We start from the raw sequence: 72089 nt of genomic DNA, 5'->3' as shown, positions 1-72089 counted from the left end.
GGCTGAGGTGATTGCACGCACTGAAGCCACCACCGCACACAAATTCAATGGAAGGTGACCCTCAAGGACCAAGGGATAAAGCTTCACGCCACCCAACAGGGTTCACAGATCGAAGGCACAAAGCAGGAGGGAGAAGCCAGTGCAGGAGTTGGCAAGGACAGGGTACACTTCAGAAAGGTGCATCGGGTTTGACCTACAAACTACCCGGGATCGGCTGGAGCTCATCACGGTGAATCCCGGCACTCCAAAGGTGGTCACTGGCGTGTGTGTAATTTTGGAACCGGCTACAGTGAGTAAAGACCTTGAGACTTCCTTTCTTTGTTGCTCCGTTATTCACCCGCTCTTCCCTCCTTACGACTCCCGCCATCATAGACTACTACTACCACCTCCATCCGCCCTGGGGCCCAGCTCTACCTGTGGAGAGTAATACCATTCAGCTGCGTCACCATCTGCCCCAGAGGTCCCCGTCTCGCAGCGGCGGCACCTAGCTTGCAGCATACCACAGGTAGCATCACGAATCAACCATTATAATCCCCTTTACCTTTATTAAACGACACCGCCAAGGTCACGGAGCTGGGCCCTGCCACCGCAGCATCCCAGAAGCAGAACCGCAGCCTGGTAACGAGTGCCCCACGGCCCCGGTGGGCGCATCTATATGCAAACAAGCATTAACAATTATAGAAAATACAATAATTAAGGCAAAAATAAAGACAGCCCTGCTTGGAAGAGCTTACTAAATACAGTATGAGCCCCCACATAACGTTATATATACATTATAAGCTCCAAATAGCTAACTATACACATTTCTGAGCCCCCACATAGCTTCCTATATACATGTCTGAGTCTCCGCATAGCCCCCTATATAAAATATGAGCCCCCATACTGCCTACTACATACATGGAAACATCCCATACACATGACAATAAAAAAGTACAACAAACTAACCTCGCTCCTGTTCCTCTAGTGCTATCCTTCGGCATCCAGTGCTCTGACGCTCAGCACAGCACATGCAACGATGTGAGTTCATCGTGTCTGCTATGCCTCATACTGATTGGTTTAAGATGTAGCCAACGGCATCGCCACCCACGAATGCAGATAGAGTTGTCTTCAGGTGGCGGGCAGCAGTAGAAGGGCAGTGAAGGGTACAGTGCACTGTTTTCAGCCTTATGGCTGTCTCGGGTCGCACTTGCTAAGCCCTGAGGTAGAACATACCATAAGTCACTGTATGACAGCACATGAAACTTTTGCTTTGGACTAAAAAGCTGCAATGACTTCTAGTGCTGCTCTATAACTTGGGTATGTCAAGGTTGCACGAAGCTCCAGTACGGCCATGTGTATGTAGGTTAAAAATCAAGACTGGAAATTGGAATCTCTAAATCAAATTAAAGAAAGTCTTCATTTTATTACTATTAACATATTTTATATCTTAATTTTTGTACCTTTTTTAGATTTTTAACACATTCATAACCAAAATGATCAGTCTTTATATCTCTTCAAGCTAAAAATTATGGTATCAGCCACTGAGGACTCTCAATTCTTTTAAACGATTTAAAAAAGTTCATTTTCCCTTCTCTTACAAGAAATAAATAAAAAAAATTTGATTGCTCTCTGTTTTGCAGAATGCATTTTTAATATTTTTTCTTTTTACTGTTCTATCTACTGCACAGATCAATAAAATCATACCTGAAAAATGTACATTAAAAGTCAAATGCAAAGTATTTTTTAAGTCCTTTGCAGATGCCATATATTTAATTGAACACTGCTGAGAGGTTTTAAATAATGTCAGAAACTGTCACCAACATCAAATGAGTGAGATTCTTCCGTATTAAAGAACTGCATCTTTTAATCTTCAAAGCTGGGTTATGAAAATGTCAGCAAGAAAGTCGCTTTAGATCTAAGGATTTATGTAATGTTAAACATTTTCTTAAAAAATAGAATTTCAAAATGATAAATAATAGTTAATCTTGTATTTTGTGCTTTTAATATCCAGGAAATATTAGAGAGACTATTTTGTGCATTTATCCATAGGCTACATTTGATGCTCAAATTACAATAGTGGCATGTAATTCCTTGCAACTATAATTTGGTTAAAGCCTTTAAAAATATTTTGTATGTTTTTGTATATTATGAGGTTTGTTAAACAGTTTATCACCAAACCATGGCAATTGAAAGCACAGAGGTAGAGGCAGCGCCTTTCGAACCCATTTTCCCAGATAGGAGTCTTACAAATATGACCCTGCCTGACTTGCTGGAAATCAAAATATAATGCAAGATCAATAGTACCAACAACATTGCTAGAAAATATTAAATAATATTATTCCCCTGACCATAGATAGCAAGCACAACTGTACCAATGTAAATATTACCATCAATGCTGCATATGAGACAAATAAAATAACCCGACCATAAAAACATGTTACCAGTAGATACAGTCAGCGTCGGACTGGCTACCGGAGGAATCTCCAGTAACACCAGACCTGAATTCAAATACCTGCATTGCACTACAGAGCTCTCACCTGAGCTCCAGAGTGCAGCCTAGACTGTACCGCGATCACCGAGTGATTGATTCCCCGGCGCTTGTGGTTCAGTTCATGACAGCTGCAGAGAGGCTGGGCTGATCTCTGGAGTTCAGGTGAGAGCACCGGAGATCACCCCGGCCTGTCTGCAGCTGACATGAAGTGAACCGCAAGTACCGGTGGAATCAATCACTCACTGCTCGCAGTACAGTCTAGGCTGCACTCCGGAGCTCAGGTGAGAGCTCCGGAGTGCAATGCAGGTACCTGAATCCAGGCCTGGCATTACTGGAGATTCCTCCGGTGGCAAGTCCGACGCTGAATACAGTAGTAATAAAACTACTTTGTTGATTATTGACAAAAACTACTAACATTATAACTATACACTGAGTATAAAATGGCAGATATTACTGTCTCACTGCTAGAGAAATTATTCTCTGCAATTTGCACGTATTTTACTGTCACATATCCACTAGAGTCCGCTCCTGCGACTTCTGCTTCTGTGACACCCCTGATCTTATCAGGGTGTCACAGGTAACTGCACTCCTTTTTCTTCTGGTGCAGAACTTACCCTCAATGGATCTGGGATCGTGACAATTGGTATTGCTTCCATCAGCATTCAAATCCTAGCCACACCTCACACCACACCCAGTCAGGCACACCAGTGGGTGGTCTAGCTGGAAAAGGGCCACCCGTCTAAGGGTCAGGCAGACTGGTGGGAGGGACATAGTCAGTCTTAGAGTAGCCCTCAGAGAGTGAGTAGCTGAGGGATTTTTAGTTCCCTGGGAGACGTTGGTTAGGTCACAGATGGTGGTCTACGACCGAAGGAGTCAGAGACCCGGTTGCAGGGTATTGGAGAAGGGTGCCCAGACTTAGTTTTGGAGAACGGTCGGCACCAGAAAATCTAGTAACCGGACCGGTACCGATCACGGCGGGGTACTGGACCCTAGATCAGGGAGTAGCTTCATGCAACCTGATAATTAATGTGTGGACAATAGTCTCTTTCTAAACTTTCCCCAAGAGCTCAGTGATTGAAGGCACCAACACAACGAGGGGGATAGGGCTTTCCAGCTTATGCGACGCACTGAAATCCCAAGTGTCAGCCATCGAGAGCACAGCTCCTCTATTTAGCTATAAGGAGCGAGAGCCCAACAGCTTCAGGCCAAGGAGTCACTCAGAAACGTCTAAACACAAGTGCATGAAGGCAGGCTCCAGACAGCCAGCATTACCAACGGGGACGGATTCCTGGATGAGCTTCCCAGAGTGGCAGCGGCACCCAGAGATTTGGTTTACTCCTGTGTCAGAGTCTGCTTAATGGTCGCATCAACATCCACACGGCCTGAGTGAGTACACTGCAATCCCTGCATCCTGCCCGCATAGCCTGCATCATGCTTCCCTACACCTCCCCCATCCAGAGTTCCGGGGCCTCCCTTACCCGTGGAGGGAACGTCATCTGGCTGCCCCACTCCATCTCCCCCGGGTACTCTCATTGGCAGTAGCGATATTCCCCTTACCTCGATCCATCGGTGGTGTCATGAACACTTATCTCCTGTAAATAACCCCCCTTTCATTTTATAGTTGCCACAAGCTCCCAGGTCCGAAGACCCTCAAGCCACAGACACCCCAAATCCGAGCAGTCCGACTACTGCAGGGCCGGTACATTTCAATCATCCTTCAATCACCAGGTGCCACCCTATTCCCGCTGTGGATAGTGCTGGTAATAGGAGAGGAGTCAGTGTCAGTAGCTCTGGTGGGCGCGGGCTCCACCCATCCACTAAGCTGTATTTTGCTGGGACCTGTAGTACCACTGGTTGACTGTGGTGGTGTGTACCTTACCATCTTTCAACCACAGCCAATAAGAAGGCACCTCCTGTTTGCTGGTCACCGCCAGATATTGTCTTGCAGTATACTGCTGTGCCTTTGGTTAACACCCTGTACTCATGTACTTTGATCCCTGTGTTTTTGATCCCTGCCTGTTTCTGACGACTCTCCAGCCTGCCGTGTTTTGTACTTTGTGGCCATCTCTAACTGATTTCCTGACTTCGATCTTGCCTATTGATTTTTTTGCCGTTTGTACCTCCTGGTTTTGACCCTGCCTGACTACTACTCTTTTCTGGATTGCAGTCTTCCTGTAATTCCAGATCCCTGTACAGGGGTTAAAGGGTTTCGGGGTTCTCAGGATCCTGCTGAGTGGCTAGCCTCTGGTCTGTCCGTGACATCCATCCTGAGTCTGTGGTCCCGGGCAAACATCTCACTGACTATGATCTCAGGTTTCTAGAAACCCCAGAGCATAACAATCATAAAATGTAAAGAACATCAAAAATACTTGTACTTACTTTAACGCTCAATTCATTCTGCCTCTCTGCTCTTCATCGCTGCCTGTCCAGTAGTGTTGAGCTACCCCCCTAGTGTTCGAGTTCAGTTCGGTTCGTCAAACGGCGGGTGTGCTCGGCAAACACCTTTGAACCCCATTGAAAACAATGGCAGGCAAACACAAACACATACAAACACATTATACATATACACATACAGTTAATAAACATTGCCATTATACTTACAGATCCCCGCGATGCATCCTGCAGACTTTGTCTCCCGCCGCTCTCCTTCCAATCATCGCTGCACCCTCGTGGTAACCAGCACTGATGATAGGACCTTCCGTGATGTCGTCATAGCATGTGACTAGTCACGTGTCTATTATCTCATTGGCTACAGACTGGTCACATGGCTAGACGTCATGCTAGGTCCTGTCAGTGCATCTTTCCGGTACGCGGTGCTTGTTTGAGCATCTCTGTTTACAGTCAAGATGTTCGGGCACATGCTTGGCTCCCCGCTTCTGCATGTTGGCGCTTTTTAAAGAGTCAGCCCATATGCAAGGACTGGATGCCATAGCCAGTGAATACCACTGTTGTAATAGTAACCCACCTGTCAGTTTACTATAGCAACGGTGGCAGCAGTGACATCACCGCTTACAACCCGCAGCCTATGCTCACTCACTGAGTGATTAGACTGCACGGGAGCAGCAGCGTTCTTCCTCCCATGCAGTGCGGTCTGATGTAGCAGAGTTGCATGGGTTGAAGGAGAAAGAAGACAGAAGACCAGGATTGTGGAGGGGTGAGAGGGAATAATAAACATGGAGTCTCTAAGTGTGTCTGTGTATTTATTTCTATTAAAGTATTTTTTATCTGTGTGGTGTCTTTTTTTTAAACCTTTATTTGAGATTCTTAATGGCTGGGTCAAACTTGCCTGATATTAAGAATCTAAGGCTTAATACTAGCTAGTAAAACAAAGCTAGTATAAACCCATTATTACCCAGCTATCCACCCATCACCAGGGCAGCTGGAAGAGTTGGATACAGCACAAGATGATGGCGCTTCTATAAAAGCGCCATTTTCTGGGGCGGCTGCGGACTCCAATTTGCAGCAGAGGGGCCCAGAAAGCTCGGTCCAATCTGTGCTGCGGATTCCAATACCCAGCTGCCTAGTTGTACCTGGCTGGACACAAAAATGGGGCAAAGCCAAATTTTTGTGTCCAGCCAGGTACAACTAGGCAGTTGGGGATTGGAATCCGTAGCGCAGGGTGCCCAAGCATTCTGAGCACCTCTGCTGCAAATTGCAGTCCGCAGCCATGAAAGAAAATGGCTTTTTCATAGATGTGCCATCTTCTGGCACTGTATCCAACTCTTCAGTTGCCCTGGTGATGGGTGGCTCGCTGGGTAATAATGGTGTTAGAGCTAGCTGTATATTATCAACTAGCCCTAAGCCAGAAATTCATGTGTCACGCCAATATTAGACATGGCCACCATGAATTTCTAGTACAGATAAAAAAAAACACAACACATAGAAGAATATTTTTATTAAAAATAAAACACAACACAATTAGTGACTCCATCTTTATTGAAATAAAGAACCCCCCTCCGCAGTAATCCTGGGTCAAGGGTCCCGTGCAGTTTAATTCGGATCCAGTATCATCTGATCGGTTTTCTGGAAGGCAAAGCAGTCAGATCATCTGTCAGGTTCAAGGGCCTGAATCACATGACACAGCAGCTGATTGTATATGGCTTTTATACAATCAGCTGATGCATAAGTGCAAAAAGCAAACAAAAACAAACTACACAGTTCTGTGCAGACTCCTATCCGACAGCATCAGCTGATAGTTTAGCCGGCCGGGCGGTAAAAAGCCGACCTCACCGCTCAACTTATAGTGTCAGCTAATTCCATCAGGTGACTACATCAGCTGATCATCGCCAGGTCTTTGAGAGAGAAAAGAGAGAGGAAAGAGAGAGAAAAGAGAGAGAAAAGAGAGAGAGAAGAGAGAGAAAAAGAGAAAGAGAGAGAGAGAAAAAGAGAGAGAAAGAGAGAGAAAGAGAGAGAAAGAGAAAGAAAGAGAGAAATAAAGAGAGCGAAAGAGAGAAAAAGAGAGAGAAAAAGAGAAAGAGAGAAAGAGGGAAAAGAGAGAAAGAGAAAGAAAGAGAGAGAAAGAGAGAGAAAAAGAGAGAGAAAAAGAGAGAAAAAGAGAGAGAAAGCAGCCTCATTCCGTTAACTGCTCTGATTTTAGAGGTGTGTCCCACGGCTCACAGCTGATGTCCAGCTCCTCTCCTCATGCATAATTAAAATAAATTATAATTATAAATTAATAATAATTATAATTTAAAATTATAAATAAATTAAATTCTTTACCTGGACGGCCGGAACTCGAACTAGTGAACTAATTCTCCTGTTGCATCTACTGGATGCGGCAATTCTGGGTGGCTGCTGGCTGATATAGTTAGGGTGGTGGGCCCCCCATAACGTGGCGCTCCCCATCCTGACAATACCAGCCTCCAGCCATGTGGCTTTATCTTGGCTGGTACCAAAATTGGGGGGGACTGCAGTTTTTTTTATTTTTATTATTTATTTATTTATTTTACTGCACGATAAAGACCCGCCCGCTGGCGGCTGTGATTGGTTGCAGTGAGACAGCTGTCACTCATTGTGGGGGCGTGTCTGACTGCAACCAATCATGGGCGCCAGTGGGCGGGGAAAGCAGGGAATACCAGATTGAATAATGAGTGGCCGGCATTTTCAAAAGAAGAAAAGCCGCCAGAGCTTTGTGACAGCCGTGCAGCGCTGCGCCCGTGACCCATGAGTAGGAAAGAGAGAGGGATTGTGCTGGGGACGCAGGACGCATGCAGATACGCAACGTGTGCACATAGCCTTACTGTGCAAAGCCATGCTTTTGGTGATCGAACCGTTATCGAACGGTAACTTGAACTGCCAAACTTGAAGAAAATCATTCGAGTTCATCGAACGACTCGAACACCGCCCAAAATCACTCTGATTTGAAATTGGCGAATGGTTTGATTCGAACATAGCTCATCTCTACTGTCCGGTTCTCATTGCATCATCTTATTCCTGTTGTGATTGCTGAATTCTCAGGTCTCTTCATGCCAGGATTTTCAGCAAGCTCTGAAAAGACTAAGATGGTTCTGTGTCCGCATAATGTCATGATGTATTCTCTGACCATGTACTCACATGCGTAGAACAGTCCTTGGCCACATCAGAGCAGAATGACATGGCCTATCGTAAACAGGTGTGGTGATCAGGGATGCTCCAACACTTTTTCTTTCTGGACAGCTTATAAAAAATTCATGGACAGACAATATTTTTTTAAAAACCATAATAAATCATTATGATTATCAGTTGATACAAGTTTACAGTCTATAATTCTGATATGGAGACTTAAGCTACAGTCATTGAAAACTGTAAAATGATGAAAATTACAGTCAAAGTAATCTGAATACGTTTTCTGAGCTTAAAAAAAATCAAGGATACCTTAAAAAAAAAAATTACGGACAGGGCAAAAAAGTGCCCTATTTTTATGGAGTGTCCTGAAATTTCTGGATGAATGGCATCCCAGCCTGGAATTCAGTGCTCATGGCGATAATAAGAAAATGCAATAACGACCACACCGGTGATGGGGATGCGACAGGGTCCTAAAATGTGGGCAGTAAGGTGAGTATAAATATTTTTAGTATTTTTAGACTTTTTATGGATGTTTACGGTTCTGCAACATGACAGTAAGTGGCTGCCATATTAATAAATCTGTGCAGAAGTGAATGAAAATTTTGACAAAGATATATTTATTAAATATACAAGTAATTAAACGTAGCTAGTACTCCTGCACCAGAAGATTGTTTGTGTGATGTAGTACTAAAAGTAGCAAAGGGTAAAGAACACTCCTGTAAAGTGTGCAAATAGCAGAACATCAACAAAAAAACTTGTGATTTTATTAGTGCAGGGGTCTATCTGTATCTTCTAAATTTACAAGTAAAATTTAAATTCACTCAAACTTATTCCTTCATCTCTACTCCCTAGTGAACTCATTGAAGTTTGGTGTTCGGTGGGTTTATCCGGACATTAGATAAAGTTTCTATTCTGGAACCAGACTTGACCTAAACCCCATTGGAACTCACATATTGGGCAGTTCGGCTCTCTGCCCACATACAGCCAGACATAAACAGAGCCCTTCCAGGGGAAAGAGGGTAGAGTTTTTTCATTTTTTTTTGTACACATTACATCCGATAAGATTGATTTTACCAGCAGTATGAGCCATTAAAAGATTGCATGCAGCTTGCACTGGGCCGACCACCGAGAGTACCAGCACACACCTGTCACAAAGTCATAAAATCATGATTTGTATTTATCTACTTTATATTTGAATTTTATGTCTTATTCTACTCATCTAATGTGTATTTATTATTTCATTAGTTAGTTATTGTTATACAAGAAGGTGGCCCGATTCTAACGCATCGGGTATTCTAGAATTTATTGCGTAGTTAATGTATGATTTTTGTTATATATATTGTTGAGTGTAGTTGCCAAGTGTTTGTGTAGGGCGCCGTAAATGTTCTGGGTGTTGTCTGGGTGTGGGGGGCGTGAGAGCGGTGTTATCTGTGTGTTGCATTGTGTGTTGCTTTGTTTGTGGAGCGCTGTGTCTGCAGCATTGTGTGTGTGTGGTGCTGTGTGTGTTGCTTTGTTTGTGGAGCGCTGTGTCTGCAGCGTTGTTTGTGTGTGTGGTGCTGTGTATGTTGCGCGGTTTGTGTGGGTGTGTGTGAGATGCGTGTGTGTGTTTTGGGGGAGGTATGTTTTGAGCAGTGTGTTGCGCGGTATGTGCGTATATTTGCGTGTGCCGTAGTGTTTGTGGTTCCCAGTGTGTGTGTGGTGTGTTGTGCGGTGCGTGTGTGGCGGTGTGTGTGTGTGTGTTGTGTGTGTGTGTGTTTTGGGGGGAGGTGTGCACCCCTATCGTGCTCCATCTCCCATGCTGCGCACCCCCCATCGTGCTTCATCCCCCATGCTGCACACCCCCATCGTTCTCCATCCCCATGCTGCACACCCCCATCGTGTTCCATCCGCCATGCTGCGCACCCCCCATCTTGCTCCATTCCCCATGCTGTGCACCCCCTATCGTGCTTCATCCCCCAATGCTGCGCACCCTCCATTGTGCTCCATCCCCCATGCTGTGCACCCCCATCATGATCCATCCCCCATGCTGCGCACCCCCATCATGCTTTATCCCCCAATGCTGCGCACCCCCATCGTGATCCATCCCCCATGCGGCTCACCCCTAATCATGCTCCATTCCCCATGTTGCGCACTCCCCATCCTGCTTCATCTCCCTTGCTGCGCACCCCCATCGTGCTCCATCCCCCAAGCTGTGCACCCCCATCGTGCTCCATCCCCCATGCTGCATACCCCCATCGTGCTCCATCCCCCATGCTGTGCAGCCCCCATCGTGCTCCATTCCCCATGCTGCGCACCCCCATCGTGCTCCATTCCCCATGCTGTGCACGCCCCATTGTGCTTCATCCCCCATGCTGCGCACCTTCCATCGTGCTCCATTCCCCATGCTGTGCACCCCCCATCGTGCTTCATCCCCCCATGCTGCACACCCTCCATTGTGCTCCATCCCCCATGCTGTGCACCCCCATCATGCTTTTTCCCCCATGCTGCGCACCCCCCATCGTGATCCATCCCCCATGCTGCGCACCCCTAATCATGCTCCATTCCCCATGCTGCACACCCCCCATCATGCTTCATCCCCCATGCTGCACACCCCCATCGTGCTCCATTCCCCATGCTGAAAACCCCCATCGTGCTCCATTCACCATGCTGTGCACGCCCCATTGTGCTTCATCCCCCCATGCTGCGCACCCTCCATCGTGCTCCATCCCCCATGCTGCGCAACCCCATCGTGCTCCATCCCCCATGCTGCGCACCCCCATCATGCTTCATCCCACTATGCTGCGCACCCCCATCGTGCTCCATCGCCCATGCTGCGCACCCCCATCGCACCCCCATCGTGCTCCATCCCCCATGCTGCACATCCCCATTGTGCTTCATCCCACCATGCTGCGCACCTCTCAGAGAGGAGTATAATAGGAGGACTATAATTGGAGGAGTATAATAGGAGGAGTAGTCCTGGGGAGAGAAGAGTATAATAGGAGGAGTAGTCCTGGGGGGTAAGGAGCATAATAGGAAAACTGGCCTGGCGAGAGAGGAGTATAATAGGAGGAGTATTCCTGGGAGAGAGGAGTATAATAGGAGGAGTAGTCATGGAAGTGAGGAGTATAATAGGTGTAGTCCTGGAGGGAAGATGTATAGGTGCCCAATGTGTGTGAGGGGCGTGGCCAAGTGGGCAGGGTGTGTGGGGGGGGTAGCCGAGTGTGTAGCATGTGCGGGGGACGTGGCTGAGTGGACAGTGTCTGCGGGGGGCGTGGCCAAGTGGGCAGCGTGTGCGGGGGGCATGGCCGAGCGGGCAGCGTGTGCAGGGGGGCGTGACCAAGCGGGCAGCGTGTGCGGGGGGCGTGATGTGTGCGGAGGGCGTGGCCGAGCCAACCGGCCAATGCGACGGTTGTCACTGTAATGACGTCATTTTGGAGCAAGACAGACAGTTTGAAAAAGGAAATTATATATATAGATGAGTCATCATCGTAGGTTCACTATTAGAGATGACCAAATCTTTTGAAATTTGAATTAGCAAACATTGATTTGTGGCAAATAAATTTGCATAAGTTTTCAATACTGAAAAGCTTGTAGTTAATTGTAAAATACACATGTGAGTGGGAGAAGAGAGAGAACCTTGCTGATCATAAGAACTTACACTTTACAGGTGAGAGCGAGGACCCCGCTGACCATAAGGGCTTACAATATGCAGGAGAGAGAAAGAGGACCCCGCTTACTATTAGAGCTTACACTCTACAGGAAATAGAGGACCCCTCTCATAGTTAGAGGTTACACTCTACAGGGGACAAAGAGAGGGCCTCACTGACCTGGGCAAGGTTTTTTTTTGGGAACTGGCAAACTGAATCACAAAATGTTCATATTTGTATGAAACTGAGAATTATAGTAAATTTGACTTTGAACTCGGTCCTCAATGAATGGATCTTCTCATCTCTATTCATTGTGTATTGAATGTTTTATTGTAAAAATAATTAATTTATCACTAATTATGTAATCATGTTTGTACTATAAGATTTAGGCTATGTGCGCACTAGAAATATGAATTTTCTCAAGAAAATTTCTTGAGAAACTTCTGGGAGTGGAAGATTTCCGCACCTGCGGAAAAATCCGCGGCAAAAACGCATGCGGATTTGCCGCGGATTTGCCGCGGATTTACCGCGGATTTACCGCAGGTTTGTCCCTGCAATAAATAATAAAGATAATCGATAGACAGATAATGGATAGAGGGAAAGATGGATAGATGAATAGATAGATAGATAGAGGGATAGATAGATAGATGAATAGATAGATAGATAGAGGGATAGATAGATAGATAGATAGATAGATAGATAGAGGGATAGATAGAGGGATAGATGGATAGATGAATAGATAGATAGATAGAGGGATAGATAGATAGATAGATAGATAGATAGATAGATAGATAGATAGATAGAGGGATAGATAGAGGGAAAGATGGATAGATGAATAGATAGATAGATAGAGGGATAGATAGATAGATGAATAGATAGATAGATAGAGGGATAGATAGATGAATAGATGAATAGATAGATAGATAGAGGGATAGATGGATAGATGAATAGATAGATAGATAGAGGGATAGATGGATAGATAGATAGATAGATAGAGGGATAGATGGATAGATAGATAGATAGATAGATGGATAGATAGATAGATAGATAGAGGGATAGATGGATAGATAGATAGATAGATAGATAGATAGATAGATAGATGGATGGATAGATAGATAGATAGATAGAGGGATAGATGGATAGATAGATAGATGAGAAAAACCTATATAATGTTCCACCTCCCTGCATTTTCTAAGCTGGCACCCTTTAGTGACTTTCATGTGGCACTAAAGGGTGCTTAGCCTTGTATTTAGCCATAAAATAAATAAATAATTAAAAAAAAACGACGTGAGGTCCCCCCATATTTTGTAGCCAGCTAGGGTAAAGCAGACGGCTGCAGCCTGCAGACCACCGCTGGCAGCTTCACCTTGGCTGATAATCCAAAACAGTGGGCACCCCACGCTGTTATTTTAAATTATATAAATAATTTAAAACAAAAAACGTGCGGTCCCCCCCATATTGGATCACCAGCCAAGGTAAAGCGGACAGCTGGGGTCTGATATTCTCAGACTAGGGAGGTCCACTGTTATTGGACACTCCCCAGCCTAAAAATAGCAGGCCGCAGCCGCCCCAGAAGTGGCGCATCCATTAGACGTGCCAATCCTGGCGCTTTGCCCCAGCTCATCCCGCGCCCTGGTGCGTTGGCAAACGGGGTAATATATGGGGTTGATGCCAGATGTGTAATGTCACCTGGCATCAAGCCCTGGGGTTGGTGAGGTCAGGCGTCTATCAGATACCTGACATCACCAACCCAGTCAGTAGTAATTAAAAAATAGACAACAAAAAAAGTTTTATTTGAAAAAACACTCCCCACATAGCCTCTTTAACCAATTTATTGAAAAGAACAATCAATCCACGTCCGGCGTAATCCAATAGGGGGGGGGGGGTCCCACGGCGATCCATACCATAGTCGCTGTCCCAGTCAATGAAGAACAGAATGTTCCCCATTGGCTGGGAGAGCTGTGCAGTGACCTGAGCTAACATCAATAGGTCAGCTCAGGTCACTGCAGGGGATGACGAGCGCTGCCATCAGGAGCATAGATGAGATCATTACCTTCTGTGATCATCTCCTGTACTGCTGACGTCAGCGCTGTCACTGACTGCGTTGTCAGAAGTATCGCGAGAGCCCGTGACGTCACCGCTAGTGACAGTCTCGGGCCGCTCGTGAGACGGGCATAGACAGCGCTGACGTCAGGAGGCAGGAGATCGTCACAGCAGGTAATGATCTCACCTCCTGACAGCAGCGATCGTCATCCCCGCGGCTCCCAGCACTGCAGGATGTCAGTGTCTGCCTGCGCTGCCGCGTGACAGGCTGCTGACACTGCGGGCAGACACTGACACCCTGCAGCCGCGAGGCCGGAGCAGGACACAGACTGGCACCTGGAGGTCGCACGGAAGTGCTTCTGTGCGGCGTCCAGGGAGTGTGACGTCTGCTCCGCTTCCTCTTCCTGGCATAATGACATCGCTTCCTGCAAAACCGCAGGCAGCGATGAGCATTCCCGCAGGTAATTCGCGGCTATTCCGGGGGTATACCGCACATCATTGCTACCTGCGGAATACCCCCGGAATACCCCCGGTACCTGCGGAAATTAATGGACATGCACATTTTCTCAAGAAAGTTTCTCGAGAAAATTTTCTCAAGAAATTTTCTTGAGAAAAATCCGCACAGTGCGCACAGCTATTTTTTTTTCTCATTGAATTTCATGGGAAATGTCTGCACAAAGATTGCAGACATTTCTCAAGAAATTTCCGGGGCAAATCCGCGGGTAAATCCGCAGGTAAAAAGCTCTAGTGCGCACATAGCCTTAGGCTCTGTGCGCACTGGGAAGTGGAATTTTCTTGAGAAAATTCCGCATGCCCTCAAAGATTACCGCACCCGCGGTAAAAAACCGCGGGAAACCGCACCCGAAAACCGCATGCGGTTTGCCGCGGTTTGCTGCGGTTTTACCGCGGTATTATTCGCGGTATTGCCGCGGTTTTGCCGCGTGCGGGTTGGGATGTGCTTTATTGCATTCAATGCAATAAAGCACATTGAAGAAAAAAAAAAAAAAAAAAAAAAAAGTCATTTAATTCTGAGAGTAGATAGACAGAAGAATATATAGAGGGATAGATAGATAGACAGAGGGATAGATAGATAGAGGGATAGATAGATAGATAGATAGATAGAGGGATAGATAGACAGAGGGATAGATAGAGGGATAGATAGATGACAGATCGCTGCATTTCCCACGGTCGGCAGTGAGTTCACATTACCGGCCGTGGGAAATGACCGGTAATTACCTCTGCTGCTTTCATTCAGCCTGTGTCTGTGACAGTCGCGGCTGGATGGAAGCAGCGCTGGACGTCGGACCTGGATTACGCCGGAGCTTTGTTTGGGGGGGGGTTAATAAAATGGTGAACGAGGCTTGTTTGTTTTATTTAAAATAAAGGATTTTTGGTGTCTGTGTTTTTTTTCACTTTACTTACGGGTTGATCATGTCAGCTGTCACATAGACGCTGCCATGATCAAGCCTGGGGTTAATGGCGGTGATCCCCCACCATTAACCCCTTGTATTACCTTGCCACCACTGCTACACGGTGGCAAGAAGAGCCGAGGACACGCCGGTATTGTCGCATATTGCATGCGACAGTGCCGGGGCAGCTGCGGCTGATATTCTCGGCTGCGGGAGGGGGAGTGAGGCGGGGGACATTACCCCTGCCCCTCTCCCTCCCCAGCCTGAGAATACCGGGCCACCGCTGTGTGCTTACCTCGGCTGGAAGGTAAATATACAGCGGAGCACACGTTCTTTTTTTTCTATATTTCCGTTTTCTTTCTATGTGTGTTCTATGTGTCTGTGTCTATGTGATCTATGTGTTTGTGATGTGTGTGTGTTTACTCTGCACGGCTTCCTCTTCCTGTAATGACATCACTTCCTTGCAAAACCGCAAGCAAGTGATGCACATTACCGGAGGTAAACCGCAAAATACCGCAGGGAATAACGCAGGAAAACGCAGTGAACCGCACAGAATTTGCTGCCTGCGTTATTCCCTGCGGGATTTCTTGATTAACATTGAGTCAATGGAGTAAAATCCCGCAGCGCTGTGCGGAAAAGAAGTGACATGCACTTGTTTTTGCTGCGGGATTCCCGCAGCAAAACATGCAGCTGTCAAATTCCGCCCAGTGCGCACAGGATTTTTTTTCTCCATAGGATTTGCTGGTGATTCACTGCAGAGATGTTATGAAAATTTTCTGCAGCGAAACATGCAGCAAATCCGCGGCAAAATCCGCGAAAAATCCGGTAAGTGCGCACATAGCCTTAAAGTCACTTCTTTGCAGTTTACGATTGTTTGAAAGGTTCCTGGAGAAACTGAAATGTTGCTATTTGAATATGCATTAATAAATGCTTCTGAATTGTTTTCTATAATGTGGCGTTCAGCTGTTTTTGAACTTTTAATCAAGATTAACATTAAGATTTAATCAGTATATAACAACAATTTACAAAATTTTGACAAAACTGAGTTTCACACAAACATTGTTTTAATCGATCACATGAAAGTAATGGTAATAAAATTACTTTTATTAGAAAACATTCAGATTTCGACAAATTAGTTAATATAAAAGGCTAACATTTAGTATTTTGTGTGATCTGCATGATTTTTTTTAAGGACAGCGTCAAGTCTTCTAGGTATGGAATGAACAAGTTGGCGACATATTGCAACAATTTTTATTTTCCATTATTCAGGAACCTTATCTTTTAGAGCCGGGATGCTTGATGGAAAGTGATGCTCAACGTGTGGAAAGTGATGCTCATTGTGTCCGTTCAGAATTTCCCAAAGGTGTTTCTTTGGGTTCAGATCAGGAGACATACTTAGCTACTAAATCATTTTTACCTTGTTCTTCTTCAAAAATACAACAGTAGCATTTGATGTGTGATTTGGATCATTGTCATGTTGAAAAGTTCACATTGATCAAGGAGAACAAACATAACAGGTCACTTTGACAACAAAGTGATCACTGTATAAACAAAGTAAAAAAACATATCAGAATGACTATTTTTTAATACCCCCCCACAAAAAAAACATATATATATAAATTAAATAAATAAAAATATTTCATACATTATTCAGTAAGTTAAATAATCACACTAAAAATTACAACTTCTCTTGTATTAAAAAATATGTAAAAATAATTGCTTTTAAATGGCTATGGATAATAATAATGCTAGGGTTTTTGAACTTGTGAGTGCAAACAAGAAGAAAAGAATTAAAATGGCTGCACTTGAGGGGTTAATACATTTATTTTTAAAACTTTGTATAGCCTTGATTAGCCGTTTTTTTCTTATAAATGTCAGTGTTTCTATATATTTCATAATTAAAATAAAAATGACTGATTTGGGGAACATTTATCAGCGTTATAACTATAGCATTAATCAGGGAAAATGATGACTATAAACACGCTGCTGTGAGAAAGCAGTTTAACCTTCCTCGGCCACATTATGCAAACCTTTGAAAAGGTCACAGAAAATGGCTCCTTAGTATAGAAAGCACTGAATCATAACATCCCTCAATGAACTTTTTATCACAATCAATAAGAAACAAATCAATCAGCAAATATAAAATGCTGAAATAGAAAATTGTAATATTCATGTATCAAAAAACATAGAACAATATTTTCCACCTTATTCCCAAAGTAGATTCACAGCTGACACCACCTGCCTTTGCCGAAGGCGGTGTTACTGACCTTAATGGCGCAATTTACTTCTATTGTCACAAAGTATGATTCGATACTTTATTGCAATGGGATTTGGGTAATGTATGATTTTTAACTCAGCAGATTAAGTTGGTTAATAAGGAGGGTATTTCAATAAATAATTTGATGTACAGTAGAACCTTGGTTAACGAGAACAATCCGTTCTGGGAGTGTGCTTGTTAACCAAGATACTCGTTCAGCAACAAAACAAAATTTTCCATAGGAAATCATTGCAATGCAGACAATTCGTTCCACAACTTATTAAATGTCTCATCCTGGTCCCCTATTGTGCCATTCCACACACATACAAACACGTACAAACACGTACAAACACACACATATAATGCTCACCTTATCTTCTGTTCCATCGCCGGTCTCCTAGATCTTGCAGTTCACCGGTACAGGTTGTGTAACGGGTAACCATCGCGATGAGGGAGGAACTTCCACTGCAGTGGCGCTGACGTCAAAGGCAGGAGCCACTTGCCTCTGATTGGCGAGCGCGCTGCCTTTGAGTAGCGGCTGACAGCGGAAGTTCCTCCCTCGTTGCGTTGGTTACCGATACACATCCTGTAGTGGCGAACTACAAGAACCATGAGACCGGCAATGGAACAGAAGGTAAGGTGAGCATAATATGTGTCTGTGCACGTGTTTGTGCGTGATTGTGTGTTTTTGTGTGGAATGCCAGAGCGGGTTAGAGCACGGAGGATGTACGGAACTGGAAGTGTGTGCGGTGAGTATTTTGCTCGTACTGAAAAGCTTGCTCGTAAACTGAGTTACAAATTTACAGCAAGCTTTGGTCGTTAAGCGAAATACTCGCTAACTGGGTTACACGTTAAGCTAGGTTTCACTGTATTAGCCGGGGGATGAAAACTGTTTAACCCCTTCACAACCCAGTTTGTTCACACCTTCCCGACTAGGCCAATTTTTTGTATTCTGACCAGTTTCACTTTATGAGGTTATAACTCTCGAACACTTCAATGGATCCCAATGATTCCGAGACTTTTTTTTTTAGGCTATATTGAACTTATTAGTAGCAAATTTAGGAAGCTAATTATTTAGCTTATATGTAAAAAAAATTGGAAATTTAGTAAAAATTTAGCAACTTTCAAATTGCCCTTAAATCGAAGTTAGCTTGGTATGCAAAACCTTTGGCACCCCTGGTCAAAATGACTGTTATAGTGAACACTTAAGTATGTTGAAGATGACACATTTCCTTTGCATTTTATGCAAACTATATATATATATATATATATATATATATATATATATCTCTATATGTATATATATATATATATATATATATATATATGTACAGTATATATATATATATATATATATATATATATATATATATATATATATATATACTGAATATACAGTACAGACCAAACGTTTGGACACATCTTCTCATTCAAAGAGTTTTCTTTATTTTCATGACTCTGAAAATTGTAGATTCACATTGAAGGCATCAAAACTATGAATTAACACATGTGGAATGAATAACTTAACAAAAAATTGTGAAACAACTGAAAATATGTCTTATATTTTAGGTTCTTCAAAGTAACCACTTTTTGATTTGATAACATGCTTTGCACACTCTTGTCATTCTCTTGATGAGCTTCAAAAGCAGTGGCGTAACTAGAGTTTGATGGACCCTGGTGCAAAATTTGGACCGGGGCCCCCCCTCCACGTACACCACCTCTTAGGGTACGGGATAATGACACTGACACTCGGGGTACAAGATAATGATGCTGACACTTGGCTCTTAACCTCAGCATACAGCTTTCCGATGTTCTGATATCCATCTTGCCCTTGGCACCCAGCTTTCCCATGCTCTGCTATACATCATTCCCTCAGCACCCAGCTTTCCCATATTAGAGCATGGGAAAGCTGGGTGCTGAGAGATGTACAGCAGAGCATGGGAAATCCGGGTGCTGAGGGAAAGAGCCTTTTTTCCTCAGCACAAAACATTCCCATCCCATGCTTGTATCTTAGTCCCCCCTTGTATATAGTTCTCCAAATACTATAATGGCCCCCACATAGCCTTCCATATAGTATAAAGGGTCCCACATAATCCTTCATATATTAGAATGCACCTCCATAGTCCTCCATGTATTATAATGCATTTCCCATAGTCCTCCATGTATTATAATTCACCCCATAGTTCTCCATATATTATACTGCACCACAGTCCTCCATGTTTTATAACGCACCCCCATAGTCCTCCATGTATAAAGTAGCCTCCATAATTCTCCATATATTATAATGTAGCCCCCATAGTCCTATATGTATTACAATGCAGCCCCATAAACCTTCATATTGTATTATGCAGCCCCATACTCCTCCATGTATAATGCACCCATACAGTCCATGTATAAGGTGTCCTTCATGTTTATTATGCAGCCCCATAGACCTCCATGTATAATGCAGCCCCATAGACCTCCATGGCATCCATGTTTCATGAAGCCAGCTTGTGTCATGCAGTCAGCCCCCAGGGCCTCCATGTGTCATGCAGCCAGGCACCCCCCAAGGACTCCATATGTCATGCAGAAAGCGCCCCCCCAGGGCATCCATGTGTCATGAAGCCAGCTTTCCCCCCCCAGCGCCTCCACGTGTCATGCAGCCAGCCCCCCAGGGTCTCCACGTGTCATGCAGCCAGCCACCCAGGGCCTCCATGTGTCATGCAGCCAGCCCCCCAGGGCCTCCATGTGTCATGCAGTCAGCCCTTCAGGGCCTCCATGTGTCATGCAGTCAGCCCCTCCAGACCTCCATGTGTCATGCAGTCAGCCCCTCCAGGCCTCCATGTGTCATGCAGTCAGCCCCCCCAAGGCCTCCATGTGTCATGCAGCCAGCCCCCCCCCCCCCTCCCAGGCCTCCATGTGTTATGCAGCCAGCTCTCCCACTGCCTCTATGTGTGATGTAGCCGGGGCCCTCCCAGGGCCTCCATGTGTCATGCAGCCAGCCTCCCAAGGACTCCATGTGTCATGCAGCCAGCCCCCCAGGGCCTCCATGTGGCATGAAGCCAGGCCCTCCAGGCCTCCATGTGTCATGCAGCCAGCCCCCCCAGGGCCTCCATGTGTCATGCAGCCAGCTCCCCCAGGGCCTCCATGTGTCATGCAGCCAGAGCCCCCCCAAGGACGTTATGTGTCATGAATCCAGTCCCCCCCAGGGCCTCCATGTGTCATTCAGCCAGCTCTCCCAGGGCCCCCATATGTCATATAGCCAGCCCCCTCAGTGCCTCCAAGTGCATGCAGCCAGCCCCCCAGGGCCTCCATGTGTCATGCAGCAAGCCCCCCAGGGCCTCCATGTGTCATGCAGACACCCCCCCAAGGGCTCCATATGTCATGAAGCAAGCCCCCCCCAGGGCCTCCATGTGTCATGCAGCCAGCTTCCCCCCCAGGGCCTCCATGTGTCATGCAGTCTGCCCCCCAGGCCCCCCAGGGCCTCCATGTGTCATGCAGCCAGCTCTCCCACGGCCTCCATGTGTCATGCAGCCAGGCCCCACCAAGAACTACATGTGTCCTGCAGCCAGCCCCCCCCCCAAGGACTCCATGTGTCCTGCAGCCAGCCTCCCCATGCACTCACTGATTTATTAAAAAAAAAGCAAAAAACAAGTACTCACATATCTTCTCCTTCCACCTCACCTGGAGTGACGTCACTACGCAGGCACGGGGGAAGACTGATGTGCATAGAGCGACGCCGGCGTCGCTCTATGCAATATCAAAGCAGCGTGCGGCGACGGGAGCGTGGTGACGCCACCGCTGACACCAGGCAGGGGGGTCCGGTTTAAGCGGCGATGACCGGGTCATATAGCGGGCCCCATGCCGCGTGTTATGTGGCAGAACAGCGCAGCTCCTCTCTCACAGAAAGGAGCTGACTGCTGATCTGCCGGGCGGCCGTGGGCCCCAAACCGCCCGAGCCCGGATGCAATGGCGACCGCAGCGACCGTGGTAGTTACGCCCCTGTTCTAAAGGTAGTCACCAGAAATGGTTTTCCAACAGACTTGAAGGAGTTCCCAGAGATGCCTAGCACTTACTGGCCCTTTTGCCTTCACTCTGCGGACCAGCTCACCCCAAACCATCTCGATTTGGTTCAGGTATGGTGACTGTGGGGGCAAGGTCATCTGGCATAGCACCCCATCACTCTCCTTCTTAGTCAAATAGGCCTTACACAGCCTGAAGGTGTGTTTGGGGTCATTGTCCTGTTGAAAAATAAATGATGGTCTAACTAAACACAAACCGGATGGAATAACATGCCGCTGCAAGATGCTGTGGTAGCCATGCTGGTTCAGTATGCCTTCAATTTTGAATAAATCCCCAACAGTGTCACCAGCAAAGCACCCCCAAAACCATCACACCTCCTCCTCCATGCTTCCCGGTGGGAACCAGGCATGTAGAGTCCATCTGTTCACCTTTTCTACATCATACAAAGACACAGTGGATAGATCCAAAGATCTCAAATTTAGACTCATCAGACCAAATCACAGATTTCCACTGGTCTAATGTCCATTCCTTGTGTTCTTTAGCCCAAACAAGTATCTTCTGCTTGTTGCCTGACCTTAGCAGTGGTTTCCTAGCAGCTATTTTACCATGAAAGCCGGCTGCACAAAGTCTCCTCTTAACAGTTATTCTAGAGATGTGTCTGCTGCTAGAAATCTGTGTGGCATTGACCTGGTCTCTAATCTGAGCTGCTGTTAATCTGCGATTTCTGAGGCTGGTGACTCGGATAAACTTATCCTCCGCAGCAGAGGTGACTCTTGGTCTTCCTTTCCTGTAGTGGTCCTCATGTAAGCCAGTTTCTTTGTAGCGTTTGATGGTTTTTGCCACTGCACTTGGGGACACTTTCAAAGTTTTCCCAATTTTTCGGACTGACTGATCTTCATTTCTAAAAGTAATGATGGCCACCCCTTTTTCTTTACTTAGTTGATTTTTTCTTGCCATAATACAAATTCTAACAGACTATTCAGTAGGACTATCAGCTGTGTATCCACCAGACTTCTGCACAACACAACTGATGGTGCCATCCCCATTTATAAGGCAATAAATCTCACTTATTAAACCTGACAGGGCACACCTGTGAAGTGAAAACCATTTCCGGTGACTACCTCTTGAAGCTCATCAAGAGAGTGAGAGTGCCAAGAGTGTGTAAAGCAGTAATCAAAGCAAAAGGTGACTACTTTGAAGAACCTAGAATATAAGACATATTTTCAGTTGTTTTACAATTTTTTGTTAAGCATTTCATTCCACATGTGTTAATTCATAGTTTTGATGCCATCAATGTGAATCTAAAATTTTCAGAGTCATGAAAATAAAGAAAAGTCTTTGAATGAGATGGTGTGTCCAAACTTTTGGTCTGTAATATATATATATATATACTGTGTATATATATATATTTATATATATATACACAGCTGAAACCAGAAGTTCACACACACACAAACACACACACACACACAAACACACACACACACACACTCACTATCTAAAAAGACATTTCTGCAAGTTTTTCTCAGTAACTGACATGCCATCAGAATAAACCTTTCCTGTTTTAGGTCAATTAGGATTGCTAAACTTATTTATATTTTCAAAATTACAAAATAATGATAGAGAGAATGTTTTAGACCATTTTTATTACTTTCTGTAAAGTCAAAAGTTTACATACACTAAAGGCCCTGTCACACACAGAGATAAATCTGCGGCAGATCTGTGGTTGCAGTGAAATTGTGGACAATCAGTGCCAGGTTTGTGGCTGTGTACAAATGGAACAATATTTCCATGATTTCACTGCAACCACAGATCTGCCAAAGATTTATCTCTGTGTGTGATGGGGCCTTAAGAGTACTATGTCTTTAAACAATATAGTAATTAGTATAACCATTGCACACTTTTATAGTAGTTTTGCTTTGTGAAAATAATTTTGTTCCAGACATTGTCATGCAGGTGAGTGAGTGATACAAAACGTTTCGACCTATGTGGTCATGATCACGTGTCGCCCAAAAGCTGCACAGTTTTCTATCTGCAGTCAACTGCTTGATGAGCCAGTAGTGTGCCTTTAGATGGCACCGGAGTCTTATAGTTGTTATCAGCTAGGACTCTCACGCTGAAGTTATTGCATGTGCTGGAAAACTACTGTCTAGGTGAAGGACAAGACTCAGAAGGAAAGCCATACCATTAGACTTTGACGGCAAAATAGTTTTGAATTGTTAGCGGATGCCATGGCACGAATGCAGAGCCCCTGATATGTCTCAAGATTGGAAATCGCGTCCCCAAATAGACCCCATTTTGGAAACTAGGCCCCTGAAGGAAATGTGTGGGGAGCACTTTGAACCCAAAAGTGCTTCATAGACATTTCTGAGGTTGAACTGTGAAAATTAAAATCACATTTGTCCTACAAAAGAGTTGTTTTAACCCAATATTTTAAATTTCCCAAGGCTATCTGGAGAAAAGGGACCATACCACTTGTTTTGCAATTTCTCCAGAGTAAAGGGATACACATGAAAAAGTACTGTTTGGGTGCAAGGCAAGGCTCTGAAGGGAAGGAGAGATATTTGAATTTTAAAGCTCAAAATTTACTGGAATCTTTAGCGGATGTTATGTCGCATTTGGTGAACTTTGGATGTACTTAAATAGTCACACCCGCCTATAAGTGACACCATCTTGGAAACCACACACCTCAAGGAATTTATCTAGACTTGTGGTGAGCACAGGTGCTTCACAGAATTTTATAACTTTGAGTTATGAAAATTAATAAATACATTTTTTAACAAACATGTTGGTAAATTTTCACTTTACAAGGTTAACAGGATAAAGTAGACCATAAAATTTGTTGTGCAGTTTCTCTTCAGTACAGCAATACCCCATATATGGTGGAAGACTACTGTTTGGATGCATGGCAGGGCTCAGAAGGGAAGGAGCGCTATTTTGGCTGGAAAAGGTTGTGGACACCACGTTCCATTTGAAAATCTCCTGACATGCCAAAACAGCATAAACCTCCACAAGTGACCCCATTCTAGAAACAAAACCTCTTGAAGAATTCATCTAAGGGGGAAATATGAAATTTTAACCATCAGGTGATTCACAGATATGTATAACATAGGGCTGTGAATATAAAAAAAAAAAATCACCATTTTTTGTACTAAAATATTGTTTTAGCCCCAAAGTTTTAATTTTCAAAAAATTGGTAAACATTGGTTTTACACAGTAAAATGGGCAATACAATTTGTTAAAGAAATATTTTAAATTTCCCAAGGCTATCTGGAGAAAAGGGACCATACCACTTGTTTTGCAATTTCTCCAGAGTAAAGGGATACACATGAAAAAGTACTGTTTGGGTGCAAGGCAAGGCTCTGAAGGGAAGGAGAGATATTTGAATTTTAAAGCTCAAAATTTACTGGAATCTTTAGCGGATGTTATGTCGCATTTGGTGAACTTTGGATGTACTTAAATAGTCACACCCGCCTATAAGTGACACCATCTTGGAAACCACACACCTCAAGGAATTTATCTAGACTTGTGGTGAGCACAGGTGCTTCACAGAATTTTATAACTTTGAGTTATGAAAATTAATAAATACATTTTTTAACAAACATGTTGGTAAATTTTCACTTTACAAGGTTAACAGGATAAAGTAGACCATAAAATTTGTTGTGCAGTTTCTCTTCAGTACAGCAATACCCCATATATGGTGGAAGACTACTGTTTGGATGCATGGCAGGGCTCAGAAGGGAAGGAGCGCTATTTTGGCTGGAAAAGGTTGTGGACACCACGTTCCATTTGAAAATCTCCTGACATGCCAAAACAGCATAAACCTCCACAAGTGACCCCATTCTAGAAACAAAACCTCTTGAAGAATTCATCTAAGGGGGAAATATGAAATTTTAACCATCAGGTGATTCACAGATATGTATAACATAGGGCTGTGAATATAAAAAAAAAAATCACCATTTTTTGTACTAAAATATTGTTTTAGCCCCAAAGTTTTAATTTTCAAAAAATTGGTAAACATTGGTTTTACACAGTAAAATGGGCAATACAATTTGTTAAAGAAATTCTCTTGAGTTTGCCTTTATTCCATATGTTGCAAAAACTACTTTTCAGGCACAATGCAAGGCTCAGAAGGAAAGCTTTATTGGAATGCAGATTTAGTTGGAATAGTTTGGGGTGTCATGGCACATTGGCACAACCCCTGACTTGCCAATAAAGCAGAACCCCAAAAGTGATCTTATTTTAAAAACTGCATACCTTAATGAATTCATATAAGGAATTCATATAAGGGGTGCAATGAGCACATTGATGCCAGAGGTATGTCACAACATTTTATACTTTTGGGCAGTGAAGAAAAAATAATTACATTTTTACCACTAAAATTTAGTTTTAGAACTAGATTTCCAATTTTAACAAGAGGAATAGGAAAAAAATTGCCCACCTCATAATGTGTTAAAAAATTTCTCCTGAAAGTGGCAATACCCCACATATTGACTGTACATTACTTTTTCGGCACACTGTAAGACTCGGGAGTTTGCAGACCCCATTTGAAGAACCCTAAGTGTCAGTATAGCAGAAACTCCCTCAAGTGACCACATTTTAGAAATTACAACCCTCTTCAAATTCATCTCCTGCTGTAGGGATGATTTTGTCTATGGAAAACACCAGGGGAGTCAAACACAGTGATTGTTGCAGAATTAAAAATTGCAAATAAACCCTTATAGTTCCCAGTAGATCGTAGTGCTTGTAAATTGTGCCCAGCTCATGCTTCTGGAGACACACCCGTAAATAAGTGGATTTTCTCACTACAAAAACACCAAATATATGGACATTAACTGTGTTTAAGGGACATTGTAGTTCCCAGTAGATCGTAGTGCTTGTAAATTGTGCCCAGCTCATGCTTTTGGAGACACACCCGTAAATAAGTGGACTTTCTCACTACAAAAACACCAAATATATGGACATTAACTGTGTTTAAGGGACATTGTAGTTCTCAAAAAGGAAGAAGGCCTTTGGATTCCGGAATGCTGATTTTGTTGGATATCTTTTTGTGGGTGAGCCATAGCGTTTTCCAGAGCCTTTATGCTGCCAATAGGATGGAGGCTCATAGATGACAGACCTAAGTGGGAATATTTTTTGTGGCTTGAGTTGAATGCTGTTTGGTGGCAATTTGGGGTACAGAACATTTTGAATCAGTTCACAATAATACTTTGCACTATGCTGAGCAGTAATATTAGGGTTTACATCTACATCTCTGAAACATGTGAAACTCCCGATGGATCCATTTACTAAAATTAGGCAGCAGAGTTACTCTGGACTTTGTTTGGCCTCTGTTCAGCAGTATCCTTTTTTCAAAAGTGCACAAATCTGTTGTTGATCACACTTTTGTGCAGTCCTACAAATACACCGAAAAAGATGGACACCAGCAGACCACAAGCCATATGGGAGATGAAAGTGACTCCCTCTTCTATTTGGGTTTGACTCATGTTTTTCAGAGATTTTTATGTAATCCCTAGTGTAAGTACTCAGCGTAGAGTGCAGGATGAATGTGAGTCAAGCCTTACTGTGATCCTTGGGAGGTAGAATAAACAAATAAACATCAGTTGAATAATTCATTTTATTGATTTTTTTTTATGCTGTTCCCCTTGCAGTATAAGTGCCTAGGCGCCTTTATTCCTGAAATATGTATGATTACAGTGATTTCAGATTTGTATTGGGTTTTTAACGTTTGGCTACTTTTTCACAAAAAAAAACTATTTTTTACTAAATAAAGGTTTTTTTGCCTAATTAAGTTTTGAAGGCTATAGTATTTTTCTTTCTCTGCTGATTGAGTCATGAAAAGACTTGTTTAGCAGAATGACTTGGAGTTTTTATTGGTACCTTTTTGGGCAACATCATATTTTTTAATCGCTTTTTATTTATTCAAGGCAAAATCAAGAAGAAACAACAATTCAGGATTTTTATTTTTTTATGCCATTCACTGTGACGTAAAATTGAGAAGACAGCTTTTTTCTCCAGTTCAATACAAATATAGTCATATATTACATGTAATTTTTTTTAAATGCTGTGTCACTTTCACACCTTAAAAACAATTTTATCGATCAAAAAATAGTTTTTGCATTGCTGTATTTTGGGAGCTATAGCTTTTTTACTTTTTTGCTGATGGATATTTTTATCTACACCACAGACTAATGGCAGAAGATGTAAACTGCCCAGGCCAAAAAGACTGATGCACTGCCAGGATGCAGCAAGACCTCCATTAAATGGAGACATCACAGGTGCAAAGGAAGATGGTAAAATTGCACACTTGTGGCTTGCATAGGTCACTGTTCCCACATGCAGGTTCACAGTATCTGGTATGCAGCCTATTAGTTACGCCCATCACAGTCGATGCAAGCGGGCTGCGCCAGTACTAAATATGTGCTCCATGCAGGGACAGTGAGTATAATATGCAAGGTCTAACATTAAGAGGCCTGGCTGCATCCTGTATAAAATATTCTGTGTAAAAGAATAAATAAATATATGAGGTATTGGTAGGTAATATGGCCATAGTATGGAAAGCCCACAATCCACGTCACGGATCCTCATTTTTGTGAGTCCCTACACTAATATATCCTATATGTATATACATAAACACCAAAAAGAGGACTAAAAATCCTCCAAAAATGTGGACCTGTTTTTTTGCAAGATAAGAAGATGTTTTTATCTACACCATTTTTATTTATGACTTTTGATCACATTTCATTGAACTTTTTTGTCAGCTGTATGATGAAAAGACAGTGTTTGCTATGTTATTTATTTAATTTCTTTACAGTGTTCACTGAAGAGGTGAACTTGTGTCACAATTTTATAGATTGCGTTTTTCTGGACGCGCACAAATATTTGTACTTTTTTCTATTTTAGTTTTTACAAACTTGTATGCATTTGTTGGTGTAATATATATTTTTTTGCTCTATGTTTTCAGTTTTTTTAAATATATACATATTTTTTAACTTATTTACTTAGTTTCTATATGGAAAATTAACTTGTATTAGTCTGATCACAAGAATAATGTTTTGTTATGCACCAGCATTGCAGCACAGGACACCTGTCAGTGCTGCACTGACACAAACCTCTAAGACCTGCCATGGTCTGACAGGATTGCAGTAGCTGGCTGACCCAGTGGTCATCATCATGACCTCGGGTTGCTGTGGAAATTATCGGGCCCCCGTAATCAGGTTGTGCGGGTCCAGATCAGATGGGAGCGTACTTTCTCCTTGTTCCGTAAATGCCATTTAAGGAGATAATCAGCCAGAGACGCTGCGGGGACTGTCCCTCATTGTGACAGCCAAAGCTATGCAATAACTTATGCCCAGCTTCAAATGGTGATCACACATTATTATTATTATTATTATTTATTATCGTGCCATTTATTCCATGGCGCTTTACATGTGAAAGGGCTATACATAATAGGGACAAGTACTATAATCATAAACAATACAAGACACAGACAGGTACAGGAGGAGAGAGGTCCCTGCCCGCGAAGGCTCCCAGTCTACAGGGGATGGGTAAGGATACAGTAGGTGAGGGTAGAGCTGATTGTGCGGTGCTGTATCAGACTGAGGGTGAAGGCAGGTTGTAGGCTTGTTGGAAGAGGTGAGTCTTCAGGTTCCTATTGAAGCTTGTCAAGGTCTGATATGTTGTGCAAGAGTATTCCAGAGTATGGGGCAGGCACAGGAGAAATCTTTAATGCAGTGGTGGGAAGAGGAGATGAGAGGAGGGTATTGAAGGAGATCTTGTGAGGATCGAAGGTTACGTGCAGGTAAGTACACATCCACAGCTCCTGTTCCCCATGCAATTGCCATGTCGTACTCATACATTATATTTTGGGATCCCCTTCCCAACTATGACATAAGGCTAAGTCATAGGTCATGAAAGAGTTAAGTATTATAGTACCAGAGTGCTGGATGAGATAATTTAAATACCTTCCAGAGGCTGTAGCAAAAAGCCATAGTCTGTAAATTTACACATTCCAGTACTAAGAAAGGGTGTGGTCGACAGAAATGCTTATCTGCAACATTTAAAGAGGAAACCTCTGTAATATCCACACAGTTTAGTGTGGCCATTGCCTCTGGAAATATTGGCAGCAAATACATCACCTGTGGACTTTCTAAAAACTAAGGGTAAGGAGATGCTGAATAAATTACATAATTGTATCTCATTTACTACAATGTTTACAAAATTGTTATTTCATTAAGGATAGAATTAATAGATAACAAATGATATTTTAAAAATTATGGCATCTGCTTTAAAAATCAGCAGTTATTAAAATTTACAAGACCAAATATAGTTTTCTATGTTAAAGAATTGCAGAGTGTCTGTAAAAATTGGATGCTATGCAGTTGATCTGTATTGAATCTAAATTTTTTTTGTGCACCCATAGATTTGACTAGGCAAGTTTCATCCAACATTCGAAAGAGATTAGTGCATGATGCAATTTTTTTCATGCAGACATTCAGTCCATGGAAAAGATAGTCATCAGAATAGCTGTGTTGTTAACATGGCCCCAAGCGCAATTAATTACTTTTTGCACAGAAATGACTCAGACTAAAATTTCAACAGTGTGAATTTAGCCTTATGACGGCGTCACACGGTACAATATATCGGGCTATATGTCGGCGGGGTCACGTCGTAAGTGACGCACATCCGGCATCGTTTGATATATCATAGCGTGTGACAGCTACGAGCGACGGTGAGCGAGCAAAAATACTCACCTTATCATTGCTCGTTGACACGTCGCTCATTTTCAAAAAGTTGTTTCTTCTTCTGTGCGCCGATTGTTCATCGTTCCCGGGGCAGCACACATCGCTCCGTGTGACACCCCTGCTACGAAGAATACAGCTTACCTGCATCCCACCGGCAATGCAGAAGGAAGAAGGTGGGCAGGATGTTTACGTCCCACTCAGCTCTGCCCCTCCGCTTCTATTGGCCGACCGCTGTGTGACGTTGCTGTGACGCCGAATGTCCCTCCCCCTTCAGGAAGAGGATGTTCGCCGCCCACAGCGACGTTGCTCAGCAGGTAAGTGCATGTGACAGGGGTAAACGACGTTGTGTGCCACGGGCAACTAATTGCCCGTGACGCACAAACGATGGGGGCGGGTACGATCACTCGTGCGATCACACGACAGATCGTCCCATGTGATGCCGGCATTAGTCTGTATTTCCTGGTGGCCTCTGATTAGCAGTGTCATGTCTTCCACTATAAGTGGAAATCATCATACTAGTGTAAGAACATTTCAGACAACAAACAAATATCATTTTGTATTTCACCTCCTTGCAACTATGACATCTTAAGCATTATCATATCTTTTACAGCATTGTTCATTACCTGGGCCATCATAGATCACTAATTACTTCTTGAGCACAGTTTATGCAACAAAGTCTTTGTAAGGCATTCTCTGATGTAAAATGTAAGTTCTCATGGTTAATGGGTTTTTCTCTTGTCACAAAGAGGCTTTTGCAAACATTGCTGACTGTCATGGCGGCATCGGGATTTGTGGATACTTCAGATTCTTGCACTCTGCCTTCTAACATCTCTGATGTCTGGGATCATGCAGGGTGACTCGGATGTTGACTAACACACTAGTTCCCAGGCAGGCTAGTAAGAGATAATCTCTAGTAGTTGGCTTGTTAATCTTCCTTTATCACATGCTGTTAGGGCCAGATGGACGGGCAGACCCAGGAGGTGGATCCACTGGGCCGAACACCTTCCTGAAGGCAAGGAGTCCGGTAGCCGGAGCACTACAGGTAGCAGGACAGTCTGTGCAACAGAGTAGAATGGTGAAGTCCCTGGGACCACGGAGTCACTGATGGTAGTCCGGGTGACGGAGCTCAGGTTCGGAGGCCGAGGTGTTGTCAGGCAGAGTCCGGAACCGATGGAGCGAGAGGACGGGTCACCACAGGGATCAGAGATGGAACGGACTGACGGGATGGCAGATAGTCAGCGTTCGGGTTCGGGAGTCGGCAGGACCGGATGGCGAGGCAGGAGCGGCTCTAGAAGAGAGATAGGTGAGTATATCCCAGAGACACAAGGAGACCTGACTCCTAGCTTAGGAAACACGAAGAACAGGCCCCGCCCACTTGGACACTAAACCCCTTTATACCCTGTACCTGTGTGTTCAATTTCCTGTCAGTGGACGCTGGCCCTTTAAGAGAGGGTCAATGATCGCGCGCGCCCTAATGCGCATGCGCGAGGCCCGGGTGCCAGAAGCCAGGGCAGGAAGCGGTGAGCAGGAAGCAGGAGAGCCGGGCTGGGGCTGAGTAGCCGACGGGCACCGGGAGCGGGGACCAGGACGCCTGGGGACCGCAGGCAATGGAGGCTGGAAACCGGGGAGCGGCGGACGCCGGACAGAGGAACCGGGGAGCGACGCAGGGAAGCCGGGGAGCATGGCAGGTGAGCCGGGGAGCAGAGCAGGGGACCCGGGGAGCGTGACAGTACCCCCCCCACGCCCCCCTCCCCGCAACCGGGACAGGAAGGCACGGATCAGAGGAGTACCCACATTCTCCCGGGGTTCCCAGGACCTATCCTCAGGACCATACCCTGCCCAGTCCACCAGGAAGAACTGTCGGCCCCGTACGGTTTTCATGGCCACTACATCCCTTACCGCATAGATGTCATCATCAGCAATAGGAGGAGGAGCCGAACTGGCAGCAGCGGAGAAGGGACCAAGGACAACCGGCTTGAGCAGGGAGACGTGGAAGGAGTTGGGTATCCTCATCGTGGCCGGGAGCTGCAGCTTGTAGGAGACCTCATTGATCTTGCTGAGGACTTTAAACGGCCCGATGTAGCGAGGACCCAGCTTGTAGGATGGCAGCTTCAATCGGACGTACTTGGAAGCAAGCCAGACCAGATCTCCTGGAGAGAAACACGGAGGATCCAGACGCCTCTTGTCTGCGTGTCTCTTCATCCGCAGGGAAGCACGTCCAAGGGACGACTTGACAGAGTCCCAAATTGTTGCAAAGTCACGGGCTAAAGCATCAGCAGCAGGAACATCCGAGGAAGAGGATACAGGTAATGGGACGGAAGGCTGAAGTCCGTAAACGACATGGAAGGGAGAGCTGGAGGAGGACTCACTGACGTGGTGGTTATGGGAGAATTCATCCCAAGGAAGAAGCGTGGACCAGTCGTCATGATGGGCGTTGACGTAGTGATGTAAGAAGGAGGTCAAGATCTGATTGACTCGTTCCACTTGGCCATTCGACTGAGGATGGTAGGCTGAAGAAAAGTCCAGAGTCACTCCCAGATGTTTGCAGAGAGCCCTCCAGAAGGGGGAGGTGAACTGAGTTCCTCTGTCAGACACAATGTGGGATGGAAAGCCATGCAAGCGGAAGATGTGTTGTATATAGGCGTAAGCGAGTTCCTGGGCAGAGGGCAGTCCAGCCATAGGGACGAAATGAGCCATTTTGGAGAACCGATCCACCACGACCCATATGACTGTGTGTCCAGAGGACAGTGGCAAGTCCGTAATAAAGTCCATCGCAATGTGTTGCCACGGAACTGAGGGTATAGGCAGAGGCAGAAGACGGCCATAAGGCAGATGTTTGGGCGTCTTGTTCCTGGCACAAGAGGAGCAGGCTGAGACAAAAGAAGCGACATCCGTCCGAAGGGATGGCCACCAGTAATGACGTACAATCGTACTCCATGTTCTCTTCTGACCAGCATGACCGGCTATTTTCGAGGCATGGCCCCAGTGTAACACTTTTTGCCTGTCAGTCTCAGAGACATAGGTCTTCCCGGGCGGTATCTGGGCCAGGGTGACAGGAGCCACCGGAATGATTTTACTAGGGCATATGATGGGCTGGGATGTCTCCTCCTCCTGCTCCATGGGCATGAATGACCTGGACAAGGCATCTGCGCGTACATTCTTGTCCGCGGGTCGGAAATGGAGCTGGAAATCGAATCTGGCAAAGAACAAGGACCACCTGGCTTGCCGTGGGTTCAGTCGCTGAGCAGACCGCAGGTATTCCAGGTTCTTGTGGTCCGTGTAAATAATAACGGGGTATACTGCTCCTTCCAGAAGGTAGCGCCATTCCTCCAGGGCCAGTTTGACTGCCAATAGCTCTCGGTCACCGATGGTGTAGATGCGTTCAGGCGCTGAGAAGCTCTTGGAGAAGAAACCGCAAGTCACCATCTTCCCGGAGGAGGACTTCTGCATGAGCACTGCTCCGGCTCCCGAGGAGGAGGCATCCACCTCCAAGGTGAACTGTCGGTTTAACTCCGGACGGTGGAGCACAGGGGAGGAGGCAAATGCCCGCTTCAGAGAGCCAAACGCGGCGTCGGCCGCAGGTGACCAGTCCTTTGGATTAGCTCCCTTCTTGGTCAAGGCGGAGAGAGGAGCAGTCAGGGCCGAGAAGTGAGGGATGAACTGGCGGTAATAGTTTGCGAATCCCAGAAAGCGTTGGATTGCCTTCAGTCCAGAAGGAGGGGGCCAGTTGAGAATGGAAGAGACCTTCTGCGGATCCATCTGCAATCCGGTATCGGAGATTACGTAACCCAGGAAGGGCAAAGAAGACTGCTCGAAGACACACTTCTCGTACTTGGCGTACAGACGATTTTCCCTCAGTCGTTGTAGTACCAGCTGCACGTTCTCTCTGTGGGTTTGGAGGTCCGGAGAAAAGACCAGGATGTCATCAAGATACACCACCACACAGATGTAGAGAAGGTCTCGGAACACGTCGTTCACCAATTCTTGAAAGACTGCTGGTGCGTTACACAGGCCGAAGGGCATCACACAGTATTCATAGTGCCCATCGCGAGTATTGAACGCGGTCTTCCATTCGTCCCCTGAGCGGATGCGGACCAGGTTGTAGGCACCCCGAAGATCCAACTTGATGAACACACGAGCTCCTCTAAGCCGGTCAAACAATTCGGGAATGAGCGGCAGGGGGTACTTATTTTTCACGGTGATTTGGTTCAATCCCCGGTAGTCTATGCATGGGCGTAGGTCGCCCTCTTTCTTCTTGACGAAGAAGAAGCCTGCTCCAGCAGGAGAGGAGGATCTCCGAATGAATCCCCTTGCCAGGTTCTCTGTGATGTAGGTAGACATGGCCCTTGTTTCGGCAGGAGACAGCGGATATATCCGTCCTCGAGGTGGTGTAGTTCCCGGGAGCAGGTCGATGGCACAATCGTAAGGACGATGTGGCGGAAGTACCTCTGATTCCTTTTTGTCAAAGACGTCCGCGAAGGACCAATAGGCCGAGGGCAGTCCCGGTAGGGACTCTGGAACCGGAGGTCGTCGGATGGGTTGTATGGTCTTCAGACAGTTCTCGTGGCAAGAGGAGCCCCATCGGGTGATTTCACCAGTGCCCCAGCTGACGGACGGTTCGCGTGTCCGTAGCCAGGGGAGTCCCAGCAGGATTTGATGGGACATGTGTGGGAGGACGTAGAGAGCGATGTTCTCGGTGTGCAGGGCACCGATACGCAGTTCCACCGGCTTGGTGATCCACGAGATGGTGTCAGAGAGGGGTCTCCCATCCACAGAGGCAATCACGAGAGGTTTGTCGAGTGGAGTAACAGGCACCTGGTACTTGTCCACCGTGGCCTGCTGGATGAAATTGCCTGCTACCCCGGAATCGAGGTACTCCTCAGCCGTGAACCGCGTCTCTCCCGTTGTCACTTGAACAGTCCACGTAACCAGGTCTGAGAGAGTCCCAGCACCTAGGGTGGCCTCTCCTACCAACCCTAGGCTTTGGAGTTTCCCGGCCTCTCTGGACAGGAGCGTAGAAGGTGTGTGCCCTCTCCGCAGTAGAAGCAGAGGCCCTTAGCGAGCCGTTCTGCTCGGCGTTGTTCAGACTGCCTCAAACGGTCGATCTGCATGGGCTCGTGGATGGAGACACCAGATGCCGTTGACTGAAGAACGGCGGGCTTCTGCGGAGGAGAGGAATGCCGTATCGGACGTCTCTCACGGGACACTTCCTTGGATCGTTCCTGAAAGCGAATGTCCACTCGACTTGCTAGGGCAATCAGGGCATCCAGGGTGGACGGCACGTCACGACCAGCCAGCTCATCTTTGATACGACCCGAGAGACCTTCCCAGAAGGCGGCGGTTAGAGCCTCATTGTTCCACCCAAGTTCCGAATCCGAGGTGCGAAAACGGATGGCATATTGACCCACCGTCAGAGTCCCCTGACGTAACCGGAGGAGAGATGAGGCAGACGCGGCGGCGCGTCCGGGCTCGTCAAAGGTGAAACGAAATGCCTGCAGGAACTCCTGGATGTTAGTGGTCACAGGGTCCTCCTTCTCCCACAAGGGGTTCATCCACGCCAGTGCCTCACCCTCTAGATGGGACATCATGAACGCGACCTTGGCTTGGTCGGAGGAAAACAAATGTGGCAGTTACGTGAAATGGAGGGAGCATTGGTTTATGAATCCCCTGCAGGTCTTGGGATCTCCGGCGTACCGGGGTGGTGAGGCCAAACGAAGCCTGGAAGCATCCGAGGAGGCTGCCACGGGAGCTGGGGCCGTGGATTGTCCAGTGGAAGCTCGAGATGCCGAAAATGTAACCGACGCTTGTAGCGTGTTCAGGCGGGCGTCCACAGAAGACATAAAGTTCAGCATGCGGGTCTGGGTCTCACGCTGGCGTGTGAGTTCCTCCTGCAAGGCCGCTAGTGCTTCGGCGGAATCCATGGCCTGTTCTTACTGTTAGGGCCAGATGGACGGGCAGACCCAGGAGGTGGATCCACTGGGCCGAACACCTTCCTGAAGGCAAGGAGTCCGGTAGCCGGAGCACTACAGGTAGCAGGACAGTCCGTGCAACAGAGTAGAATGGTGAAGTCCCTGGGACCACGGAGTCACTGATGGTAGTCCGGGTGACGGAGCTCAGGTTCGGAGGCCGAGGTGTTGTCAGGCAGAGTCCGGAACCGATGGAGCGAGAGGACGGGTCACCACAGGGATCAGAGATGGAACGGACTGACGGGATGGCAGATAGTCAGCGTTCGGGTTCGGGAGTCGGCAGGACCGGATGGCGAGGCAGGAGCGGCTCTAGAAGAGAGATAGGTGAGTATATCCCAGAGACACAAGGAGACCTGACTCCTAGCTTAGGAAACACGAAGAACAGGCCCCGCCCACTTGGACACTAAACCCCTTTATACCCTGTACCTGTGTGTTCAATTTCCTGTCAGTGGACGCTGGCCCTTTAAGAGAGGGTCAATGACCGCGCGCGCGCCCTAATGCGCATGCGCGAGGCCCGGGTGCCAGAAGCCAGGGCAGGGAGCGGTGAGCAGGAAGCAGGAGGCTGAGTAGCCGACGGGCGCCGGGAGCGGGGACCAGGACGCCTGGGGACCGCAGGCAATGGAGGCTGGAGACCGGGGAGCGGCGGACGCCGGACAGAGGAACCGGGGAGCGACGCAGGGAAGCCGGGGAGCGTGGCAGGTGAGCCGGGGAGCAGAGCAGGGGACCCGGGGAGCGTGACACATGCTATGGGAGAACCAATCATATTCACTCTCTTCCTATATATTCTGGCTGGACTATTCTTATAGTGCCAGCTATAGCTTGTCAATTCTGGTCTGGAGAGGTAGATTTTTCCAGTCTTACCGGTGATTTTTTGTTAAATTGCTGTGAGCGGTCTTGGTGTTACCTTTTTTTGTCTTTATGTTCCTGCCTTGCATCATTTTCTTTTCACTTTAGTTTCTTAGTGCTTATGTAGTGCTAGTTTGCTAACTAAGTATGCAGTGTGACTGAGATTCTGTTATTCCTGTCTGTCTAAGTCTGTGTTTCCCCTAACATTTGTTTTCATTCCTTCATTGTGGGCAAGGGAACAGATTAGCTTTGTTGAAGAATGCAGCAATAAACAAGGCTCAGGCTTCTCCACCATTAGGGGTAATCCTGAAGACAGGGATAACCTAGGGTCCCCTAGCATTAGGGACAGTATAGGAGCCCTTTATCCCTTGCTATACTGCAGTGACATTGTGACACATGTAGAGTATAATGTCTTTTGGTCAGTGGGGTCCTCTCTCCTGTAGAGTATAAGCTGTTGAGATCAGTGGGGTTCTCTGTCTCCCCTGTAATATGTAAGTGCTTATGGTTAACATGAGCTTCTCTTTCTATTGTAAGGTATAAACACTTATGGTCAGTGGGGTCCTCTCTCTCCCACTTTCTGTTCTATAAAGTGTAGATTCCTATGGTCAGTAAGGTTTTTTCAATCTCCTTTCCTTAACCCCCTCCCCCTGAATAATTACAAGCTTTCCATTACTGAGATTCACTTGAGATTCACTCACATTTATTCACCATGAATTTAGTGTGTCGTGAAAATTTGGTGAAGTCGGGGAATTTGAATTTCAAAAGATCTGCTATTCTCTATTAAGAGTGCATTACATATCTTCCTTTGCATCTTTTTAACTCTTTAAATGAGTATTTCAAATTATTTTTCTTCCTTAAACACTAAACACTAAACTGATAGCTTCAGAGTATCCAAAATGATTTAGCTCTTTTTAAAATATGTCTTGTGTCTAGTCAAATGCCTGAGACTCTTAACTTTAGCTATTGCTTATCGTTACTCCAGTGTTCAATAATGCCTTCATACATTGAGAAAAAGAAAGAAAGGAAAATCTGAATAATTGCCTTTGCTTTGCAAATTCACATCAAAGTTCTAAGTAAACTCAGTTTAAATGGAAAAGCTCATTTGGACCTGATATAAGGATCGTTAGTCACCGCAACGATTGCACAGAGGATAAGACCAAAAACACTAAAAGCATTTCTACAGAGACTTTGCTGCATTAGCAGCCTGGAGGGATTTCTGAGACTTGCTTAGCAGAGTAATCAGTTCTTGCTAACAATGCTTTTAATAGTTATGTCTCCATCTATCTCAATTGAAAAACTAGACCAATTAAGTGTTTATTCTTAAATAGTTGAGTGGAGAAAAGAGAAGAGATAGGAAAGCCCAATACTTACAAAACATCATTCCTAAAAATGTCTACATTTTAAAAGATCTAAGTCATGCATGAAAATGAGGCGGTACATATGAGAAGAAAACTCAAATGTTAAAACATGGCACCCCAGGAAGAGTATTAAGGAAATTTACACCAAAATAATAAAATATAAATTAGCAAATCAGATGATGGTACAGCACCCATGTAATTATGTTTCATTTATATTTAAGAATATTGATTTTTATTAATTCATTATAGATGCCATTTACAAAAAATGACAACAGGAAGCTGCTTTACAATTAACATCTCAGCAAATCTATAAAAACTGGGTTCAACATCCTGAAATAACAATGGTTTCTGATACGCTAATTAAAAAAAGATACCTCAAATAATTGCATTTCCTTTGATTACTAGAAATTAATTGATTTGATGCTTGTTGGCTTTAAGTTAAATTTTATGAAATTGTCAGGAATCGCTGGATTTGAATAATTTGCAATTTTATTTGTGCAAATAGCCCAAAATATAAATAATACTATATTACACATTACCAAAGATTGCTTCAGCCAGACAGGTCTCACATAACAAAAGAGAAAAAGGCGCATCTCCCCATTCCACATCGCATGAGCGTCCTGAAATAATAATAATAATAATAATAATAATCTTTATTTCTATAGCGCCAACATATTCCGCAGCGCTTTACAATTCTGGAGGATCATATACAAACAAGTAACAGTTATGTAACAAATGATGTTCAAGGAGCCCATCGCCAGCAGGCAAATTGAGAAGATATCCATAAGATCTTTTTGACCTCCTTAAAGAGCACTATAAAACATTAAGCTACACATTTGTTACTATACATTACGATGATATGAAACATTTTAAATTTTCGGAACAAACTTAAAAAGGCCTCTTAAAGCCTGTACTGTACCAAGTGTGTCCTAACTAAAGAGACACTTTAGTATTTTGGGCTCGGAAACCAGATTACTGCTAGGCATAAATTAAAAGAATTATATATTTTATATTTATTAATATATATATATATATATATATATATATATACTAGAAGGTGGCTCGATTCTAACGCGTCGGGTAGTCTAGAATTTGTATGTAGGTTAGCAGATTGAATAATAATATAATCAGTAAGTCTTGAATAATGATGGTTCATTTTTTGCTCATTGGTCTCCTGCTGTGCAGCACGCATTGGCGTGTTTGACAGTGGGAGACCAACGATCTGAATGGACAGGGAGCTGGGGTAAGCTAGTAACCATGGTACACATCGGGTAACTATGCAAAGCGGTTCCCATAGTTACCCGATGTGTACGCTGGTTAACAGCGTACTCCGGCTCCGGCACACATGTGCCAAGAGCCGGGGTAAGCTAGTAACCATGTTACACATTGGGTAACTAAGCAAAGCAGTTTCTATAGTTACCCGATGTGTACCATGGTTACCAGCCTACGACGATTTCGGCACACGTGTGCCGGGAGCCGGGGTAAGCTAGTGGTTTCACACATCCGGCTTTTCTCCACATTGTTGGATCCGACGCGCTGCTGTAGGCTGGTTTCAGACGTCTGTATTTTAAGTATGTGTGACATCCGTTTTTAACACGGATATCACACGTACCCATGTTATTCTATGATGTGCCTCACACGTACGCGTTTGCACACGGACCGTGTGACTTTTCATGACCCAGCATGCACACACGCAGGGATCTCCGGCAGCACAGATGTCACACGAATTGCACACTGATGTGATCCATGTAACATCCGTGTAAAACATACTGGAGAAAATATGGGTCATTTTAATAAAAATATTTTCTATATTTACTTCTCTCCAGCGATGCTGTCTCCGGCTCTGCTGCCTCCCGCTTTTTATCACCGCTCATTATACTCACTGAATATTCAGTGCCCTGTGGAGCTGGAAGCGGGAACAGCGCTGGGGACTTCAGTGCCGGGGACCGCATCGCTGGGTGAGTATACAGCAGAGTGTGTGTGTGTGTGTGTACATTCATGTGCGCTATGTGTGTATGCGCTTGGTGTATCCATGTGTGTCTGCTATGTGTGCATATGTGCTCAGTGTGTGTGTGTATACATGCATGTGCGCTATGTGTGTATGCGCGTGGTGTATCTATGTGTGTCTGCTATGTGTGTATATGTGCTCAGTGTGTGTACATGCGCGTGCGCTATGTGTGTATGCGCTCGATGTATCCATGTGTGTCTGCTATGTGTGTGTGTGTGTCTGTCTGCTATGTGTGTGTGCTCAATGTGTGTGTGTGTGTGTGTGCTCAGTGTATGTGTGTGTGTGTGCTGTGTGTGTGTGTGCTCAGTGTGTTTATGTGCTCAGTGTGTGTGTGTGTGTGTACATGCATGTGCGCTATGTGTGTATGCGCTCGGTGTATCCATGTGTGTCTGCTATGTGTGTATATGTGCTCACCGTGTGTGTGTATACATGCATGTGCGCTATGTGTGTATGCACTCGGTGTATCCATGTGTTTCTGCGATGTGTGTATATGTGCTCAGTGTGTGTGTATGTGTGTATACATGCATGTGCGCTATCTGTGTATGCACTTGGTGTATGCATGTGTGTCTGCTATGTGTGTGTGTCTGTCTGCTATGTGTGGGTGCTCAGTGTGTGTGTGTGTGTTCTCAGTGTGTATATGTGCTCAGTGTGTGTGTGGGTGTGTGTGTACATGCATGTGCGCTATGTGTGTATGCGCTCGGTGTATCCATGTGTGTCCGCTATGTGTGTATACGTGCTCAGTGTGTCTGTGTGTGTGTGTATACATGCATGTGTGCTATGTGTGTATGTGCACGGTGTATCCATGTGTGTCTGCTATGTGTGTGTGTGTGTCTGCTATGTGTGTGTGCTCAGTGTGTGTGTGTGTGCTCAGTGTGTGTGTGTGTGTGTGTGTGTGTGTGTACATGCATGTGCGCTATGTGTGTATGCACGCTGTGTATCCATGTGTGTCTGCTATGTGTGTATATGTGCTTAATGTGTGTGTGTGTGTGTGTATTGAGAGGCGGTCAGGAGCGGGAGGCAGCAGAGCCGGAGAAAGCAGGTAAATATGAAAAATATTTTTATTTTACAGACCCGTGTTTTCTCCGGTACCTGTCACACGCACGCAAACACGGATGTCACACGTATGACCATAACCATGCGTGTGACAGGTACCTAATTAAACACGGAACTCTGAAAGCAGCCATACACTGTGTACAGTAGAGTGGCCGCGCCGCAACTTCCTGGTTACATGCTCCGGTCACATGACAACGCCTGATTGGAGCTTGTCGCGCGGCCACTGTAGTGTACACAGTGCACAGGAGCGCGCCGAATCTGACAAAGTGGAGAAAAGGTAAGAAACTATTCAAAGCGACAGTGCTGACGTGTGCCGGGAACCGGGGTAAACTAGTAACCATGTTACACATCGGGTAACTAAGGAAAGCGGTTTCTATAGTTACCCGATGTGTACCATTGTTACCAGCCTACGCCGGCTCTGGCACACGTGTGCCGGGAGCCGGGAAAAGCTAGTGGTTTCATACATCCGGCTTTTCTCCACTTTGTCTTGCCGGTGTGGGCTTTCGGGGGTGCAGCAGTCACCTGGGAGTCGGGGCTCCGTGTGGGTTCGGGGAATGCGTGCGGGGGGCGGGGCCAGGGCAAGCGTCCAATGCGTGAGGGGGCGGGGCCTGGCTGAGCGGCCAATACGTGCAGGGGGCCAGGGCGAGTGGCCAATCCGTGCGGGTGGCGGAGCCTGGCCAAGCAGCCAATACCTGCGGGGGGCGGAGCCGAGGCAAGGCGAGCGGCCAATGCGACGGTTGTCACTGTAACGACATAATTTTGGAGCAAGACAGACAGACAGACAGAATAAGGCAATTATATTTAGATCTATATATATATATATATATATATATATAGTATAGACCAAATGTTTGGACACACCTTCTCATTCACAGAGTTTTCTTTATTTTCATGACTCTGAAAATTGTAGATTCACATTGAAGGCATCAAAACTATGAATTACACATGTGGAATGAAATACTTAACGAAAAGTGTGAAACAACTGAAAATATGTCTTACATTCTAGGTTCTTCAAAGTAGCCAGGTTTTTCTTTGATTACTGCTTTCCATTCTTGGCATTCTCTTGATGAGCTTCAAGAGGTAGTCACCGGAAATGGTTTTCACTTCACAGGTGTAACCTTTCAGGTTTAATAAGTGGGATTTTTTGCCTTATAAATGGGGTTGGGACCATCAGTTGTGTTGTGCAGAAGTCTGGTGGATACACAGCTGATAGTCCTACTGAATAGACTGTTGGAATTTGTATTATGGCAAGAAAAAAGCAGTTAAGTAAAAAAAAATGAGTGGCCATCATTACTTTAAGAAATGAAGGTCAGTCAGTCCGAAAAATTGTGAAAACTTTGAAAGTGTCCCCAAGTGCAGTCGCAAAAACTATCAAATGCCACAAAGAAACTGGCTCACAGGAGGACCGCCCAAGAGTCACCTCTGCTGCGGAGGATAGGTTTATCCAAGTCACCAGCCTCAGAAATCGCAGGTTAACAGCAGCTCAGATTAGAGACCAGGTCAATGCCAGACAGAGTTCTAACAGCAGGCACATATCTAGAACAACTGCCAAGAGGAGACTTTGTGCAGCAGGCCTTCATGGTAAAATAGCTGCTATAAAACCACTGCTAAGGACAGGCAACAAGCAGAAGAGACTTGTTTCGGCTAAAGAACACAAGGAATGGACATTAGACCAGTGGAAATCTGTGCTTTGGTCTGATGAGTCAAAATTTGAGATCTTTGGATCCAACCACCGTGTCTTTGCGCAACGCAAAAAAGGTGAATGGATGGACTCAACATGCTTGGTTACCACCGTGAAGCATGGAAGAGGAGGTGTGATGATGTGGGGGTGCTTTGCTGGTGACACTGTTGGGGATTTATTCAAAATTGAAGGCATACTGAACCAGCATGACTACCACAGCATCTTGCAGCGGCATGCTATTCCATCCAGTTTGCGTTTATTTATCATTTATTTTTCAACAGGACAATGTCCCCAAACACACCTCCAGGCTGTGTAAGAGCTATTTGACTAAGAAGGGGAGTGATAGGGTGCTACGCTAGATGACCTGGTCTCCACAGTCACCAGACCTGAACCCAATCGAGATGGTTTAGGGTGAACTGGACCGCAGAGTGAAGGCAAAAGGACCACGTGCTAAGCATCTCTGGGAACTCCTTCAAGACTGTTGGAAGACCATTTCCGGTGACTACCTCTTGAATCTCATCAAGAGAATGCCAAGAGTGTGCAAAGCAGTAATCAATGCAAAAAGTGGCTACATTGAAGAACCTAGAATATAAGACATATTTTCATTTGTTTCACACTTTTTTGTTAAGTATTTCATTCCACATGTGTTAATTCATAGTTTTCATGCTTTCAATGTGAATCTACCATCTTCAGAGTCATATTAAGGACACTACCCAGTAATATAGAATACATTATTACATTTTCACAAATTGCGATATTGCATATATAATAGTTTCAATTGTGAACCAGGACTATATCAAAAAAAGGGGCATAAATTGTACAATATATTATGAAAACAAAAAGGAGAACAAACGATCAAAGCCCAATAAAGATCAAAATTGTACAAATAGTGAGTTTTTATTGTCAAGTGTTGTCACAAGTGATTCAGTGGACACAAATTATGCATCATATATATCATATATATAACATTTATACAGCGGTATTGTATGGTTGTAACCACCAATTACATAGCCTATTAAAAAATGCAGCCTCTACTCATACATATAGTCTCCCAAAAAGACACATATTTAGCCATGTATACACGCACATAACAGCGCACTATATATACACCTTTATTATATGGCACATGGTTCAAAGGAAGCTATATGTATAAGGTTATGTCTATGTCAGTGTGGTAGAGGATATATTACTCAATAATATCCAGCATATGTGTCTACAAGAGAAACTTAACAAACAGGTACATCTTATAATGGCTCATTGCACATAGTTAGATGCCATATATCCTTAACATAAGGAGAGCCAGGGACTCATATATTGGGATCCTAAACAAAAATAGATCCAATCGTATAGATGTAATTTTTACAAATAGACAGCAGAGGTCACTATATTACAGATTTTTCCTAAGGCCAATATGTAGCCAAAAAAACCCTCTGCATCATATGCTAGACATCCAGATTATGGGCATAAGACCTCTGATCGGCAATACCACATTGTGGCCAAGGCCGACTATAACTACCGCATGTTACGGCGTGCTACAGGCACCAAGCCACCGTGGTTGACAAAACAATACAAAGTGTATTTACCGCTGTAAACTGGAACTCCCGACACGTGTTTCGGCTTCTCAACCTTCGTCAGGGGGCGTTGATCGTCTGTTCTCCTTTTTGTTTTCATCTTCAGAGTCATGAATATAAAGAAAACTCTTTGAATGAGAAGGTATGTCCAAACTTTTGGTCTGTACTGTATATATATTTTATTTTCCACTTTTGCAATATATTTTCAAGTGGTTTATATCAGGCATTTTATTGTTCCCTCTAAGTAATGTTTATTATTTCATTATTACTTTTGTTTTGCTTTCTTATATAAGCAATTGCAGTTGCCCTGCAAACAAATGTGGCTAGAAAATAAATAAAAAGATGTGCGGTCGTGCCTATTATTTGGACGGCAACTCTTAGCTGTATTCTTTGCCTTAGCTGAAAATAGAGAGGATGACACTTTGTTTTTTTTACTATTTAATTAAATAATTTAAAAAAATGGAGTGGTGTCCCCCCTATTTTTGATAATCAGCCAAGGTAAAGGAGACAGCTGAGGCTGGTATTATTAATATGGGAAGACCCATGGTAATTTGGCCCCTCCCAGCCTGAAAATAGCAGACCGCAGCTGCCCCAGAAGTAGCACATCTATTAGCTGTGCTAATTCTGGCACTTTGCGCAAATCTTTCTAATTGCTCTTGTGCAGTGGCAATCAGGGTAATAGTTTTGGGTTTGATGTCAGCTGTGAATTGACAGTTTCCATCAAGCCCAGGGGCAAGTAAAGGGGAGACTTCTAGCAGACACCCCCATTGCTAACCAGGACAGAGTAAAATTAAAAAAAACAAACAGGATCAAAAAGTTTTTTTTAGCAAACACTCCCCCATATGCCCACGTTCATCAATTTATTAATTAAAAAAAATCTTCAAAGTTATGACAATCTAATTGAGGAACAAATAATCCTCTACAGTTCCTCTTTCATAAATTTATCAATGTAAAATAAATTCTGGAAGTTCTGACATAATCCTAAAGCCCACTTTACACGTTGCAATTAGTTGTACAATCGCATTTGCGATGTGACACGCCCAGGTTGCATACGGGATCTTATGAGATTGCACGTTGGTCGTTCATTTGCTGTCACACGTGCGTTAGTAGTCTATGTTAAATTGGTAAATTTTGTGTGCGATCCTTTAGATCATGTGTTCTGTGACGTATGCATTGGGCACCTTTTTTTTTTTTTTTATTTATTGACTTGCCAAGCGTGTGTAATGTGTAGGGATGCGTTTTTACTATGTCATCTACCATTCAGCTCTGCTACATGGCCGCTAACAGCAGACACAGACAGCCATGTAGCAGAGCTGAATGGCAGATGACAGCAGACACAGACAGAGCCGCACTGTCAGAATGAACTCGGGTGAACTTCACCCGACTTCACGGTCATGCTGCGGCTCTGTCTGTGTCGCGCCTTGATTAGCGGTCACCAGTGAAGGACTCACCGGTGACCGCTAATCTCCTAAGTTACTGAAGTTAGCAGCCCTCTCTCATACTCACCAATCCCCGATCCCTGGCACTGCACGGCGTTCACACTGCTCCGGCGGCTTTTACTGTTTTGAAAAAGCCGGCCGCCCATTAAACAATCTCGTATTCACTGCTTTCCCCGCCCACCGGCGCCTATGATTGGTTACAGTGAGACACGCCCCCACTCTGAGTGACAGGTGTCACACTGCACCCAATCACAGCAGCCGGTGGGCGTGTCTATACTGTGTAGTGAAATAAATATCTAAATAATTAAAAAAAACGGCGTGCGGTTCCCCCCAATTTTAAAACCAGCCAGATAAAGCTGTCGCGGGCGGGGAGGAGGGTGTCAGCACACTATGCTCACCCCCACTGCTCGGGTCCGGCTGCTGCTGCTCAGTGGTGGCTCGAGCGGTGGGCCGGATCCCGGGGGTTCTCGAGCGGCACTCCTCACCCGTGAGTGAAAAGGGGGTTGTTTGGGTGTTTTGGGGGATTTATTGTCCGTGACGCCACCCACGGTTGTGGTGATTGAGTGTACACCACCGCTGCTCTATATGGGGGTCCCGGGGATGGTGAGGCGGAGCAGCCAGTTGTTGTGTTGTCCCTCCGTGGGTAGGGGTTGGTGATCCCGGGGCCAAGTGAGGTGCAGGGGCGCAGGGGCAGCGCTGTGCCTTGCGGCACTGAGGTACTCACTCAGCCAGTAAACACGACACAGTTCTCGGTAAACAAACGGCTGGTTGGACGGGTCCCTCGGACGGTTCACGGTGCTGCGGTTCCCTGCAGTTAGCGGTGACGGTCTCTTCCCTGCACCTTTGAAATGTCTGTTTGGTAGCGATGGATCCCCACCGGTTACCCGCTCCCCGGCTACAATCTGGACCGGAGGAGCCACTCTCTTGCCCGCAGGCGCCGGCCCTGGGAAACTGGTGCCTTGGCGGTGGCGGTGTTTCCCCGTTGTGGTTGGACCTTTGCCGTCAATCAGGACTTGCTTGTTGGGAGACAGACGTCCCCTTCACTAACGGATTTGGCAATTTACGGCGACTCCAAGCCTTGCCGGGATCCGAAAGGCCCCTGCCCTGGTGCTGACTGCCCTTTGTATACTGCTCCAGACCCCCGGGCACACAGCCTCCCTGGTCCTTCCAGCAACCTCCAGACAATCCCACTGCAGACCTTCACCGCCGTCTGCTGACCTTGCTGACTCCGTCCGGGCACACAGCCACAGACCAACTTCAGGCTTTCTGTAACTTCCACTGATGTTTCACTACACTCTAGCTCCCTCCTGAGCTACACTCTGTTGTTACTCCTTTCACTTCCTCCTCCTAAACTGAACTGTTCCTCACTCAAGCTCTGCCTGAGCTAAACTGCCTGGTACTTCCTGCCTCCAGAGCTGTGAACTCCTTGGTGGGCGGACACCAACCGCCTGGCTCCACCCCCTGGTGTGAACACCAGCCCCTGGAGGAAGGCAACAAGGATTTTTAGGTTAGCTGGTGTACCTGCAGGGAATGTGGGGTGCGTGTGGTGTTGTGACCTGTGACCCCTGGCTTGCCCAGGGCGTCACATTCCCCCTTAGCAAAACGCAGATCGTCCTCGGGCTGCCCGTCCAACACCGGTTTTATTTTCCTTTCTCTTTTCTGTAAAGCATAAAAGGGTATAACATGGTAAACGGTAACATATGTACATTTTTAATAACTCTTCCCATAACGGGAGGCACATTTCTTAAACGTTGCATAACGGTTTACGGTTACGGTTTCCGCTCTCTCCCACCCAAGCAACCTGGCCCTGATGCTGCCCCTAAAATCCAGGCAGCACCCCTTGACCCACAGTCCAGCACACGGTACCCGAGCGGGATCTGTCCTTCCCCTCCAGAGGGTAGCCACCGGTTCCTTTGGTGGCTGAGCCCCAGCCTGCTCTGCTGAGGGCCCTCCCTCCAACCTGCCTCTCCGGAGGCGGCATTGCTGAAACGGTAACGGCAAACAACTCTTTTACAAGCCACTTAACGTTTGTGGGTGCCCTGCAAGTTCACGGGCTTGTCCATGGATAGTTCCCATGCAAAACTTTGTAAACGGTCCCCACGGGGACAACGGTGCCGGCTCCGGCCGGTTGCAAATCACAAAGATAATCTGGTGACTTTCACGGTATCATCATTTTTCATCATCTTTCAAACAAACAAACTGTGGTGGTCCCAACGGGGACGGTGCAACGGGCATCCGCTGCCCTACTCCGATTCTTCTGCTTCATCTGAGGGAGGGGGTGCAGGGCTTACTCTGCTCTCCTGGCTGCCCCGCAGTTTCACATCCAGGGCAAACCACCCCCTCTCTCCGCAGTGTCGGGTGTACCGTACAACGTCTCCCGGCATAAGGTTGTGGCCGGGATGCTCCTCAGGCAGGTGGGCATGCACATCCCGCCGGGCTACAAACACTTCGGCCTCCAGGCCCGGTTCATAGATAAACCCGTAGCCCCGGCGGACATCAAACCGCCTCACCTGCCCCTCGTACAACGGGCCCCGGACACGGAACGTGGCCTGGCGGAGATTCTCTTTCTCCCTTATCGCTCTGGCCACCAGCTCAGCCTTCTTCCGTTCCCTCTCAGCGATCTCCAGGCCCAGCGGTACCGGCTCCCTATCCCAATACGGGGCTGCTGCGAGCTCCGGCGCATGGGTCGGGCCCCGCGGGACATCCTGGACGTTGCCCACTGTTAGGAATCTGGGCGGCGTGTCCCGCGGTCTCTTGGCCTTGGGCGCTGCCTTGCAGCAACAACCCGGCGCTACCTCAGCCGAGGTGTGGGGGATGGGCATAGGGGCTTTCCGCGGCTTGGCCTTCGGCTCGGAGCGGGTCATCGGCTCCGACTCGGGAAACTTCTCAGGGACTGTCTCTGGTACAACCTTCGGAGCCTTCCATGGCAACACCTCCGGTTTGCTACGGGCTCCAGCTACAGGTCGGTCCGCTGGGGCGGACGGGCTGGGTTTCGCTACCGGTTGCGGTGGTAGCGGGCCTAGTGGCGGGGTCACGGCCTCCGAAACGGGTGGCGAGGGAGGCAACGGGGGAGAGGGCTTGGACCGGGTCCCTCAGCCGCAGCGACCGGTCCCTCGGGGACATAGGGGCGTGGGTCACTCACCCTCCCTTCCTCCGCTTCCTCCTCGCGTCTCCGCACGGTGGCTATAACGTCCGCCATGTCGGTCTCCCACTCCTCCAAGAGGAGCTGCATTTTGACCTGTAGCCTTAAATGGAGCTGTGCGGTCCGGATTTCCACCCACGCTGCGGTTCCCGGCGCGGGGGCCACGGTGTTTCTGGACGGCATCCACATGGTGACTTCTTCTTCCAGGAACGGAGTGACTGCAGGGTCCTGGCGTCCCTGCTTTTATAGCCGCAGCTACATGCAGCCAGCCGCCATCGCGTCCTCCTTAGCTTCTTTCCGGCCACACCCCTATTGGGGCAAAGTTCTGGCCTTCGCGCCTCTGCTGCTCGAGAAGACGCTCGAGCGGGAACTTTTCGCGCCAAAGATGGCGACTTCTGGGAACTTTCAGCCGGACACCTCCGGCGGTCACAAGGCGCACCTCTACCAAACGGCAGAGCGGTAGGATCCTGTTCGTGACGCCAAGTTGTCGCGGGCGGGGAGGAGGGTGTCAGCACACTACGCTCACCCCCACTGCTCGGGTCCGGCTGCTGCTGCTCAGTGGTTGCTCGAGTGGTGGGCCGGATCCCGGGGGTTCTCGAGCGGCACTCCTCGCCCGTGAGTGAAAAGGGGGTTGTTTGGGTGTTTTGGGGGATTTATTGTCCGTGACGCCACCCACGGTTGTGGTGATTGAGTGTACACCACCGCTGCTCTATATGGGGGTCCCGGGGATGGTGAGGCGGAGCAGCCAGTTGTTGTGTTGTCCCTCCGTGGGTAGGGGTTGGTGATCCCGGGGCCCAGTGAGGTGAAGGGGCGCAGGGGCAGCGCTGTGCCTTGCGGCACTGAGGTACTCACTCAGCCAGTAAACATGACACGGTTCTCGGTAAACAAACGGCTGGTTGGACGGGTCCATCGGACGGTTCACGGTGCTGCGGTTCCCTGCAGTTAGCGGTGACGGTCTCTTCCCTGCACCTTTGAATTGTCTGTTTGGTAGCGATGGATCCCCACCGGTTACCCGCTCCCCGGCTACAATCTGGACCGGAGGAGCCACTCTCTTGCCCGCAGGCGCCGGCCCTGGGAAACTGGTGCCTTGGCGGTGGCGGTGTTTCCCCGTTGTGGTTGGACCTTTGCCGTCAATCAGGACTTGCTTGTTGGGAGACAGACGTCCCCTTCACTAACGGATTTGGCAATTTACGGCGACTCCAAGCCTTGCCGGGATCCGAAAGGCCCCTGCCCTGGTGCTGACTGCCCTTTGTATACTGCTCCAGACCCCCGGGCACACAGCCTCCGTGGTCCTTCCAGCAACCTCCAGACAGTCCCACTGCAGACCTTCACCGCCGTCTGCTGACCTTGCTGACTCCGTCCGGGCACACAACCACAGACCAACTTCAGGCTTTCTGTCACTTCCACTGATGTTTCACTTCACTCTAGCTCCCTCCTGAGCTACACTCTGTTGTTACTCCTTTCACTTCCTCCTCCTAAACTGAACTGTTCCTCACTCAAGCTCTGCCTGAGCTAAACTGCTTGGTACTTCCTGCCTCCAGAGCTGTGAACTCCTTGGTGGGCAGACACCAACCGCCTGGCTCCACCCCCTGGTGTGAACACCAGCCCCTGGAGGAAGGCAACAAGGATTTTTAGGTTAGCTGGTGTACCTGCAGGGAATGTGGGGTGCGTGTGGTGTTGTGACCTGTGACCCCTGGCTTGCCCAGGGCATCACAAAGCCATACGGCTGAAGGCTGGTATTCTCAGGATGGGGAGCTCCACGTTATGGGGAGCCCCCCAGCCTAACAATATCAGCCAACAGCCGCCCAGAATTTCCGCATACATTAGATGCGACAGTTCTGGGACTGTACCCGGCTCTTCCCGATTTTCCCTGGTGCGTTGGCAAATCGGGGTAATAAGGAGTTATTGGCAGCCCATAGCTGCCAATAAGTCCTAGATTAATCATGTCAGGCGTCTGAGACACCCTCCATGATTAATCTGTAAATTACAGTAAATAAACACACACACCCGAAAAAATCCTTTATTAGAAATAAAAAACACAAACATATACCCTGGTTCACCACTTTAATCAGCCCCAAAAAGCCCTCCATGTCCGGCGTAATCCAGGATGCTCCAGCGTCGCTTCCAGCGCTGCTGCATGGAGGTGACCGGAGCTGCAGCAGACACAGCCGCTCCGGTCACCTCCACGCAGCTAATGAAGACAGCCGCGCGATCAGCTGCTGTCACTGAGGTTACCCGCTGTCGCTGGATCCAGCGGTGGCCGCTGGTAACCTCAGTGACAGGTCAGCTGATAGCACTACTCACCTCAGTTGCTGCGTGGAGGTGGTAGGAGCGGCGGTGAGTAGCGCGATCAGCTGAGCTGTCACTGAGGTTACCCGCGGCCACCGCTGCATCCACCGCTGGATCCAGTGACAGCGGGTAACCTCACTGACAGCTCAACTGATCGCACGGCTGTCTTCATTAGCTGCGTGGAGGTGACCGGAGCGGCTGTGTCTGCTGCAGCTCCGGGCACCTCCATGCAGCAGCGCTGGATGCGACACTGGAGCATCCTGGATTACGCCGGACATGGAGGGCTTTTTGGGGCTGATTAAAGTGGTGAACCAGGGTATATGTTTGTGTTTTTTATTTCTAATAAAGGATTTTTTTCGGGTGTGTGTGTTTATTTACTGTAATTTACAGATTAATCATGGAGGGTGTCTCATAGACGCCTGACATGATTAATCTAGGACTTATTGGCAGCTATGGGCTGCCAATAACTCCTTATTACCCCGATTTGCCAACGCACCAGGGCAAATCGGGAAGAGCCGGGTACAGTCCCAGAACTGTCGCATATAATGTATGCGGCAATTCTGGGCGGCTGCTGACTGATATTGTTAGGCTGGGGGGCTCCCCATAACGTGGAGCTCCCCATCCTGAGAATACCAGCCTTCAGCCGTATGGCTTTATCTGGCTGGTTTTAAAATTGGGGGGGACCGCACGCCGTTTTTTTTAATTATTTAATTATTTATTTCACTACACAGTATAGACACGCCCACCGGTTGCTGTGATTGGGTGCAGTGTGACACCTGTCACTCAGCGTGGGGGCGTGTCTCACTGTAACCAATCATAGGCGCCGGTGGGCGGGGAAAGCAGGGAATACGAGATTGTTTAATGGGCGGCCGGCTTTTTCAAAACAGTAAAAGCCGCCGGAGCAGTGTGAATGCAGTGCAGCGCCGGGGATCGGGGAACGGTGAGTATATGAGAGAGGGCTGCTAACTTCAGTCACTCGGGAGATTAGCGGTCACCGGTGAGCCCTTCACTGGTGACCGCTAATCAGGGCGCGACACAGACAGAGCCGCAGCATGACCGTGAAGTCGGGTGAAGTTCACCCGAGTTCATTCTGATCGTGCGGCTCTTTCTGTGTCTGCTGTCATCTGCCATTCAGCTCTGCTACACGGCTGTCTGTGTCTGCTGTTAGCGGCCATGTAGCAGAGCTGAACGGCAGATGACATAGTAAAAACGCATCCCTACACATTACACACGCTTGGCAAGTCAATAAATAAAAAAAAAAAAAGGTGCCCAATGTATACGTCACAGAACACATGATCTAAAGGATCGCACACAAAATTGATCAATTTAACATAGACTACTAACGCACGTGTGACAGCAAATGAACGACCTACGTGCAATCTCATAAGATCCCGTATACAACCGGGGCGTGTCACATCGCAAATGCGATTGTACAACTAATTGCAACGTGTAAAGTGGGCTTAAGAGTAATGTTCTACAAAGTCCATCAAATCCTATGCTAAAGGATAACTGAAGTGAGCACCAATATGTATATACGTATACAGAGTGTAAGCCAAAAAATGCATAATCAATAAAGATGAAGGCTGCACATTCAATAATAGGATAATGGTATAATGCTACAAGCATGCTGACAATTATAATTAAAAATGCAATTTGCTAACTGGAAAGTGAACATGTGAATCATGGAATGCATACCTGCCAAGACTATTAGAAAAAAAGAGATATTTAGCAATTGCATTGATTAATGTAAACGAGCCACAATACCTCGCCAAGGTATATCTCTATATTGGGGTCCCTAGCTCTACGACCCTAAGGGGCACTTTGCACGCTGCGACATCGCAGGCCGATGCTGCGATGCCGAGCGCGATAGTCCCCGCCCCCGTCGCAGCTGCGATATCCTTGTGATAACTGCCGTAGCGAACATTATCGCTACGGCAGCTTCACATGGACTCACCTGTCCTGCGACCGTCTCTCTGGCCGGCGACCCGCCTCCTTATTAAGGGGGCGGGTCGTATGGCGTCACTGCGACGTCACACGACAGGAGGCCAATAGGAGAGGAGGGACGGAGATGAGCGGGATGTAAACATCCCGCCCACCTCCTTCCTTCCACATATCCTACGGAAGCCGCAGTGACGCCGGTAGGAGATGTTCCTCGCTCCTGCAGCTTCACACACAGCGATGTGTGCTGCCGCAGGAACGAGGAACAACATTGGACCGTCGCGTCATCGTAATCATGGATTACGCCGACGCTGCACCGATGATACGATAACGACGCTTTTGCGCTCGTTAATCGTATCATCAAGCCTTTACACACTACGATGTCGCATGCGATGCCAGAAGTGCGTCATTTTCAATTTGACCCCACCGACATTGCACCTGCGATGTTGTAGAGTGCAAAGCCCGCCTAACTGTGTGCCATCTCATTGCAATTAAAAACTGCTGTGTGTGGTGAGGGGTAACCAAGGACTTTCTTACATAGGAGATGGAAAAACCATGTCCGAAAGGGGTGGAGCTGTGTTCACATTCAGAAAAAAAACTTCATAATACTATATAGGATAACTGAAGTTAGCACCAATATGTATATAAATATCTCTTTTTTCCTAATAGTCTTGGCAGGTATGCATTTCATGATTTACATGCTCACTTTCCAGTTAGCAAATTGTATTTTTCATTATAATTGTCAGCATGCTTGTAGCATTATACCATTATCATATTATTGGATGTGCAGCATTATTCATCAAATCCTATGGACCTGCGGTCTGAGAAGTTTCACAGCACTTAGCTCAATAGGTAACTGACGATCAGCGGTAGCTCGAAATTTCTCTAGTGCTAGTGAGAATTTCCATACCTACCGCTATCCGGCAGTAACCCCTATGTAACCTTGTTCTGATAGTGTTCTCAGAACAAGGCTCCATAGGTTACTGCAGTAAATACAGTTACCTATGGAGCTATGTTCTCAGAAAGTTCCCAGAAGGCAGTTCATAGGAATCAATAAATGTTATGAGACATTACTCTTTGAATTACCTCGAAACTTACAGGATTTATTTTTCATCATTAGATTTGTGAACGAGGGAGTATGGGACTGTTTATTACCCAATTGGTTAAAGTCAGGAGTGTTTATTCAATTTTGTTTCTCCTGTGTCTATGTTTTTTTGTTAACTCTAAACTTGTCGGGTTAGTAATTGAGGTGTCTGATAGACACCTACTCTATACTAACTCCTTGTCTTAATGTTAGGTGTCAATTCACATCAACCCCAAAAGTATTACCTTGATTGCCACAGCACAAGGGTATTCGGAAAGAGCCAGGTAAAGTGCCAGATTTGGTGCATCTAATGGATGTGCCACATCTGGGTTGCCTGTGGGTAGCTAGTTTTAGGCTGGGAAAGGCCAAATAACCATGGGCCTTCCCACCATGATAATATCAGCTGGCTGTCTGCTTTACCTTGGCTGGTTATCAAAAATAAGGGGGAATCCACAGAATTTTTTAAAATAATTTATTTTACTAGTTTAAAAAAATATTAAAAAAATGGCGTGGGATCTCCTCTATTTTTGATTATTTTTAAACAGCCACAGTTAAGCTGACTGCTGAGGGTTGCAGCCTGCAGTTGTCTTTTTTTCATGCTCCATTATCAAAAATAGATGGGAACCCACATAATATTTTTATTTATTTTTTATTGTTCACAGCAGTGGACAGGAAACTTCCGTATGCAATAAAGCTTGTTAATTGGCTGTATTTCAACCTTTCAACAAACCTTGCTAACATACAAACAGTACCTCAACACCGAACTCAGACACGGATATTTTTTAAAAGTCTGTGTGCGGGTCCAACTTCACTGTTCTCTATCAAGAACAAGACTGCATGTTGCCATGCTACCGTAGTCTGGTTATCTTGGACATGTTTGAAACTTTTTGAACAAAGAATATTTTAAAATTTAGTGATGCTGGATTGCATCTACAAGTGCTTCTCAATAAATTAAAATATCATCAAAAAGTTAATTTATTTCAGTAATTCGTTACAAAAAGGGAAACACATATATTACATAGAGTCATTAGAGTGATCTATTTCTAGTGTTTATTTCTGTTAATGTTGATAACTATGGCTTACAGCCAATGAAAACCCAAAAGTCATTATTAGGGATGATCGAATACCTCAAATATTTGGCTTCGCGAATATTTTCCGAATAGGTCGCCACTATTCCACTATTCGCGAATACTCGATGCGCAATGTAAGTCTATGGGATACCCGAATAACAACTATTCAGATTTATTCGGGCTTCCCATAGACTTAAATTGCGCATCGAATATTCGCATGGCGGTGACCTATTCGTCAGATAATCGCGAAGCCGAATAATTGAGGTATTCGATCATCCCTAGTCATTATCTCAGAAAATTAGAATATTTTAAAAGACCCACTGGAAAATGATTTTTAACTTAGAAATGTTGGCGTATTGAGAAGTATGTGCAGTATATGCACTCAATACTTGGTCATGGTTCCTTTAGCATGAATTACTGCATCAATGCAGCATGGTATGGAGGCGATCAGCCTGTGGCACTGCTGAGGTGTTATGGAAGGTTAGGTTGCTTTGAGAGCAGCCTTAAGCCTTTCTACATTGTTGGGTCTGGTGTCTCTCATATTCTTGTTAATACCACATAGTCCTACTGGAAAAGGAAATTTCCATCTCCAAAAGCTTTTGAGAAGAGGGAAGTGCAAAGGCTCAATATAGGATAAGCATGAACTGTTCTAAAATTTCCTGGTAGATGGCTGCATTGCTTTGGTCTTAATAAAACACGGTGGACCTACACCAGCAGATGACATGGCTCCCCAAACCATCACTGATTGTGGAAACTTCACACTAGATCTCAAGCAGCTTGGATTGTGGCCTTTGCACTCTTCCTCCAGACTCTGGGACCTTGATTTCCAAATGAAATGCAACATTTACTTTCATCTGAAAACAACATCTTGGACCACTGAACAATAGTCCAGTTCTTTTTCTCCTTGGCCCAGTTAAGATGCTTCTCGCGTTGTATATTGGTCATGAGTGGCTTGACGCAAGGAATTTGCCAGCTATGGATATGTCTGTGTGTGGTGGCTCTTGAAGCACTGACTCCAGCAGCAGTCCACTTCTTGTGAATCTCCCCAACATTTTGGAATGGCCTTTTCATAACAATCATTTCAAGACTGCTTGTACACCTTTCCTACCAGACGTTTTCATTCCACTCAACCTTCCATTAATATGCTTGAATGCAGCACTCTGCAAACAGCCAGCTTCTTTAGCAATGACCTTTTGTGGCTTACCCCCCTTGTGGAGTGTGTCAATGACTGCCTTCTGGACATCTGTCAGCAGTCTTCCCCATGATTGTGTGGCCTACTTAACTAGACTAAGGGACCAATTTAAATGCTTAGGAAGCCTTTGCAGGTGTTTTCTGTTGATTATTCTGAGTTTCTAAGATAAGTACCTTTGGATTTTTATTGGCTGCAAGCTATAATTATCTACAGTAACAGAAATATACATTTGAAATAGATCACTCTGTTTGTAATTTTTTTGTATTAAATGAAAAATGTTTTTTGCATTATTTCATACACTGCTAAAGAGTCATGAAAAAAAAAGTTTTTTGCATTATTTCATACACTGCTAAAGAGTCAGAAAGTGAGCTAATAGCTCCAGGCATGAAAAATGGGCACATGGGCTTCCCCACAATGCCTTGTGGATGTCACGCTAGGTATAAGGAACTGTGGATGAAAACAGTATGCAACAAAGAAAGGTGACTTGCCAGTAGACTCCCGGTGATGATTGTTTATAGCAAATTTGGCCAACGGTAAGACAGATGCTCAATCTTTCAGGTTTTTGGTGACACCTAAGGCATGTTTCGAAATTTTGATCTATGTGCTCATTCTGACCTACAACTGCACATCCAATTGAGCACAAAATGCTTTACAAAAATTGGAAACAAACTGTGTTCCCTGATCTGAGATTACATTAGAAGGAACCCTGTGAAGCTTCACAATCTCATTGATGAACACATGAGCTAAAGTCCCGGCATTTGGAAATGCCAATAACGCAATGAAATTTACCATCTTCCTGAATGTATCCAATGTCAAGGGTAGGTCAGTAATGAAATCCATGGATACATGCATCCATGGTCTATTTGGGATAGCTAATGGTAAAAGAGATCCAGACGGATGAATATGCATTACCTTGGAATGTGTGCAAATACTGCAAGAGGACACTTAGTCAACTACATCCTAATGCAACCTCGTCTACCAAAAACGAAGAGAAAGGAAGTCCAAGATTGCTCTACTACCTGTATGACCTGTAAGTACAGAGTTGTGATGTTTTCCAATTATTTTACTGTGCAAATTAGGTGGTACGAAAAAATCTTCCTGAAGTGCAAGAGGGCAGAGCGTCCTCTGAGCCTCTAACATCTCCCGCTCCAGGTCTGGGCAAAAAGCCAAGATGACCACCCTCTTCTGCAAAATAGGGACAGGGTTCACATGATCACTACCACCAGGGAAGCTATGGGATAAACCATCTGCCTTGATCTTTTTAACTCCTGGAAAGTAAGTAAAATAAACCTGGTCAAAAGCAAAACCATCTAGCCTGCCTAGTATTGAGACATTTGGCAGACTCAAGATATGACAGGTTTTTATGCTCTGTGATTACGGTGATGTACTAGAATTCCCTCTCATACCAATGACGCCATTCCTTGAAAACTAACTTAATCTCCAAGAGTTCTCTATGAGCAACATCATAGTTTCTCTTAAGGCCGCTTTACACGCTGCAATATCGGTACCGATATCGCTAGCATGGGTACCCACCCCCATCGGTTGTGCGACATGGGCAAATCGCTGCCCGTGGTGCACAACATCGCCCAGAGCCGTCACACTACTTACCTGCCCTGAGACGTCGCTGTGACCGGCAAACTGCCTCCTTTCTAAGGGGGCGGTACGTTCAGCGTCACAGCTACGTCACAGCAGCGTCACTGAACCGCCGCCCAATAGAAGCGGAGGGGCGGAGATGAGTGGGACTTGACATCCCGCCCACCTCCTTCCTTCCGCATTGCGGGCGGCGGCAGGTAAGGTGAGGTTCCTCGTTCCTGCGGCGTCACACGGAGCGATGTGTGCTGCCGCAGGAGCGACGAACTACATCATACACGCTGCAGCAGTGATATTTGAGAAGGGACCCCCATGTCACTGATGAGTGATTTTGCACGTTTTTGCAATGATGCAAAATCACTCATAGGTGTAACACGCAACGGCATCGCTAAAGTGACCGGATGTGCGTCACAAATTCTGTGACCCCAACGAGATCGCTTGAGCGATGTTGCAGCTTGTAAAGCGGTCTTTAGACGATGACTGTTCCTTGGAAAAGAAAATGCAATGACGCAGTTTACCAGGAGACAGATCTTGTGACAACACAGACCTTACCCCCTCCTCAGAAGCATTAACCTCTACAAAAAAAGGCTGTGAAACATCAGGTTGAATGAGTATAGGTGCTGGGGAAAAACAACTCTTTAAAGAGAGAAAAGCCTGCTCGGAAGAGTCCAACCATTTAGATAAATCTGACTCCTTTTTTATCATGTCAGTCAGAGGTTTCAAAATTACCGAAAAATTCTGAATACATTTTTGGTAAAAATTGCTAGAAAGTGCTGTAATTCTTTTAGGTTTCTGGACGATTTCAGTCAAGTACAGCACGGACCTTTTCTGGATCCATTCAAAGACCTGAAGACGACAACAGTTATCCCAAAAATTGCACCTCATTAACAGCGAAAACACACTTCTTCAGTTTGGCATAGTTTGTTATATTTTAAAGTCTTTAATACCTGTTTAACATGTACCTTATATGTCACCATTACCCATTAATGATGGGCGGACTTGCAGATAACCGGGATCGGCAGACCTAACCAGATGAAAAAAAAAATCCGGTTCCAGCCCAGAATTGATCCCAGTTTTCTGGTCAGACACCAATCCCCATATAAGTCTATGAGAACAATAATTTTGCGATTAAAAATGGTGGTAGAAGGGATAGGGAAATAAGAGCAAGCGCTTCATACTTATCGAGTCTCTGGCGCAGCTGTAACTACTCCCGTGGCCACTCATTTACTTCCGGGGCTGCTCATTTACTTTCATGCATATGTACTGCTTCCCCCGCTGACAGGCATTTGTGATTGGTTGCATAGAAGGAATAATATCTGGCTCAAATGCTCAAGATAGGTGCTGAAGAGTAAATAAGTAACCGTAAGTAAATAAAGTAAAACCCCAGCGCTCAGGGAAGAAAAAGACAATAGTGAATGCAAAAATTTTTTTATTGATTTTCTGCAAAAGTGCACCACAACTATAGCACAACCAACGTTTTGGCTGTGAAGCCTTTCTCAAGGTTGTTGCCTGGAAAGTGAATAAAAGGTGTAAGTGTATATAAGTGACAAGGTGTACGAAAAAGATGAAACAAACAAAAACTACAACAATGTACAACAAACAATATATAAAATGTAGAACACATACGTAAAGTAGAGATGTAAGAAAACGCGGGCCACCAGCAGAAAACCGTCAAGGACAATAAGCAAGGTGCTTCACATTTTGCAGTAATAAATATATGTAATATGAGAGGTGTACAGATTAGAAAAGCAATGAACAGGTATAAGGAAATGCAATGCTATGCAAAATGATGACAGGTTAATCATCCAAAATTGCCATATGAGGAACAAACATGCGAGGAGCAGACATCAGAGAACATTAAAACACCGAAAAACTGAGCTGTAACAAATGTTCAATAAACATGCAACATTACAAGCATGTGAATTGCAGCCTCAAGACTAGAAAAAAACAAGGAGAAAAATTGAATGAAAATTCTCCGAATTTTCTCCTTGGTTTTTTTCATCAGAGAACATTGTGAATCCACAGTAAAACAACTCAGCATTAGATTATGGGAAATAAGGTATATCCGTATATAAACATATACAATATTAATAAAGGAGACTAACGGAGTAACAATGAGGTGTATGCCTGTGTGGATAGTGATGCTACATGGGATGATGGGAAATTGGAGCAGAGGAGGAATGATATGGGAGGTGCACCAGTAAGGTAAGTGAAGGGTTAATCTACAATATGCAGAGCATGACCTGTATAATATGAACATAATGGACAGTTGTGAGGCAAATTACCTCATATAATGCCCAGGAATCTTTTGAAACAGTGGTGGCAGTGGTAGCAGCAGCAGCTAGTATGGTGTTGGAGGAGCGTAGTTATGTAGGAAATGGTGGTGACAGCATCACTTCCGGCTTCCATTAGGTGTCATGCACGTATAGCGCAGACGTGAACGCATGAGTCTTGCATGCGCGTGATGTCAGCAGTCAGTCGCGTCACTCCGGGAAGCGCCAATGGGTGTGTGTGTGTAGAATGTGCAAGCATGGAGAGCGGACATCTGCGCTGGCGCAAGTGGTAGGCAGACAGACTGCTATATGCAACGTAGGAACAAGTGAAGAGAAGTAATTACCTGGTGCAGGAAGTGCCAAGGGAGGGAGGGAAAAGTGCTGGAAGGAGTACTGAAGGAAAAATAAGTGCTAAGGGATCTTGGGAAGAAAAAAAGGGAATTAGTTGAAATGAAATATATCCATGAGTATTGAAATATCAGAAGCAACAATACACACATACAAAACCTGTAGATATCATGCAATCTGTATAAAGTATAAAGTCTCCATACATCAGCGGCATGTAGATATACAATAGCAAGACATAATTACCAGTAATTCACCCCTATAGGGCTTAGATATGGACCCCATGTTTCCAATTGAGGCCATGGGGTTCCAGGGTCTGTAAGGTGTGAATCCAAAAGGATTCACAATACCCTATAATTTGATACAGTTACCCCCACGTTGCGGTTGTAAGATCTGTTCTAGCACCTGGAATCTTAATTGTGAAATAGAATGTCCGACAGAAATAAAATGTGAGGAACATTCTGTTGGTAATGAATGGTGGATTTATGTGTTTAAATATATGGTCCCGGATATGTTGGATGGTCTACCCCAACAAATCCGAGACCACAGAGACATTTGATGAGATATATCACATAATTAGAATCGCAAGTGAAATATCCTGGGATAGGAAATTTGTACCCGGTGTGTGGGTATGTGAAAGGATCACCTTAGGTCACATGAGAGCACTGAAGAGAATGGAGACAGGGAAAAGTCCCTTTTTGGTTGGAGGCGAGAAAAGTTTATCTGACAGGTGGCTTGGAGGGATCTATGTTGGCTCTAACAAGGCAATTCTTAAGATTACATGGGCGATTGTAACAATGAAGTGGTAGAGACTGGAATTCCGGAATGGATGGATAAGCCTGGTGTGAGAGGGGCCAGTGTTGCAAAATGATACTTCTAATGAGGGGAGTGAATGGATGGTACATGTTAACAAAAGGTGTTTGGTTGGAGCATTGAGAGGAGAATTTGGGGCTGGCATATGGGGGGTAGCACCTTGCTGTAAATTTCAAGTCCATGTCCTTGTGGTGTATTTCTCTAGTAAGAGGATCATAGACTATCCTGTCTGTTCTACAATGTTAGGAATGTGGGAAGGCCTTCTTAATATGTTTTGGATGACAGCTGGTAAAGTGAAGAAGGCTATTTCTATCGGTAGGTTTGGTGAAAAAAATCAGTTGATAGTGTACGGTCAGGATTGATGATGACTGTGGTATCGAGAAATTGAATGGCCCTGCTGATGTGGTGTAAGGTAAAAGATATATTTGCAGTGGATGAATTGATGTCTGCAACAAAGGACTCTAATGAAAATGTGTCCCCGACCCAAATGAAAAAAATGTTATCGATAAAACGTTTCCAAATTTTTACTTGATGACCAAAGTTTGGATGGGTGTAGATGTATTTTTGTTCAAAGTAATCCATAAAAATATTAGCATAAGTGGGCGCAAAGTTAGATCTCATTGTTGTCCCCCTACGCTGGAGAAAAAATTATTCTTCAAATAGAAAAAAAAAATTTGTTAGGACCAACTCCAGGAGATCAAGACAGAATTTTCTCTTGGAAGATGTTAAGTTTGTATAGGTCTTGAGAAAGATGTTGACTGCATCCAGGCATTCAGTGTGATCAATACTTGTGTGCAGATTCGACACATCCAAGGTAGCCAAAAAACTATTGTTACGGACTGTATTGATGGATTGAAAAATGGATAACAAATGTGAGGTATCTTTAAGATGTGATGCAATTTTGGGAAGTTCATACCACTACGACAAACAAATTAGCATATGCAGGAACAAAAGATTAAAATGCTGATCTTTCATTTATACAAGCAACTTTTTCTTAAGATTGGGGTAACTTGCAATGAGCATTTAATGTCAAATGCAGTGCTGTAATTAGATGATAGGTGTAAATACTGCTATCAGGTTCCCTTTAAGGACAGACTGGAGAGGTGCTAGACTGTTAGCAGGGAGAATACTGAGTAGGATGTTGCAGTAGTTGAAATGGGAGATCATCATGAGTGAGTGAAGTAGCAGTTTAGTAATTTCAGGGTTGAGGAAAGGGCGGATACTGGAAATATTTTAGAGCTGGAGGTGGCAGGAGGTAATGACAGCTTGAATGTGTAGTTTGAATGACATGGCCGAGTCAAAGGTTACTCCTAGGCAAGAGAATTCCAGTACAATGGAAATCCAGATGTAATTCAATGAGATAGATAAATAGATCAAGGTAAGATGGCGGGAAGATGATGAGTTCTGTTTTGTCCACATTGAGTTTTAGGAAGCATAATGAGAAGAAAGATGACATGGCTTTTAGTCACTATAGGATTCTGAAAAGCAGAGATGTAACGTCTGGGCCAGAGAGTGTCATCAATGTATAGGTAATCGTGGATAGATAGGAAAGTCGGGTTTAACACTGCGCTGAAACCATGGAGCCAGACGATATGATGAATTCTTTGCTATATTTTCTTTATTTAGGACAAGTCAACGCGTTTCAAAGGCATGTCCGCCTTCTTCATCAGGACAAAGGAAATAACAGCATTATTATGCTGTTATTTCCTTTGTCCTGATGAAGAAGGCGGACATGCCTTTGAAACGCGTTGACTTGTCCTAAATAAAGAAAATATAGCAAAGAATTCATCATATCGTCTGGCTCCATGGTTTCAGCGCAGTGTTAAACCCGACTTTCCTATCTATCCACGATTCCCTATTGTATCATCGGGGCTGCTGCTTGACCACATCTTTATGCCATCATAGGAGTTGTGCCTGTCACAACTTCCACAGGTGAGTACCTGTCCACTTCTAAGCCTGCACTGTTTGCCAGATAAGACCCTATGTGCGCTTTTTTTTCCACAGTATCCTGATCAATGAATAGGTGGTACTGGAAGCCATAGAACATTATGATTGTGGTTTAGTAGGCGAAGTATAGAGAATTATCTGTTATCTTTAGCAGTAAATATGTCGTTAGTAGTGATGAGCGAGTACCAAAAAGCTCGGGTGCTCGAGGCTCGGGCCGAGCATCCCAAGATACTCGTGTACTCGGCCCGAGCACCGAGCCCAATGTTATCCAATGGGAGACCCGAGTATTTTTCTGAAAAGAAGGGCAGTGAGCCCCATAGGGGTGAACAGGCCCATGACGATCGGGAGGGTGCAGGGTAGTAAGGAGTTAAAGGTTTTGGTTGGGGATGGGGGAGGTAGATGGGGGCAAAGGATTGATCGATGGTACTGGAGGGGGGATTGGTGGAGAGCAGGGAAGGGGTGGGGGTGTAGTATGAGGTATATAGAGAGTGTAAAAATGTGTTACCTCCCCTTTCGTCGCCTGAACTTTGTGCCCCAGGACGTCCGTGCTGCATCCCCCTGCGATGGCTGACCTGGCCGCTTTGATGGACTTAGTGCGTGGGGCATCGGAGGTCCTGGGTGCGGACGTGCTGCGGGAGCAGCTGGCGGCGGTCTGCGGTGCTGGAGCAGTGATGCCTGCTGCTCCTGCGCCCGGGCCTGTCCTACGTGCTCGGTGGTCGCGGCCGCCGGTGCGCTACACCCCCAGCGGGGGGGGAGCAGGAGAATAAAGGAGCCCCTTCGGGGACCCTCCGGCACGAGGGAGCCCCGCATCTGCTGCTGTGGAGCTGCCGGCCGCCGGGAGGAATCCTCGCCGGAGATCCCTCGGGTCGGAGGTGGGCGGAGCTTCGGCGAGGCCTACTTCCGGTCCGCGGCCTGCAAGGCCCCGGATCAGAGTAGCGGCAGCCCCCGGTGATGTGCGGGCCGGGGGTGGAGCCCAGCGTCCCGGATTAGCGGCAGAGACTCCCTGCAGGCGGCAGGGGAGCGACTCAGGACGGGCAGCAGATGTGGAGCGCGGCGGCAGGCAGAGACGAGCGGGGGAGGAGTACGGTGGCCCGGCGTGCCTGCTGCGGTCCCGGATTACGGTCCCCTCCGGCGATGATCGTGATGGGGGGTTCCCGGCGTTTGTCAGAAGCAGGACGGCGTTCCTGCAGTTGGCAGGGAGGGAGCCCACTGAGCGGGGAGGACACAGCCGTGGCGCAGCAAGTACACCGGAGGCCGTCAGGGATGGACGGCGGTACGGCGCCTTGTCGTGCCAAAAGACTGAGGTCCAGCAGGAGACGCCCGGAGGAGCGGGGTGCGGTGACCATGGGGGTCGACGGCCGCCAGGTGCGGGCTGTCCCCTCGCTGGTTTCCCCTGTGGCCTGCAGCGGCAGTTCGGACTCCGGAGAGGAAGAAGGGTCGATGGCAGCGACAGGTCGGGCGGAGCGGCAGCAGGAAAATCGTGGCACGGCTGTGCCGACGTCGGTGCAACGGCAGCCTGGTGAGCGGACGACAGAAATGTTTAATGCTGTGGGTAGCGCGGGCGGGGGCGGGGGTTCGTCCGCGGGAAGCGTTACGCAGGGGGCGAGTGCGGTCGGTCAGTCTGGTTTACCGGGCCCGGGGTTTTGGGGGCAGCTTTTGGGGGTGTTGCAGGGGTTGTCAGCGGAACGGGTTAGTCGGATTGGGCCTGGGGCTCCGGTGGGGGCGTGGGTGGGCCCCTCGGAAGTGGTGCAGACAGAGGCGCCGGTGCGCGAGGTTGCGGCGCGGGACCTTACCTCGGCGGTAGGTGCGGGACAGGCGGCCGGTGGGGCGGCTGACGTGGGTGCGAGTAAGGAGGCGGAAAAGGAAAAATAAAAAGAGGATGAGGTTGTGCGGTTGGATGATAGGGCGCGGAGTGAAATTTATGTGTGTTTTGAAAGTCAGTTAGGGGTTCATTTAAAAAAGGAGGTGAGGGAAAAGATTTGGAAAGGGGAGTATGTGGAAATTTTTTCCCTGCTTCCCTTGGAGAAGTTTAATTTGGATAAGGTGAAGCCCAGTGATACAAAAAAGGAGAAAGAGGACGAAGAAAAACGGAGGTATAGGTTGATCCCAAGGACGTTTACTAACTGGCTACAGGCCTTTGCGATCTTAGCCAGTGTGATCGGGGAAAAGGAGCCGGAGCATTGTTCCGCCCTATTTGGTTATATGGACGCGATAGGGTAGGCGTATAGAGTATACGGCGGTTTAGGGTGGTTAAGATATGACGAGCAGTTCCGGCAACGGAAGGCTCTGCGGCCTGGTGTCCAGTGGGGTCACAAAGATATTTCTTTGTGGATGCGGTTAATGACGGCTCCGGCTCAGCCCTTTCGAGGGGGTGCCGGGAGCCCGGGTGCGAGCGGCGGGTCCCCGGCTGGACAGAAAAAGGGGGCTTGTTGGCAATATAACGAGGGACAGTGTAAGTTCGGGGCCTCATGTCGATTCAAACATGAGTGTTCCGGATGTGGAGGTTCCCACTCCTTGGCCAGGTGCTTTAAGAAAGGAAAGGGAAAGGCGGGGGAGGGGTCTGGAAAAAGGGAGGATGCCAGTGAGGGTAGAGGCGATGCTTCCCTATTTAAATAGATACCCAGATGTTCGGGCGACAGAGTTGTTGGTACGTGGTTTTACGGAGGGTTTTCGGATTCCGTTTGAATCTGAGGTGCCGGTGTTTCGCCCGGGGAATTTGAGGTCCGCGAAAGAGCATCCGGAGGTGGTGAAGGAAAAGCTGCAAAAGGAGGTGGAGTTGGGGAGGATGGCGGGCCCATTCCAGGACCCGCCATTCTCCAACCTAAGGATTTCCCCCCTTGGGGTGGTACCTAAGAAGGAGCCGAACAAATTTCGGCTCATTCATCATTTATCTTATCCGGCGGGATTGTCGGTGAATGATGGGATATCACCAGAGTTGTCGGCGGTATGTTATGTATCGTTCGATAAGGCCTTGGAGTTGGTAAGGGTTGCGGGGCGGGGAGCCCTGATGGCAAAGGCGGATGTGGAAGCAGCTTTTTGTTTACTCCCGGTGCATCCAGAGAGCCTTCATCTCTTAGGGTGTATGTGGGATGGTGATTACTATGTGGATTGCTGCCTGCCGATGGGCTGTTCCATTTCGTGTGCTTATTTTGAGGCATTCAGTACTTTTGTGGAAAGGGTAGTCAAGGAGGTGGCAGGAGTCCATTCAGTGATTCACTATTTGGATGACTTCTTTTGCGTGGGTCCGGCGGGCTCTTCGGTTTGCTCCTTGTTGTTATTTACGTTAGAACGGATCGCGCGGAGCCTAGGTATTCCACTGGCGAAAGAAAAAACAGAAGGGCCGGTGACGGCTCTATGTTTCTTAGGTATCGAAATTGATTCATTGGCAATGGAATGCCGGTTGCCGGAGGGGAAGCTTATGGATTTGAAGGCGTCGGTGCGTTTTTTGTCTCAGGCCAAGAAGGTGCAGTTGCGGGATTTGCAGTCAGTGCTCGGGAAATTGAATTTCGCTTGTCGCATTATGCCGATGGGGCGGATATTTAATAGGAGACTGGCGAGCGCAACCGCGGGGGTGAAAGCTCCAAATCACTTTGTCAGAGTGACCAAAGTGATGAAGGGGGATTTGTTGGTTTGGGAGGAGTTCTTGGACCGGTACAACGGTCGGACCCTTTGGATGAGTGAGGCATTGTCCAATAGCCAGCTGGAATTGTATACTGATGCGGCTGGAGCGACAGGTTTTGGAGCAATTTTTCAGACGCGCTGGTGTGTGGGAAAGTGGCCACGGCTTTGGGTGGAAGCAGGTTTGGTAAGGAAATTGGCGCTGCTGGAATTGTTTCCCATTATTGTGGCGGTGGAGTTGTGGGGCCCCGTTTTTTCCGGAAGAAGAGTTTGCATGCATTGTGACAACATGGCGGTGGTGCATTCCATCAATGCACTGTCGACAAAATCTCCGCCGGTGGTGGGGTATTTAAGGCATCTGGTGTTGCGTTGCTTGGAGTTAAACATTTGCGTGGTGGCTCGGCATGTGCCAGGGGTTCGAAACGAGGTGGCTGACGCGCTATCACGATTTCAGTTTTGCAGGTTCAGGATGCTGGTGCCGGGAGCGGACGCGGATGGAGAGCCTTGCCCGGAATGGCTGTGGGGCCTGGCATCGGTGTAGCATTTGAGGGAATTAGGAAATCGGTGTCTGAGGCTACTTGGTGCCGATATCAGGCGGTGTGGAAGGAATGGGCAGAGTTGGAAAGTGGGGACTTCATGGAGTCGGGTTACAAGGGCCGAGTGTTGGGGGTCCTGATGTTAATTAGTGGGGACTTTTCGGCAGGTCGGTCCATTTCGGTGATTGGTTGCAAGTTGGCGGCTTTGGCCTTCTTGTTTCAGATGCAAGGAGTGCGGGACGCGACTAAGGATTTCCTGGTGCGGCAGGCAATGAAGGGTTTTCGCAAAGGGGCCCAGTCGCGTGACATGAGGCGGCCGGTGTCATTGCCATTGTTGGGTCGTTTAGTGGGGTGTTTAGGGGAGTTATGTTCGTCTCCTTATGAGCGGGTGTTGTTTTCGTTAGCTTTTGTATTGGCGTTTTTTGGGGCCTTTCGCATTGGTGAATTGGTCAGCCCGACTAAGCAAGCGATGGGTGGTTTGCTGATGGAGGATGTAATGCTGGGGGAGGATAGAGTGGAATGCCGGCTTCGTTTTTCGAAGACGGATCAGAGGGGCCGGGGGCGCTTAGTTGTGTTGTTTGCGTTACCGGGGCACCAGTTGTGCCTGGTGGTACAAGTTTCAGAGTTTTTAAGGGTGCGCGGTGGTTACCCCGGTGTTTTCCTTAGGCATGCGGACGGATTGGCTTTGTCGCGTTACCAATTCAATGCGGTGCTGAAGATGGCTTTAGCACGGGTGGGGGAGGAGCCAAGCGAGTACGGGTCTCACTCCTTCCGGATTGGGGCGGCAACGGAAGCCGCTAGGTGGGGTTTGAGTGAGGATTGTATCCGGCGGATTGGGAGGTGGGAGTCTTCCAGGTTTCGCTTGTACATTAGGCCTCACTTGGTCAGGTGATGGTTCGAGGGTGGGGGATTCCTTGTTTGCATTTTGATTCTGGTATGTGATAATTTTATTGTTCTGTTGCTGTTTTTATTCGTGGTCTTTGTATTTTGTAGATCCATGCCTTGTGTGGATCCTCGGGCACTCCTATGTGTATTGGGGAGAGTTGTGGGCGGATGTTCGTCGCGACGGTCGGCAGCTTGGAGTGGCGGTGACGGAAGCCCGAGTAAAGTGGCTGGGAATTCGGGGCATGACCTGGGGTAGAGTGCGCCTCGAGGTGGCTTATTATAGCCGCATGGATCGAGATCCGGATGTGTTGATTTTACATGTGGGGGGGAATGATTTGGGAGTAAGGTCGGCGAGGGAATAAAAAGGGACATAAAGCTGGACCTGTTGCATTTGGGGAGGGCGTTCCCGGGCATTGTTATTGTGTGGTCGGATATTATAGCTCGGTTGCAGTGGCGTTTTGGTAGGTCGGTGGACCGTATCAACAGGGCTCGGAGCAAATTGAACCTGGCAATTGGCAGGTTTGTGGCGCGGAATGGTGGTTTGGTGGTGCGGCACAGAGAATTGGAGGAGTCCACGGAACAGTAGAAAGGCGAGATGGGGTCCATCTCACGGACGTGGGTTTAGATTTGTGGATGTTGGGATTGAGGGATGGTCTGGAGCAAGCGCTTGGGGTGTGGAGGGCCCGGGCCAAGTAAGGTGTCACGTGGCCGGTCTGTGGCGGGGTGATAGGTCCGTCTGAGAGGTTGGGAGTACCGACAGTCGGTTTGTTGGTACGAAGTCGCTCAAGGGGAGTGGCTTCGGAGTATATTTGCAGTGGATGAATTGATGTCTGCAACAAAGGACTCTAATGAAAATGTGTCCCCGACCCAAATGAAAAAAATGTTATCGATAAAACGTTTCCAAATTTTTACTTGATGACCAAAGTTTGGATGGGTGTAGATGTATTTTTGTTCAAAGTAATCCATAAAAATATTAGCATAAGTGGGCGCAAAGTTAGATCTCATTGTTGTCCCCCTACGCTGGAGAAAAAATTATTCTTCAAATAGAAAAAAAAAATTTGTTAGGACCAACTCCAGGAGATCAAGACAGAATTTTCTCTTGGAAGATGTTAAGTTTGTATAGGTCTTGAGAAAGATGTTGACTGCATCCAGGCATTCAGTGTGATCAATACTTGTGTGCAGACTCGACACATCCAAGGTAACCAAAAAACTATTGTTAGGGACTGTATTGATGGATTGAAAAATGGATAACAAATGTGAGGTATCTTTAAGATGTGATGCAATTTTGGGAAGTTCATACCACTACGACAAACAAATTAGCATATGCAGGAACAAAAGATTAAAATGCTGATCTTTCATTTATACAAGCAACTTTTTCTTAAGATTGGGGTAACTTGCAATGAGCATTTAATGTCAAATGCAGTGCTGTAATTAGATGATAGGTGTAAATACTGCTATCAGGTTCCCTTTAAGGACAGACTGGAGAGGTGCTAGACTGTTAGCAGGGAGAATACTGAGTAGGATGTTGCAGTAGTTGAAATGGGAGATCATCATGAGTGAGTGAAGTAGCAGTTTAGTAATTTCAGGGTTGAGGAAAGGGCGGATACTGGAAATATTTTAGAGCTGGAGGCGGCAGGAGGTAATGACAGCTTGAATGTGTAGTTTGAATGACATGGCCGAGTCAAAGGTTACTCCTAAGCAAGAGAATTCCAGTACAATGGAAATCCAGATGTAATTCAATGAGATAGATAAATAGATCAAGGTAAGATGGCGGGAAGATGATGAGTTCTGTTTTGTCCACATTGAGTTTTAGGAAGCATAATGAGAAGAAGGATGATATGGCTTTTAGTCACTATAGGATTCTGAAAAGCAGAGATGTAACGTCTGGGCCAGAGAGTGTCATCAATGTATAGGTGGTACTGGAAGCCATAGAACATTATGATTGTGGTTTAGTAGGCGAAGTATAGAGAATTATCTGTTATCTTTAGCAGTAAATATGTCGTTAGTAGTGATGAGCGAGTACCAAAAAGCTCGGGTGCTCGAGGCTCGGGCCGAGCATCCCAAGATACTCGTGTACTCGGCCCGAGCACCGAGCCCAATGTTATCCTATGGGAGACCCGAGTATTTTTCTGAAAAGAAGGGCAGTGAGCCCCATAGGGGTGAACAGGCCCATGACGATCGGGAGGGTGCAGGGTAGTAAGGAGTTAAAGGTTTTGGTTGGGGATGGGGGAGGTAGATGGGGGCAAAGGATTGATCGATGGTACTGGAGGGGGGATTGGTGGAGAGCAGGGAAGGGGTGGGGGTGTAGTATGAGGTATATAGAGAGTGTAAAAATGTGTTACCTCCCCTTTCGTCGCCTGAACTTTGTGCCCCAGGACGTCCGTGCTGCATCCCCCTGCGATGGCTGACCTGGCCGCTTTGATGGACTTAGTGCGTGGGGCATCGGAGGTCCTGGGTGCGGACGTGCTGCGGGAGCAGCTGGCGGCGGTCTGTGGTGCTGGAGCAGTGATGCCTGCTGCTCCTGCGCCCGGGCCTGTCCTACGTGCTCGGCGGTCGCGGCCGCCGGTGCGCTACTCCCCCAGCAGGGGGGAGCAGGAGAATAAAGGAGCCCCTTCGGGGACCCTCCGGCACGAGGGAGCCCCGCATCTGCTGCTGTGGAGCTGCCGGCCGCTGGGAGGAATCCTCGCCGGAGATCCCGCGGGTCGGAGGTGGGCGGAGCTTCGGCGAGGCCTACTTCCGGTCCGCGGCCTGCAAGGCCCCGGATCAGAGTAGCGGCAGCCCCCGGTGATGTGCGGGCCGTGGGTGGAGCCCAGCGTCCCGGATTAGCGGCGGAGACTCCCTGCAGGTGGCAGAGGAGCGACTCAGGATGGGCAGCGGATGTGGAGCGCGGCGGCAGGCAGAGACGAGCGAGGGAGGAGTACGGTGGCCCGGCGTGCCTGCTGCGGTCCCGGATTACGGTCCCCTCCGGCAATAATCGTGCTGGGGGGGTTCCCGGCGTTTGTCAGAAGCAGGACGGCGTTCCTGCAGTTGGCAGGGAGGGAGCCCACTGAGCGGGGAGGACACAGCAGTGGCGCAGCAAGTACACGGGAGGCCGTCAGGGATGGACGGCGGTACGGCGCCTTGTCGTGCCAAAAGACTGAGGTCCAGCAGGAGACGCCCGGAGGAGCGGGGTGCGGTGACCGTGGGGGTCGACGGCTGCCAGGTGCGGGCTGTCCCCTCGCTGGTTTCCCCTGTGGCCTGCAGCGGCAGTTCGGACTCCGGAGAGGAAGAAGGGTCGATGGCAGCGACAGGTCGGACGGAGCGGCAGCAGGAAAATCTTGGCATGGCTGTGCCGACGTCGGTGCAACGGC

Source organism: Anomaloglossus baeobatrachus, chromosome 5, assembly GCF_048569485.1.
Source record: "Anomaloglossus baeobatrachus isolate aAnoBae1 chromosome 5, aAnoBae1.hap1, whole genome shotgun sequence".
Classification (NCBI taxonomy): Eukaryota; Metazoa; Chordata; class Amphibia; order Anura; family Aromobatidae; genus Anomaloglossus; species Anomaloglossus baeobatrachus.
Note: the sequence above shows the minus strand (reverse complement) of the source record.